Source organism: Cryptomeria japonica, chromosome 5 (assembly GCF_030272615.1).
Source record: "Cryptomeria japonica chromosome 5, Sugi_1.0, whole genome shotgun sequence".
NCBI lineage: Eukaryota > Viridiplantae > Streptophyta > Pinopsida > Cupressales > Cupressaceae > Cryptomeria > Cryptomeria japonica.
This window is the reverse complement of record NC_081409.1, coordinates 820,034,731-820,106,819: the sequence shown is the minus strand read 5'-3', so window position 1 is coordinate 820,106,819 and position 72,089 is coordinate 820,034,731.

Genomic DNA, 72,089 nt, shown 5'->3' with positions numbered 1-72,089 from the left:
TGGTGTCTCAATTGGATCCTTATAAAGCCAATCTATGACATCATCATCCAAAGTTTCTTTGTCATGTTCACCCCATCTTGTAAATGTAGTGGGGGGCTGATATTGAATAACTACCTTAGGTTCCTTTTGCAACAAATGTGGTTTGCCATATGATTTTGGAGATATTGGTAAATTCCTGATGAGGAATGTTTGAGCCATTGAATACTCTTCGCATCCTTGGTCCTGTATCTTCAATTTTCCTTTGACAGCATCTAACAATTCATTAGGATCCACATAACTATGAGAGTGGGCCTCTCTATTGACTGGGACTTGTTGCTGCGGGGAATCCTTTAGGTTAGCAAAAAATTGAAATGGATTAGGATCTCCTAGAATTGTTATCTCAGTCCCATTGTAAGGATATTTTAAACATTGATGATAATTGGATGGAACTGCTTTCATTACGTGAATCCATGGACGGCCAAGAATCATATTATAAGGGAGATCAAGGTCTAGGACCTGTAGGAAAGTGTTTTCTGTCACTGGACCAACTCTGATAGGTAATGAAATGATCCCTTTAGATGGGCACTCAGCATCATCATATGCTTTGATTGTAATTCTTTTGGAAGAATCAATGTCATTTTCTATATAACCGAGGCCAATGACTACCCTCAGGGTACAAATGTTAAGACCTGCCCTGCCATCTATCAAGACTCATCGGATTTTGCAATTATGGACAAAGACTTCAAGATGTAATGGATCATTATGAGGGATCTTATCAGGAGAAATATTGTTATCAGAAAAGGCGACATGTTGGGAGATGGCTAAATGTCCAATTCGAGCTTGAAACTAGTCAACATCAATGTCTGTCGGGACAGTGGACTCAATTAAAGCTTTATCTAGGACTGCGCGATGCATGGGGGACATTTTCAACAACTCAAGGATTGATATTTATGTAGGTGTCTTTCCTAGATGATCTAGGAGATTATACTGACTCGCAGGAGTTGATTTGGGAGGAGTTGCAGGAGCTCCTTTCAGGACTATTTTAGATTGACGAGTGGTGACCGCGCAAGAAGGATCTTGTCCCTTTATTCTTATGGTGGAAACATACTCATTTGAAGCTCGAAAACAATTGATGACATTGCTATAACCAGTATTCACATAATTTGTTGTTTGGGTAGAGTTCGAAGAAGATGCTTTACCCTTGTCATGATCAAGCAAAGGAGTTTTGAAAATTGTATGATCAGTGTTAGAGGTCACGTTGGGCGGGTCTACCTCAATTACTCCTTGATCTAAAAACTCTTGAATCATATGTTTCAATTGAAAACATGATGTAGTTTTATGTCCTTTTGACCAATGGTATTCACAATATGCATTATCATTCCACCAATGTGGCTTTACCAATGGTTCTGCCTTGATATCTGGTAACTTGATAAATTTTGCTTGTATTAATTGTTTCATTACTAACTCAATAAGCTCTCCCAATGGTGTAAACTGTCAAGGAGGCCCATCTCTTGATCAGAAAGGTTTTTGTTGCTGGTTTTCTTGCTGACCTTGTTGTCAATTATATTGTTGAGTGTATTGTTGAGTATGTTGTTGGTATTGTGGCTGTTGAGTAACATTGCTTACTGGTGTTTGATTTTGTTCCATAGTTGACATATTAGGAGCACTCAATTTCTTGATTGTGAACAGGGGTTGATTTGCATTCACCACTCTTGCATCAACAACTCCATCACTAGTGACATTCTTGTTTTTGTACCAAAATCTATTTTTGTCCCCTGAATTGTTTGTGTTGTCACTGTCTTTGTTGAGCTTAATGATTCCCTTAGCTACAAGAGCGGTTTCAATGTTCATCCCTTTCTTTATGAGTTTCTCAATGGTACTGAGACTTTTCAATTTGAGTTCATACATCATTTCTGGGATGAGATTTTGAATAAATAAGTTCACTTGTTGTTCTTCAGGTATATCTAGGGAAGAACGACTATACAAGCTTTGTCATCATTGCAAGAACGTCACTAATGGTCTGCCTTGCTTTTGCTTGGTGTTGCATAAATTTGACATGGTCACGTCACTATCAATGTTGAATGCAAAGTGAGATATAAACTGTTGAGCCAATTCCGACCAAGTCTTTATATTCCCTGGCAAATGCGAATACCAATCCATGGCTTGTCCCGTGAGACTTCGTGCAAATAAGTGCATTAAATATGTTTCCTCATAACTCACTTCAGTACATGCTGCAAAAAATGCTCGGATATGATCTTTTGGATTGCCATTCCCTTTATATTTCTCAAAATTATGTGCCTCAAAATGCTTAGGGAAGGGACGCATGTACAAGCTCTTGTCAAATGGATTAGGACATAAATCTTGATCTATGTACAACTTATTTGTTCCTTTGGTTTTCAATGCGTCGACTTGTCATTGCAGCTTCTCAAGTTGTTGTGCAAATGTGTTAGGTAGTGAAGATTTTGGAAGTTCATCATTTACTCTAGGGTGTATGCTTTGTCGATACATCCTATTTCCCATCAGTTGTTGATGCTCTGAAATTGCCGTCTTTGGTGTCTTCGGCATATAATGTTCTTGGTACACCTCTTGTTGTGGTGGTTGTGCCATGCCTTGATATTGACCTTGTTGTTGTGCTTCTTGTGGTGGAATCATCGTTTGTATCCTAGGTTGATATTGCAATTGAGGGTGTTGTTGATATTGCACAGATGTCAATTGCGGTTGTGAAGTATCATAACTTGTTTGTCTTGGCACATATTGAGGCACATGTTGTTGTTGATGCTGACGAATTGGAATTTGCTGACTTTGTGCCAATTGTTGTTGTCTTGGTTTAAATCCCATCATTTGCAAAAAACTTTGTTTGGGAGGTTTTTGTTGTTTCTCCTTTAGATGGGGTATGGCACTTGCATTGACTTGTTGTGTCGTTTGTCCAATCCACTGTGGTGGTTGCAAGTTTGAATTAACTTGCAATGGTGCAAAAGGTGCTGCAACTTGTTGTTGAATGCAATATTGTTGTTGTTGTGCACTGTTTGTTTGCACATTCGATTGTGCCTTTTGCATATTACTCAATTGTTGTAACATTTGTTGTTGGTGCAAACCACTATTTGTGGCTCTTTGTGTTTCCATTATTGAAGGATCTATCACAATAGTTTGCATAACAGGTACTTGAGTATTTGGCAAATATATTGAACTTAATGGGACATTGGAACTTTGTTGCATTGTGGAATTGTTTTGGACATTGGTGAGATCAGGCATTCCAGTCGTAAAGCTTTCTTGCATCTTAGATTTTGATCCAATTTTATGCATGTGAGGAACCACTTCTTGTTGAGGGACAGCTATCAATATTTGTGTGGCCCTCATTTGATCTTGTGTTATAGGTGTTGTATTCAATAATGGATTATTTATTGTTTCAAATGGTGACTTTTGAGGAATAGTCATTGTCAATGCTTTTGAAGCACATTTACTCATCAAGGTAGGTTGAGTTTCTTGTTGCACATTTTCCTCATTTGGATGTGGAGAGAAACTTAACAGCTCACTACCTTGTTGTTTTTGCACATTGATTTGCTCACTTGAGGAGGTCACATTACTCATCATGTCAAGATATTTTTGTGGGAACATCTTAAAGACCTTGTTCAAGAATTTATCCATCTTTTTTGTCATCTTAGGATCTTTAAGGAACATATCAACATCATCGAAAGCATTAGAATCTAATGAAGAATTTGGTAAAACATTTGGATTTGTCTCCTGTTGAATGCCTTGATCTAAACCAAATCCTTGTGAAAGAGTTTGTTCCTCATACAATGTTTGAGTTTGAATGTCATGTTGCAGGTTTGGTTGATTCCAATCGAAAGGTGCATTTCCTCTTGGTGTTGGTGGAACACTCCCATGTCTTGGTTTCATGGGTACAACTATTGGTTCATATAATGGAGGTGGTCCAAGTTGAACCATTCCATATGGTGGTAATGATGTGTTTGACAAACCTTCAATTTGTATTTTTTGACTAGTTTGAAACTGTGAATTTGATATGTTGTCAATGGGTTGATACGTTGGTTCGCCCATCTTCTTAGATTTTGACCTTGTTTCAACAGGCATGTCACTATGAAAATGCAGTATTTTTTGGAATTTTTCAAGGATAATATATGATATGCAACTAAATGCAAACTAAATAGATGAAACTGCATTCTATGGCAAGAATGCAACCTATGTTTTTGGTTGTTTTTCAAGATTTTGACAAACTTTTTGGAATGCAAACCTAAAAAGAGACCCTTAGGAAATTGAAATGATGTCTAGACCTCAAAGGACAAAAGGACCAAGTGACAAAAGGACAAAATGAAAATGTCTCCCCTATATGCTTGGATACTAAGCTAGGTTTGACCAAATGACAATGATGACAAAAAGACAAAAGTTTGATAAGGTCTAGACTTCCTAACAATAACTTTAGGGTTTATTCAAAGATTTGGATTACTCAAGTATGACAAAACCTAGTGTTGACACTATATGCAAAGGGACAATTACTATGCAAATGACCCTAATATGATATGATAATGACCTAAGCTTAATGAAGAGACCTAGGGTATGCAAATGTGACCTTAATGTTATGAAGACAAAGATGCACATGCAAATGTATGACAATGTCAACCTAAGACAAAACCTAAGGTTGAATTATGAAATGGTATTACTCTAATGCAAGAGGACACATGCAAATGGATGACCCTTATTGATATGCAAAGGAGTATGACCTAGGTGAAAACTAACCTTGATAGTTGACAATAAATTTGCAAAATGCAAAACCTAGGATGAACCTAATGTTGGACATGCAATATGACACCTAAGTGAGGACCTAATAATGACATGCAAGGGAACACCTAAATGAGAACCTAATAAGGACATGCAAATGGATGCCTAAATGAAATGAACCAAGTGGAATGCAAGAATGATGCTCTAAGCCCTAAGTATGGACAATGGAGGACCTAAATCTAAGTGACATGAATGTTGAGATAAGATTTTGAAAAATGTTTGACAACCATGTTTGAAGGTGTTTTGAACTTTGTTGAATGAAATACTCTTGTGTTTAACCTTGTTTTGAATCAATTTGTCTTGTTTTTGAAATGAGACACAACTCAACTTTTTACAAGCAAAGAAGACAAGATATTTTAACTTAGACTCAAGACAATCATGCTCATTCACACATTTCTTATGGTAGGTAAGGATAGTAGGTACTTGAGAGGTAGACTCGTTATGAGATTCAAGGAGAATACATAGATGCTTGACCCCACAGGCTCCCCTCCACGGCAATCACTTCTCAAGGCAGCCAACCATCAGTCCCCATGGAAATCTCCCCATGGCAAACTTAGTATCTCTTCCAAGTATCCGAACTCCTCCTTCTCAAGCAACTAGAAGGATTTTTGGCCTCTAAATACAAGGTGTTTAATAAGGATTTGTGTTAAGCGCTACTCCTTGGTTTCACGCAAGCGTGATTAAGACATAGGCCCACCAAGATACCAAACAAATGTAGTTGTGCAAGCATGATTTAGACCATGAGGCCCTACTTAGATGTTGATATGAGAAAGAGTCCAAGGGTCATCACTTCCCAAGTAACTACAATTCCCACGTAACCCTTCCTTCAAAGCTTTCGCCAATCAGGTATTTATTTATAGTGAGTTAGAATGCCAAGGTACTCTGGCTGTGCTCACTTGGGTCATTCCTTTCTCACGATTGTCACTTGCTTGCAAAAGAAAGCAAATGGTTGGGAAGGCAAGCCCTCTAAAGGTAACACAATATCCAAAACATGAGAATGGTATCGAAGATCTGGATTTCTGATCACCCTAAGAAAGATGAGAGCATACTCTCCTACTCCAATGTCAAACTTGACAAACAAAGTGAACACATGTTCATTCCATCCTACTTAGCAAACATACTAAGTGCCTAATTATGAATTAAAAACACAAAGTTTGGTTGGAATATAAGGCAACCTGCAAAATCACTAAGTTAGAAGTTTGATCTATTTTGGTCTTTGACTAGCGAACCTACATAAGATTTGTTAGTAGTTTTATTCTTAGTCTTCATCATACATAATGCCAAGGTGTTGCACAGAGAATCGGTACCAAAGAAAACTAGAATACAAGGACAAAATGCAAAGCAAAGTAATTTGCAAGTAAAAGCACTGATTTTCACCTCTGTTTCTGTCCTTACACAAGCGTAGAATGTCTTGACATAGGCACAGAATGCCTTGACACAGGCGCAAATCCCTTTGACACAGGCGTAGAATTCCTTGACATAGGCATAGATCCCTTGACACAGGTGCAGATCCCTTTGACACAGGCACAGAAGTGCCCAAAAAGCCCTGAGTTGCCCTATTTCTTGGGTTTTTACATGCAAATCAGCTCAAAAGGCACTCAAAACATGGTTAGATGGTTAGTTCACATTGGGTTCACCAAGAAATGTAGATAGGAATCTGGAAATCATCAAAGCAATATAAATATTAGCCTAGCTCAATCACAAAAACTAAAATGCAATGACAAGAATCCTAAAAACACTCAATAGAGATACTAAAAATAAGACATTTAAACCAAATGCAAACCATTGCAAACATGAATGTCTTCTCCAGAATTCTCCATTGGCCTTCTTTCTCCTTCAAATTGATTTGCTTGTGGATCTCACCAATAAGTGCATAAGCATGAGATGAAAGCAAGATTGACAAGACAATATAAGGATACTAGAAGCGTGATTGATTGATCGATCGGGGATTCGAAAATGTGATTAGATGGACCCTTTGATTGAAGAAATTCATCCAATTTATAGATAAATTGGAGAAAAGACAAGATTAGCATGAAATTGATATTAGAGGCAATTGATTTCAAAATGGCAAAATTGAGTTGAAGGAAGAAGGTTATGACACCTTCTATGTCATGAATTATGACATATTGCCAATGCAAAGGTTATAGGACTAAAAGCCTATGACATCTTGCTATGCCAATAGTATGACGCATGAGAAATTCATGCTTCCACCGAAGCACAAAAATAGGGAGAGACTAGAGAGAAATTAATTAGGTGGAAATTGAAATTAGGAAATTAGAAAATGAGGAAATTAGGTAAATTAATTAATAATTTTTCATTCATTAATTAATTTACAAAAAGAGGAGGAATTAATTAACCAATTAAATAAATATTTAATTGTGACAAGAAGACTTAGGATAAATAAATAAATTATTTAACCTAGAGGGAAAATGACAAACAAGGTTAAATGAATAAATCATAAAACCCTAGAAGATGAATTAGAAATGCAAGGACGACAATTAGGTCTTGACAAAAGACAATTGATATCGATTTGATCATGATTCTGATTAACGAAGGACCAATGCTGATAAATGATTTGATTGATAAATGCGCCAATTGACGAGGAACAATAACTAATTGATCCAAATTGACATGATTGAGAAGGATGACGATCGATGACAAATCGGTCGCAAAATGACAAGATTGAAAATGACAACGATCGATGACAAATCGATCACAAAATGACAAGATTGACTAGAGGACAAAACCCTAATTCTATCATCAATTAGGATTGACGATGTCCAAAATAAATTCAAATTGATGATGTCAAAATATGCCAAATGAGCACGCACATTGATGCGACAGGATAAGATCAACCAAAATCATGACTGAAGATTGTTATCGATAAGACCAAATTTGAAAGCGAGATAAATGAAGAATGCAGAAGAAGGACTCAATGCTCACAAATGATAAAGACCAAGTGCGCGACATAGAACAAATGTTAATGCAATGCAAAAACCCTAAAATAAGGAAATGCACAAATGTTAAAGTATGACTCCACAAGCGTTGACCATTTTTAGACATCTACAGTCTGCTATCATTGCAACAAACTGGGTCACATTGCCAAATTTTGTAGAACAAGAAAGAACATATCGGATGACATACTGGTCACTCTGGAAGCAAAGATTGATATTGACACTGTTCAAGCGAATATGAACAAAACCTAGAAGAAGAAACTAGTGGTGTTGCAAGAAGAACCGGTTTCTGCACCTAGTGTGGAAATAACGAAACTGGCAAACTAAGCATCAAAAAAGCTTAGGGGGAGCAAACAGTGAAACACTACGAACCCCCGATTTACACTGGTAAAATATCTTAACCGGTATGTGATACCTGTCATTTGGCAGAAGACCAAAAATGGTAACAGGCAAATTAGGATTTACACCCTAATGGTGGAGCATTTATTACGAGAGGTGAGGAATATGTTTAAAAGGGATTTTCAAATCATTTCTCACTATCATTTTTCGAGCGAAGAAGGTTTTCAAGTGCAGAGCGAAGAAAAAGTGATTTGTGTTGCGATTCAAAGAAATTTTGAAATCTTGAAGAAGATTCAGAAGAAAATATCAAACGGTCAAGAGAGGAACTCAAAGAGATGATTCAGCAGCGATGAAGTGGAATTTGCAAGCCCTAAATTCTTGATTTTCGAAAGGTATTTCTCGAGTTTTCTATTTTGTCATGGCTTCCGCATCTCATGATAGTTCTAGTGCAACTGTCGATTCTATGGATTTCATACAAAGAAAGTCAAAATATAATGCCTTGTCTCAAGTACCGGCAGGTGTTATAGTAGAATAAGGGATTTCTGATTATATAGACTGCAAAATCGAAGACCTAGGGTCTCTTCTGATCCATTCTTAGCTAGGTCTATTCTGTGGGAAGGATAAAAAGATAAAACCGAAGTATAGCATTTTGGAGAAGAAGAAACTTCACAATGCGGTTTACTTCCTAGAGCATTTCACAGATGACCACATTAGAATCATTCTGAGCAGAGTTCATGGTGACAAGATGTATCTTGAGAGAACACATGATATCACACCGAAAGCGATTCATGTCATCACTGGTTTCTGCAATACAGGGGAAGTGCCAGCCCTAAGGAAGGTCAACAAGACTGAAATGTCCAAGCTCATCGGTTTAGTGAGTGACTCACGTGGCATGACCATCAACTCAATCAAGGATGATCTAGTCAAGTATGCCTGCATGGTGATAGGCTACTAGACATTCTTTGCCAACAAAATTAATTTTATCCATGCTGCAGCAATAAATACCACTTATCGAATGATCAAAAAAGATGCATCATTTGATCTGTGCACCTGTATGCAAAGACAACTTATGTTGAATCTTAAGTCAATCAAACAAGATAATGCACTAAGATTCAAGTTTGGACAACTACTAGTAGGTTTATTCTTCTACTTCCAAGGGTATTTCCTAGGAGTTGGAGATATTCAGTGGTCTGTCAACCAACCGGTTACCAAGAAGATCAAAGAGAGCCTGCAAGCAGTTGGAACTAGTTACCCTGAAGTTTTGAACAAGTACTTTGATGAGTTCAGGTGCAAGATGAGCCAAAGGATAAGGATATCTAGTGACATTGTCAAGAAATATGAAGAGGATATCTGCTTTATCATCAATGTGGATGAATGCATAATGGAGGCCGTTGAGCCCAGACAGGAAGAAGTAGAGCCTATGGGCTATGAGGTGATGTATGATATGTTGGACGGGTATGCTTCTACCCTAATCACCTCACCTCTTGATCCTAAGGCAAAGAGAACTGGCACCTATCTGGAAAGAGTTGCACCAGTTATAGAACCTCCTGAAAAGAAAGGAAAGGAAGTGCCTTTGGTATTGACACTGGTTACTGCAGCCAGTCCCAAAGTGACCAAGCGGTCACCTGCAAAGAAGAAACTAGAAGCGGCACTTGCTAAAGTCTTTGAGAGGAAGAGGAAGACAAGGAATAACTCACCGGACTCAAAAGAAACTGTGTATGAAGAAAAACCCAAGAAGACAAGACAAACAAAGAAAAAGATAAAGAATGAACTAGCATCATCTGCACCGATAAATATTGACATTTCTTTCTACAAACCTTTGACACATTGTTAAAGAACTATCAAAAATATTAGGAGGAAAGTGTTGAATGATTTGATTGATTGTTTTGATGATTTTAATGATGATGAAAAGGAAGCAGTTGAACAAGAATCATTAAGTATTTATGTGTTAATGATCAGTCACCTTCAGAAATTAGATCTGAGACACCAGATTCTTTGTATAATTCTTTAGACAATAAATGGTGCATTGCCATAGAAAAGGAACAGGAAATGAGAGAGAAAATTTTTTCTCAACATTTTCTTGATGTATCAAATTCAGAACTTTTCGAAGTTATGAATAAATACAAAGGCCTCTTCTTCATGAGAAGAAGAAGACTCTTGTTATTGGAAGGAAAGGGTCAAGAAGTGATCAAGAGTACACATACTCTTGCTCAAGAAGCTCTTAAGATGCATCAAGTGGTTGAATCCAACAAGAAGGCTGAGCAAGAACTGACAATAACAAAACCGGATGAAGTGTTTGATAATGAAGGAAACCTGGTTACTAAACCTATAGACACTATTGATATCGATGCTCTAGATGTAGAGGATGTTGCTCAGGGTACACCATTAGAAGCAATAGGATAGGAGAAGCAAGCAGAATAGGTAGATAAGCAAAAGAAAGCAGAGGAGGACAAAGAAAAGGAGAAGAGAAAGGAAGCAGAGAAGGAAAAGAAGAAAGATGAAGAGGAGAAAAGTAAGAAGGAAGAGGGAAAGAAGAAGGATGAAGAGGAGAAAAGAAAGAAGGAAGAGGAAAAGAAGAAGGATGAAGAGGAGAAAATAAAGAAGGAAGAGGAAAAGAAGAAGGATGAAGAGGAGAAAAGTAAGAAGGAAGAGGAAAAGAAGAAGGATGAAGAGGAGAAAAGAAAGAAGGAAGAGGAAAAGAAGAAGGATGAAGAGGAGAAGAGGAAGAAGGAAGAGGAGAAGAAGAAGAATGAAGAAGAAAAGAAGTGGAAAGATGAAGAAAAGAAAAAGGAAGAGAAAGAAGAAGCAAAAAAAAGCACTCAAATGGATACTCCAAAGGCAATGGGTAGTCAGGCCAAATCGGCTGACCTCACCAATCCTATTGACCTCTAGTCTACAAATGAAATGGAGTTGATACAGAGCATTAAGGTTGCTCAATAATGTCTTGAAGTGTTAAGGAGGAAGAAGGAGCAAGATATGATCCAAGTTGTGGTGGACACTCTTACCGGTTTGTTACCTGGCACAAACCTCCCCAATACTAATTCATCATTGGCACAATTGAAGCTCCTATGCACCGTAGTGGATGATCAGGTGCAGAGCCTAAAAGAGGTAGCAGAGGCAAATGCCAAGAAAGAGTATCAAAAGGCTCTCAACATTGCCTTGGTGAAGAAGCTATATGAGCTCTGATCCGATCTGCAAAAGGCTCAAAAAGACATAAGGAATGCTCTGGATGAGGGGAATCTACTACTGAGTATTATTTGCCAACCCCATCTCTTCTGTGATGATGTGCTTGTACAAAAGCAAAAGCTACAAATTGACTTGCAGTTATATATGAGCACCTTCAAGCCATCATATGACTCTTTTACAGCTTATGGGCAAATCGTTCACAGGTTTCATATCCAATCTATCAAAATAGAGTTGGAAGTCAGCAACCAGACTCGAGATTTGTAGGAACTCCAACTGGTTCTACTCCCATGCCTGTAGATACTTCAGAAATGTTATCTCAATCTGGATGCCTTAATGGTGACTCAAGAGATGAGCACAATTGACGCCATGGAAGAGCAAGTCTCCCAGATGTAGACAAAGAAAGAAGTGACTACCTCCCTACTTGAGTCCTGGTCCTTATCTATAAAAAAAAATTTGTAGGACTTCAAATCAGTTTTTGACAAGTTTTAATCTTTATTGTCATAAACTCTTATTCTTTTAATACTAATGAAACAAGGGTTGGTCTATAATATTTTGTTGTCATTGTTGGCAAAGGGGGAGAAGTATAAATTTTGATAAATTTTGAATGTTTTGATGTATACTTTCATGTTATTCCTATTCAGAAGTAGTATACATTGTATTTACTGCAAAAGGGATAGTGTATATGCTTAGGGGGAGTAATTTTGATTATGGCATATTTTTGTTGTAAAACACTTAGATGTCAAAATTTTCCTAAGTGTTGCCATCAATGCCAAAGGGGGAGATTGTTGGCATTTTTGATGATTATGTTGTGATTGTCATTGATGGACACACACTTACATTGAGATCACTTTTATATGTATGAGTTATGCTCAACCGACAATTGTTCCCAACTGGTATGATGCATTATAGTCCTTAGACTATTGGTGTTTTGCAGAAAGTGTTTACTGATCTGAAGTGGTATGTTGACCCCAAGTGGTTCGAGGATCTCAAGCGGTATGAAGGATCAAAGGGATAGAACACATATTTCCCAGTCTTCATTTTTATCAAACCAGCAACTGGTATTTTCTATGAACCAATAATACTCTGTGATGAGTTACCAACCAACATTTTGTGATGAGTTACCATTCATCGATTATTTGATGGTGCCAACACTTTAATGGTGTTTTTTGTGTTGTGTTACAGAATACGTCTAGATGCATTGAACCTAGGAAATTGAAATGTAATCCTATTGGACCAACATGAAATCAAATTCCTTTATAAGGACATCATGTCTAGGGTTTTAGGTTGTTGCTAGGGTTTAAGGTGGTTGATGAGTTAGAGAGAGTGTGAATGTGTTGAAGACTGAATTAATGCTAGAATGCATTAGGAACGAACTTTCAAGGATCTAACCAAGCAATCTGTGCTATTTGCTAGATCACTCACTTGTTGATTACTCACATCTTCGACAAGTTTGAAGCCCTTAACTGGGTAGGCCCAAAAGCCTTTTGTAAATCCTCTAACAAGGTGGTTCACACCTGTGGATCTAAAATTCTCTAGCAAGCTAGTCTTTAACTGGACTTATCTCCTAACAAAGATTGAGATTCCTAACAGGATCTGTTCTGGTAAAGAACATTGTATGACCTTAACCAGTCTGGTTCCTATTCTGTAGATAGTTACTTGTGAGTTCCATCTCATCGTGGTTTTTCCCATTTGGGTTTCCATGTCAAAATCTCTTGTGTTATGGTGTTTGTGCTTCTGTGGGTGAATGTATTATTTGCTATTTAGTTTGCATGTGTGCTAACTAGTTTGTCTACTAAACTATTTTACCGGTTTACTATTAGTCTAGCAAAGTGTTTAAGTACAGTGATTTTTGGCATACTAATTCACCCCCCCCTCTTAGTATTCATCGAAGCATATCCTTTGCACACCAGTCTGGCTTTGTTTCTTACCACAGTGCTATCCTCATTCAGCTTATTTCTGAAAACCCATTTGGTCCCTATGACATTTTTATGCTTAGGTCTGGGTACCAAAGACCATGTACCATTCTTTTCTATCTGGTCAAGTTCCTCTTCCATTGCCTTGATCCAATCTTCATTTTTATGTGCCTCTTTAAATGATTTAGCCTCAAATTCAGAGATCATACAAGAGTTTTCTCTAACCTTTCTTCTTGTAATAATTCTTGCATCCTTATCTCCTATGATCTGCTTTGGATCATGATTCAGTTTAACATACCTAGGGATGTTCTTAACAGATTCCTCTTTCTTTTCTTCTTCATCCTCATCTTCATCAACATCAACATCTACCAGTGTAGGAACACAATTACTGGTACTAGGCTGTTTTGCAACCGGTTCCCAAAAGGTTACTACTGGTTCATCTCCTACTTTCTCACTACCAGTTTCCTTGGGTTTATCAAAGGTTTCATCAACTCTAACATTAATGCTTTCAACAATTCTTTGATTCCTATTGTTGAAACATTTGAGAGCTTTTCTCTTTGTGGAATACCCTAGGAATATTCCCTCATCACATTTAGCATCAAACTTGCTCTGATGTTCACTCCTCTTGATATAACATTTTCTACCAAACACTCTAAAGTAGCTTACCACTGGTGTCTTACCGGTCCAATACTCATAAGATGTTTTATCCTTACCCTTTTTGATGAGTACCCGGTTCATAGTGTACACTGCAATGCTCACTGCTTCTCTCCAAAAGGTGTGAGCAACCTTCCCTTGGATCAGCATTGTTTTGGCTACTTCAACTACAATCCGGTTGTTCCTCTCTACTAGGCCATTCTGCTATGGAGTCCGGGGGGCAAACAGTTGCCTCTTGATGCCATTCTCTTTACGGTACTTGTTGAATTCACCGGAAGTGAATTCTCCTCCTTGATCAGTTCTAAGACATTTGCATCTTTTACCGCTTTCTTTTTCTGCCAGTGTTCTGAAAGCTTTGAACTTTCCAAAGGCTTTAGACTTATCCTTCAAGAATGTGACCCACATCATTCTTGAGCAATCATCAGTAAAAATCATAAAATACCTATCTCCCTGCACACTCCTAGTTTTCATAGGACCACACAAATCAGTATGCACAAGATCAAGTAAATTGACTGCAGTGAAAGATTTACCTTTCAAGGTTGAGGAAGATATTTTCCCTAGTTGACACTCTCTGCACAAAGGATTTTCTGGTTTTCTCAGCACATTCCTCTAACTGCCTTGATTTTACTAGCCTTCACAATGTTATCAAAGTTTACATGGCAGATTCTGCTATGCCATATCTAGCTATCATCAAACTTAGCCATAAGACATTAACTGATATTTGCATTCAGCTGAAATAGGTTACCTTTGGTCTGCATACCGGTGGCCATCAGTTCACCATTCTTTCCTTTGATTTTGCACACTCCATTTTTGAATTCCAAAGTGAGTCCACTATCATTTAGTTGGGAAAAACACAAAAGGTTGTGTCTGAGGCCTTCTACCCAATACACATTGTCAACACTTCTTTTTCCATTCAGAGAGATGGACCCTCTACCTTGTACCATACATGGTGCATCATTACCAAAACAAACCACACCACCATCATACTCTTCCAGAGATAGAAACTTACTCTGATCACCAGTCATATGGTGAGAACAGCCATTGTCAATAATCCACTCATTGGAATTATCAAAGTGGGAGACAAGAGCCTTCTTGTGTGACACATCTTCCTTGACTGCTACAAACACAATATCTTCACTTTCTTCATCTTTTGATTCCTCATCAGTGACACCTTCATCAACTACTACAAAATAGTTTCTCTGGTTTCCTCCTCTAAACTTCTTGAACTTCTCTAATTTGTTCTTGTTATCGCCATTAGGATAGTTTACAACAATGTGTCCTATTTGGTTACAAGAAAAGCATTTCAAAGGGAGCTTACCTCTGTATTTACCAATTCCCTTAGGAAGTCTCTTAGCAAGAAGAGCTTCAAATTCCATCAGGATCTCCTCATCATCCATTTCTCTACTTTGTCTTGGTTCACAACTAGTACTAGCTTCTTTTCCCTTTCTAGATGGTGAAGCAGATGCTCTAAAGGCTGATTCAATCTTCTGAATACTGCCATCAAAATTATTTAGCTCATAAGCTATCAACTTTGCAATGATGGAGTCTAGGGATACTGTTGTCTTTTCTATAGACCTCAACTCCTGAATAGCAACAACCCTTATTGCATAGACCGGTAATAAAGATCTCAAAACTTTGCTCACAATAGTGGAATCATCTATTTTACCACCTCCACTCTTGATATCTCCAATAATAGTTTTGATTCTTATTCCATATTGTTGAATGGTTTCTCCTTCAACCATCCACATGTCTTCAAACTTTCCCCTAAGGCTCTCTTCCTTAGCTTGTTTCACATGCTCATCACCACCATAGATATTCTCAAGAGAATCCCATACTTCTTTGGGATTGTCTTTCTCCTAAACATCAATAAACTCAATGTCAGATAGATTGCTGATTAGGGCTTCCATGACTTGCCCATTGTCCTAAATCTCTCTTTTTTGATCATCGGTGAGAGTACCGATAGGAATAATATAAGCATTCTCAACATAGCTCAAGTGTTGAGTGCCCATGCTTCTAATGTAGATCTTCATTCTATCCTCCCATATCTTAAAGTTATCTCTGTTAAACTTTGGACCTTCCCTCTTCATCATTAGAATAGGATCTTTTCCTCAAGTGGTTAAGCTTACAACATAGAGGACTTGGAGGACGCTCTGATACCAATTGATAACTCAATGATGAATAGTTAGTACCAAACCGGTACTGAGACGGGGGGGTGAATCAGTACAGGCACAAAAATAAAAACTTTTCCTGAACCGGTTTGACTACAAATAGCGCCCTTGACTAGCAATCACTAACACCAGTCTAAGCCAGATTACTACCAGTTAAATATAGTGAGACTGTGAAGGATCGAAACTGGTAACACTTAGCTGTCCACACAACCTAATACCTCATTTCCACTTTACCCTTATGCATAAACATGTAATCTACCATTAGAAATATAATAACTTGCTAGTTCAACATGATTTACCACTTGATAGAAAATAACAAAGCATCACATGAAAAGGCATCACACATGACACACATATTTTTCACGTGGAAACTTAACTGGGAAAAACTATGGAGGGGATGAATACCCACAAGCTGTTCTTTGAACCCTTTTGAAGTCCGCTCTGTTAGGAGCCTAGTCCTGTTAGAGACTTTTACAATAGGTTCTGTTAGGAACCGATCCTACTAGTGATCACCGAGTTAAGGGATGGCTAAAATACCCGGTTAAGGGCTAAACCCAGTTAAAGGTTACCTTGTTAGAGGATTTTAAGAACTCAATGGTTTTGAGTCACCTTGTTAAAGGATTTACAGCAAGCTGGTTAAAGCTACCCTGTTAAGGGATTTTCCAACTATTGAAGTGGTTAGAGATCAACAGGTATTACAATGATCTAGTAACAACACTCAATGACAATGCAGATCCACTTTAGTTCCTTCCTTCTGCAATCATACTCTGTAGGTATCTACTTTCTTATCTGGTCTAGCAAGAGTCACATATCTCTGCACTTAGATACACACACAACATTTGCCAACAATCTCAACATGAAACACACCATCAACCTTATAGAAAATAGATAGGTCGGTAGCATAAACCCTAAACCCTAAACATTTAGGTTAAGCAATTCAATTAGTTCAATCCTGACCATTGAACACATTGCATTAAATACAATAGTCTTGAACAGATCTCAAGACATTCTCCAACGTTTGTTCTTCACCGCTTCTTGGAGGCGATAACCCATCACGCATTTTCCATCATTTGTAGAGATTTTGCACATTCCCGAGGTAGATAGGATCAATCTCCTTCATGCAAGATCCTTCACGTGCACAGGGCTGACATGGTAACATGATTTGTTCTTCATTACAATGCTAACTCATCAGACGATGTCAACAGTTGAATCACACAGGCTTGGAACACATCAACCAGAAACCCTGAAGTTGAGACTACCAACTGGTAGTCATACCATATGAAACCTTGATACAAAACATTCCATATACCGGTTCACATACCTGTTGGCATATGCACACTCCAATGAGACATTGTATGTGATTGAAGGTTTTGTCATTGATGGCAACCTTGCAATCGTATGGCATCGGCAAAGGCATTATACTGGCATCAGTAGATCACACTCTACACCGGCACTGGCACAGAAGAAAGGAAGTATACCGGCATAGAGGCCGATAGGATTTTGTTATATTATATTTTTTTTATTATTGAAAAACTTTGTAAGCCGACTTGGTAAATTGTAAAATGACTCATATATAAAAGAGATCATTGTAGACATTTGATATAGAAGATGTAAGCATAAAGGAAAAATATTAGGCAGATCTATTATGCGAAATATAGGTGAAGGGGTTTATGTAAGCAGCAAAGTAGCAACCGGTACTGGATCAGGCATTTAAGATGCTATTGTAAAGCAGTACAAGATATTGGATTTGTATAATCTTCATTGTAAGTCAGTGAGACTTCCCATTGAGCAGTGAGCTCTAGGCAGTTGGCCTTCCTGCATGTGCAGGCCCCTATTGTAAGTAATATTCTCTTATTGGCCAGTGAGTGAATATTGTGGGTCACAAATCCCACCGAGGTTTTTCCCACACCAAGTTTCCTCGTTAAAACCTTGTGTTATGGTGTGCTTTTCATGTGGATGTTCTTGATTATGTTTATTGCATTATTTCTTGCATACCGGTACACTGTTATATTTTGTTCTGCATGTTTTAAGTTAAGAAATTCTATATACTGATTAGATACTTATTCACCCCCCCCTCTAAGTATCTGTGGGATTCCTAACAATTGGTATCAGAGCTTGGTCCTCTATTTTCTGAAGCCTAACAGCTTGAGGGAGATCTTTACACCAGTAAAGATGGAAAATTTGATGAAGCAATTGGAAGGAGCTCTTTCAGACTATGATGCAGAGAAATTGAAAAATATCAAACTAGAAGATGATTTAAGGGCAGCTCAGGATATCATTCAGGCACTTCAAGAAAATTTTACTGTTGTAAGAAATAAGAGAAGAGAACTTTGTGAAAAATTGCAAAATGAGAATCATGAAAAGGAATCATTTAATGATATGATAAACAAGTTGAAACAAGAGGAGATGACAACAAAGAATGAGATGTAGGATATGACTATGAGATTTTGCAAAGAGATTGAGGATAGGAAGAAGAATGAAGAAGAATTGACCAGAAGACTAAGTGATGCAGCAAATCAGAACACAAGACTTAGCTATGAAAATGTCATGTTGAAAACAGATATGATGCATACTCAGAATGACTCAAATGAACTAATGAGACAAAAAGAAGTCTTAGAAAGAGAACTAGCAACTGCAAATCAACATAAAGAAAAATTCAAGAAAATCTCAGAGGAACTTGGCACCTTGCTGAAGAATCAAAAACCTAAAGGTGACACTTCTGGAATTGGCTTTGAAATTGGTGAAAGCTCTGGTACTACAAATACTCAAGATCATAGCAAACCGGTAAGACAACCTAATGCTTATAAATTCAATGGAAAATGCTTTAACTATAAAAGTATGGTCATAGAGAAAATGAATGTAGATCTAGAAATTATCAGAATATCAACACACCCACCGGTCAATGTTCTAAATGCAACAAAGTTGGTCACAACTCTTAAAACTGCAGAATGAATGTGAGATGTTATGTTTGTGGAAGATTTGGACATTTATCTAATCAATGCAGAACACAAACTGGCATAGGTTATGGGAAAGCTATTCAGAAGAATAATGTAACTTGTTATGCATGTAACAAGATTGGGCATATTGCTAAATTCTGTAGAAGCAAAGGAACACCGGTAGACAACAAAAGTTCTAGCTTGAAAGGTAAAGAAAAAGTTGAAGAGGTTAAGAAAGAATTCTCAAAACAATGGATTAGAAAAGCTGATCTAAATATTGAGAATACTCCTCCACCAATAGAAAAAACCCATGCTTCACTGGTAGGACAGAGTGATGCTTCACTGGAAGGACAAAGTAGTGCTCCACCAGTAGGAAGTTCTTCATCTAATTGAAGAAAATTTCTTTGAGGGTTTGGCAATCTATTGACACATGTGCTATTATTCCCTTGGTTAGAGATAAGAAGTTGGAAATTACTTATTATCGGCAAACAAAGGTAAGTGAATACTTAACTGGCATGCAATTAATGTGGTAGATGGCAAAAAGACACTATAAAATCAAGGTTTTAGCTCCATTTCATTTCATCGAGATTTCAAACCTATGAAGAGCGCGAAGATTCCGAGCTAAGGCATTTCGAGCAAGAAGCAAGAACACTCCAAGCAATCATCCATCCTAAAGGTAGTAAAAGGTATTTAATCATGGCATCCACCTTTGCAATTGAATATATAGCAAACCCCACTATTGTTGAAGTGATAAAAAGACCTACGCCCATATTTCAGTTAGTTCCTGAGGTAGCAAAGAAAGATGATACCTTAGGTGCTTTTTCTCAAATTCCTAACGGAGTTGTTTATGCTCAAGACCCCAGAATGTACATCCACTACAACAATGAGGAACTAGGAGATGAAGAGATTAAAACCATGTTTAAAACTATGATATGTGATAAAACAGGCAATGTAAAAGATGAACACAAGATCATTGAGACCCTAGGATTTACAAAGATCCTTAGCATTCCTAAATTTTCCAAGGATGTGATTAGGATAGTCTTAAGCAGGGTACATGGTGAATTTTTCTGGTTAGATGCAGTCCACAAAATCACCAAGGAAGCTGTGAAAGCTATCACAGGGTTACCGACCACCGGTAAATGGCCAAATAAAACCAAGAAGGTATCCAATGACCTAGTTACAAGCCTAACTAGTGCAGCATTCGACAAGAGGTCCCTAAGAGTTAATGATGTAATAGACATTAATGTGAGATTTATCAGCATGATATTAGGGTATAAAGCTACTCATGCAAATAGACCCAATTCAGTTTCAAGTTTGTGCATTAAGAGTGCTTATGATATGGTCAGAGATAATGCAAATATTGATATATGTGAGTGGTTAAAGGATGAATTAATTGATAACCTTGGAAAGATTAAGAAGGACAAGAAAGGAACTTTCAGGTTTGGAAATCTGTTAGTATGTCTGATGCTACATATAACAAAATAGGTTCCCGGTATAGGCTACAAAGAACTTGGATATGATATACCGGTAGGCAAATAGTTAACAGAACTATTCAATAACATGGGAGAAGACAAGGAAAACAATATTCATGACTTTTTTCAAGCATTAAAGGCCAAAATGAAGAAAAGAATCAGGTTATGACAAAAGATTGTCGACAAATACAAAGATGAAATATGCTTTGTAATCAAGAAAGATGAAATCTGGATGGAAGTAATCATCCCTAGGATTGTTTGGGTAACCGAGATGGGCTATGAAACAGATGATCATATAATTGAAACATATGCTAAAGCACTCCTGGAAGCCCCCAGAGAACCTAAGGAAGAAATATTTGGTAGTGCAAAAACCATTGAAAGCCAAATACAATCAAAGAAAAGAGCAAAAAAGGTTGAGGTAGTTGTAAGGACAGGTTCCAGACAAGCAAAAGCCATCAAAGAATATGTGTTGAAGAAAACCGGTATAACAGAGGATGAGTTAGCAGCTCCATAACCTAAAACTCACCTATCACCGGTAGGTACTTCTTCAGGGAGTGGCATGCCTGCAACTTTGAAAAAGAGTTGTAAGGAAAAGAGAACCCTCACCGACAACCACACCCTCACCCAGGAGGACAAGGCAAAAACAACAAGCAGTGAGATCTTCGGTAAGAAAGGCTACACCAAAGAAGAAGAAATTGACACCCAAAAAGAAGAAGAGGACAAACAAAGACTTGGCCCCTCTTGATATACTGCTAAATGAAATCACAAAGGAAGGTAACTTGAAAAATATAGAGAAAATATATGACACTTTAACAGCTAATGAAAAAGAGCAAGTTGAAAATAGTGTTATATTACATATGGATATGTATAAGAAGTTTTTGATGGAAGTAGTCAATGAAATTCCAAATGAACTATTTAAAAGACTAGAAGCAAGAAGACAAGTAGTAATAGAACTAGATAAGAAAATAAAGATCGAAAAGCTACTTGTTGTATATCCGGTAAACTCACCCAAAGAAATTGATGACCTAATTGCTCAAGCCAACCGGACAGTATTTTCTATTGCACACCGGCACGTTGCTTTAATGGTTGGAAGAATTAATGAGGTGACTGAGGAGATAGAAAATGGATGGGATATATTCCTAGTTGAGAAAGAAAAACAAGAAGAGTACAGGAACCAAAACCCATAAAAGTTTATCAGAAAGATAGAGTCAAGGGTAAAGGTAAAGTTGGTGGACCACCTAGTATCAAGGTTAGAGACAACTTACCCCCACCTCCTTTGATTACTCCACCGGTAAAAAAAACAACTATAGAAGATCAACTGGTAGCTAAGAGTATGGATGTAGAGGATGATAATCCTAATCCTGAAGTCTTATATACTATGGATGTTGATACTCAAAAGATCAACATAGTGGTAGACAAAGATACAACTGATAAGACTAATATGGCTAGTGAGCCTCCGGTAGTTGAGGAAACTTATAACACATAGGACAAACCAACAGAAGACAAAGAGAAAAAGGTAGAGACTTAGACTCAGACTGAGGCAATACAACAAATAGAGAAGCAAACAGAGCAAAAGGCTCTGGAACAGGAACAGGTACGTAAGGAAACAATACCACCGACAACTAGTGAATTAGAAAAACCATTGCTTAAAGAAATGCAAACACAAACAGACCTACTAGAGGTCAATACAAGCTTGGTTACTTCCACCGGTACTCAGATTGTTGATTCATCATCAGGCTACAAATCAACTAATGTGACTGAGGTACTATTAGATTCAATCAAGAAGATAACCAAATGCAGCTCACAAGCTTACAAGGCAATTGATGATACCATACCAATTTTGAAGGTAATTGCTCGTAACTGTAATATAGAAAATAAAGATTCTTTAGGACAACTTGATACACTGTGTAAATATATCACAAAAAACATTGAGAAAATAAAGGAAGAGTCATTGAAGGATAAAGTAGAAGTTGAAAAACAGAAATTCTTTGAGGAGCAAATAAAGAAGTGTAACAGAGATTTTGACACACTTCTACCGGAATTATGTAATTTATTGAAAGAGTACAAAAATCTATACAAAGATACCTGTAAAACAAACTTTTGGACTGTAAATATAGACAAGAAGATGAGCAAGGTATAGGATAAGATCAATAAACTTGTAGATAGTTTTGTCAACTCACCTAATACACTATCAGTTTTTGAGGAAAAGAAAACAAATTTTGAAGAAGAATTACTTAAATTGGAAAGAGAGAAAGAAAGAATAGTGAATAAGGCAAAGCATTTGAGATCAAAACTAAGTCCAAGATTGGACTATCTAGCATCACTACGAAAGGAAGTATCTGAGGCACTAATACAGGGAAAGAAAACACTGGCAGAGCATTTGTAGCATCTCATCGGTACAGTGAAAAGAACAGAGACAACAATAAAGGATAGCAAGAAGTTTATGGATAGTATAAACTTGATTTTGGGAGATCTTTTTCAAATTGTAACTACCCAGTTACAAGGTTGAAACTACAAACTCTACTGACACCTTGACAACCTTTGTCATTGATACCAAAGGGGGAGTAGTGGGATGAGAAAATTCAAATCACCGGAATCATATGCTCAGGGGGAGCTCACACATTTTTGGTAATATTTTTGGACTTCACATTTTTTTTTGATACATCTTTTGAAATTTCTCATGAGTGTTGCCATCAATGCCAAAGGGGGAGATTGTTGGCATATGCACACTCCAATGAGACATTGTATGTGATTGAAGGTTTGGTCATTGATGGCAACCTTGCATTCCTATGGCACTGGCAAAGGCATTATACTGGCATCAGCAGATCACACTCTACACCGACACTCAAGACACCAGCACCGGCACAGAAGAAAGGAAGTATACCAGCACAGAGGCCGATAGGATTTTGTTATATTATATTTTATTTATTATTGAAAAAATTTGTAAGCCAACTTGGCAAATTGTAAAATGACTCTTATATATAAAAGAGATCATTGTAGACATTTGATATAGAAGATGTAAGCATAAAGGAAAAATATTAGGCAGACCTATTATGCGAAATATAGGTTAAGGGGTTTATGTAAGCAGCAGAGTAGCAACCGGTACTGGATCAGGCATTGAAGATGCTATTGTAAAGTAGTACAAGATATTGGATTTGTATAATCCTCATTGTAAGTCGGTGAGACTTCCCATTGAGCAGTGAGCTCTAGGCAGTTGGCCTTCCTGCATGTGTAGGCCCCTATTGTAAGTAATATTCTCTTATTGACCAGTGAGTGAATATTGTGGGTCACAAATCTCACCGAGGTTTTTCCCACACCGGGTTTCCTCGTTAAAACCTTGTGTTATGGTGTGCTTTTCATGTGGATGTTCTTGATTTTGTTTATTGCATTATTTCTTGCATAGCGGTACACTGTTATATTTTGTTCTGCATGTTTTAAGTTAAGAAATTCTATATATTGGTTAGATACTGATTCACCCTCCCCCTCTTAGTATCTGTGGGATTCCTAACAATTCCAACATACCGGTTCACAACATCATACCGGTTCTCTTTCCAGTTGCTTAACTTCAATATACCAGTTCACTCTTCAGCATTTTTGACATCAATGACAACATACAATATCATCATGTCATCATACTCTGCACATATGCCAATAGTTCAGGTGATAATGATTTTCTTGGTTTATCACTTTCTTGACTTATCACATTTAGTACCCAAAACACATCATACTTGATACTGTCAATGTTCATAATAAAGGTTCATCCTTGTTCACAATTCTTGCACTTTTCATATATTTAATGTATTATTCTTCAGGTGGTGTCAATGTTCTTGTGTAAATGTCACCTCCTCAAAGGTTAGCCCCACCTCTATTACCTACTATAATTTCAGTAACATGCAGCATGCAGACATCCTCTACTGCACATCATGTTGGCCCACCCACTGTTGGTAGATCTCTCTTTTGCTCTATCTTCTATTATGTGTTTATTTCCCTTCAAGCGTTCTTTCTTGGGGGCATTTTATAGTGGATTCATTTTCTACAGTAAGAGATGCACATGAGGATGCACCAGAGGTGACTACTTCTGATAATATACCATCATTTCCTGGATCTTCTTGTATTTCTAGTACGGGAACGTTGCAGGCCACATTAGTGGTGAGCGACGAAGAATTTATTCCCTTAAAGATACAAAAGGTTCTAGTTACTGTAAAATTATTATTATATATATTCTAATTGTAATTTACTTACTAATCACTTGTTTTGGACTACTGATCCCATGAATTTTTTGTAGGAAATGATATTTTTAATAAAAATATTAATAACATTGCATTGCAGATATTTGGGCCCACCATACGTAAAAGGTGGAACATCATATGTGAACTAACCCTAATCCACTATTTTGATCTCATATTATTGCTAGAATAGTTTTCCTTTGATCCATTTCTTCAACTATAATAAAGGTAGCTTCAGTTCATTTCTAAATCTAACAAGTTTGTTTTTGCTTTAAAAGGTGGAACAACCAAGAAAAAAGGTTAAAAGATGAATTGGCAAACCATGTGGTTGAGTTGTTTGGAAATGACACATTCGACAAAACCAAGCTCCTTGAAAAAGATGACACATATATAATGTATAAGAGGGACCAATATAGGACCCATTTAGAGAAGAACGTAAAGTACGAGCGTCCCCGCATGATTCCAAAGAGGGAGTGGAAGGACCTGATTTTGGATGCCAAGGAGAGAATTGAAAGGAAAAAAGGAAATACACTAGCAGACGCCAAAAGAAGGTATGGGATACTATTAAGAATGTAATTATGTACTAATTTAATTACTCTTTATATTTATATAATCTTTATACTATTAAGAAAAGGCTCTTGTGTTTGGTGGGAACCAAATTAATGTCCAACACTAACAATTACCTCTGAATGGATGAACAAATTAAGATAGTAAATAAATGGGTGGAATGCAATAAAAAACTATGCAATGGACAAGAAAAATGCATGGATAAAATGGCTCCCCTTGGGGAAGTACCACTATAATACAACTCATCATATTGTCATTGATTTGAACCCTTTCATGATATTATATGGGTATGAAGATTAAAAATTTTGTTGACCCTATTTATTTTGATAATAGCTTCCAAGGAGAAAGTGACTTGATCCTACAAGGCTAATACATTTCGAAGTCACTCAAAAATAATCTCTGACAACCATAAAATCAACAAAAATATGTGTGTTGATTGACATCATATGGATGAAACATTTAAAATAAGAGAGTTTGTATTTTTTTCAGTGTATCCTTGCAAGCAGTCATTTGTAAAGGCAATCAAATATGAAAAACACGGTCCTCACTTTTAGAGGCCATATAAGGTCCAAAAGTAGGTAGTTGAGGTAGTGTATGAGTTTTAATTACTAGATGAAATTAAAATGCATAATGTGTTTTATATATTCTAATTGAAGAGGGCACTGGGAAAACATATTGAACCTTCCTCGAAGATACCTCCTCATCTTGGTCTCTAAGACAACTATAGAGACCCAAAAAAGGAAGTTAAAGAGAAAAACCATAACCAAGTACCTAATTAGATGGAATAATATTCTTACTAAGGATGCAACATGGGAAGGCCCACACTTTCTTGAATATCCAAGCTTTGAATTGCTCAAGGGAAAGATAAATTGGTTAGGTTAGACTTGTCATGTCCCCTTTTCATGTAACTCATGTCATGGATTGAAATGCACATTTATTGACTTTGAAACTTTCCTTGATATCACTTTTCATGTAGATCCTTCCCCTTTATCTTCCAAGTGTTGGTCGAAGTCCCCTAAATGTCAAAGTATGAAAGCATAGTAAATCTCGTGAGTTTGTGTAAGAAATTAGACTGACAAAGTTACCCTTCCCAAAATGACTCCCTTCTCAATTTTACTTCTCTCTCTATCCCCATCAATGTCTTTAACCTTCCCCTACCACACCTCCCAACCATTACATTCTTTTTCATTCATCTCTTCATTGGTACTTTAGAGTTTTACATGCCATCATCGATCCCTTTTGCTAACCCCTACCTTCAAACCACATTACTGTCATTTTTTATTACCCCTCTCAACCTACCACCCTTGGCATTATGAATACCATTAATGGATAAAATATCAATTTGGCTTCATGTGGGATTCCAAATGGCATTGAAATTCATCCCAGTATACTTGAAATTGAACTACTTGGGTCCATCTAGTAGGACATGCTAAAAGGGAACCAACAAGCACCATTATAATTGGCATGCATATTATTTATTCATTTTTTAAATAAATCACTGTCAGAATTCCCACATCCTCCCAACTTTGCACCGACGACCAAACCGTTGGACAAACAACATCCTCGTCGGTGCATAGTTTCTAGCAGGCGTCAGAATTATGATGCTAATCAACAAAACATCCAACGAGGATGTTGTATGTCCGACAACACTCCATTGTCAGATGCTCATCATAATCTTCGTCAGTGCAAGTTCCTGGTAGGCATCGAAATTCCAACGTCCATCTGACGAGGATGCTTTATGCCCAATGACATTTTCTCGTCGGATGACCAATCATGGCCATCGTCGCAAGAGTTCAGGTTATCGTTAGAATTCCAATGACAGATGGCACTGTTGGAATGACTGATGATGAGTTTTTGACATCTTCGTTTGTCAGCAATTCGACAAAAAATAGTCAAAATTCCGACGATAGGCCATCGAAAATCAGCCCCAAATATACTAGTCAATGTTAAAGATTGATTTGATGTAATCATAATTTATTTTGTAAAAATAATGTTGTATGAATAGTCATCAATGAAATTTAGTCGATATGATTTTTAATTGAAGAGGGCCTATTTTGATTTAAATAATAGTTTTAGTTTTCAAATGTATTTTAAATGGCATTTTCATTAACTTGAACTTTGAAGGCAAATGGTATTTGTTATAGCCAAATTGGTTTTAATCGAAAAGATTTATATTTGTTTTAAATGATGGCTTATTTATCTTATGAGTTGCTTTTATTCATATAAAGGGTGTATGGTTTTGAATCAAGTATTGAGTAAGTTTATTTGGGTGTGTGCTTACTTAGACCATCCTTATGCGTTATTCCCTATTGTGGATTTTCTTAAGTGGAAGAGTCAATTATTGAAAGAGCTGAAATTAGATAATGTTAGCTTTTAATTATATTTTGAGTAATCATTACGATTCCTTAACATGGATGTGTTTAGAGTGCAAGTGTACCCTTTTGAGTGTTCACTCTAATTGATGGATTCTGGTGTTGAATTGAAAGAGTTATTCTTGTGTGTATGATGGTATATTGTTGAATGCAAGTTGACCGTACAATTCAGTGGTTAAGTGTTAAGTGTGGTTGTACTTGCTTTATTTTGGTGGTGGTCTTGTTTTGTGAATAGACTAGTTGTTCGTTTCACACCTCCTGTTGGTTTAACCTTGGTAGAAGGTTTGTATAACCAACTTATTCTTCAAATTTTTGTTTTTTGAACTCGTTGAGTTAGTTGGATTTTTTTATTTGCCTTAGGGTTCTTTGGAGGTTGTGTAGTGTCATAAGGAAGAGAAGCTTCTAAGTGGGGGTTGGGGCCCAAAGTGGCTGCTAGGATAACCCCTTGGAAGTTGTGTAATAAGTGATAACTTAAATAATGAACTGGGGTTGGATTTCAAATATTAATCAAGATTAATTGTGCCTCGCTCATGGTTGACTGCTAGTACAAGCTCAAGATGCAATGGGAAGGCCTGGAATGGCAAACCAACTACCTTGTCCTCACGAAAGGTTTGTTGGGTCTATATGAGTCATGGATGGGGGTTGGGTGTACAGGAGAGGCTACCAAGATAACCAAAGATGGGGGCTAAGCCCTATGGAGGCCTACCAGGAAAACCATACCAACTATGCAATGACACTCTTCCCTTATGTTCACTAGTATGTATTCATATGTTGGATTTACTTGGAGCACTCTTGTGAGAGTCATATTTGTATGCTTATGTCTTGTGTGAGTACCTAATGTACATGTGACACCATTTGATCCTTGGTTGTGGCTTTCTTGAGGACCTTATTTCTATCTCCTAGCACAAAGGGGTGGTTCCTTTTTGGGTCTCATGGTTGGGTGATAGTGCCACTTCCCATTGGGTATTTTGTTCGTGCCTTCTTGTGATGGATTAGCTATGTAGGTGCTCTAGATGTATCTCTTGGTGTCACTTTATTCTGTCATACTAGTGATAACTTAATGATGAACGAATAGTACCAAACCGGTACTGAGAGGGGGGGTGAATTAGTACAGGCAAAAACACAACCTTAAACCGGTTTGTCAACTAACACTTATGCACTGACAGACAAACAGTAGCACTAGTCCTTCAACAAAGTTCAACCGGTAAAACCCAGTGTGACTGAGACAAGCAAAGACCGGTTGACACTTATCTTCTCATATAATCTAACTCTTCATTCCCATTTCACCCTAATGCATGAACAGACAATCTACCATTAAAGATGTACATATTATAGCAAGATCAACATGCATCACCACTTAATCAGAAAACAATCATAACATCACATGAAGAAAGCATCACACATGATACACATATTTTTCACGTGGAAACCCAACTGGGAAAAACCACGGTGGGGATGAATACCCACAAGCTTTTTTTTGAACTCTTTGGAAGTTCGCTCTGTTAGGAGCCTTGTCTGGTTAAAGACAGATACAATAGGTTCTATTAGGAACCGATCCTGTCAAGGATCACCCGGTTAAGGGTTAAACAACCCTATTAAGGGTACCTTGTTAGAGGATTTCAAGAACTCAATAGCTAAAGGATATCATTGACTCGGTATCTTCAAGTTACCCTGTTAAAGGATTTTCAACAAGCTAGTTAAGGCTACCCTGTTAGGGGATTTCACAACTATTGAAGTGGTTAAAGATCAACAGGTATATCAATGACCTAATAATAGCACTCAATGCCAATGCAGATCCGCTTAAGCTCCTCTTCACCTTCTACACTTACACTCTGCAGATATAACTTTTCTTTTATGGTCTGGCAAGAATCACATATCTCTTCTCTTAGATAAACACACAACTTTTGCCAACCACCTCTAAAAGAATCACAACATTGACCTTATAGGACAACAGACAGGTCAGTAGCATAAACCCTAAACCCTAGACCTGTTAGGTTAAGGAATTCAAATGGTTCAATCCTGACTGTTGATCATACTGTATTAAATGCAGCAGTCTTGATCCAATCACAAGACATTCTCCATCATTCATTTTTCACCAATTTCATGGCGGCTGATAACCCATCACACGTTATCACTATTTATAGACTTCACACATTCTCGAGGTAGATAGGAACCCTCTTCTTTATGCAAGATCCTTCACGCGCACAAGGCTTACGTGGCAACACTATCTGTTCTTCGTTATCATGCTAACTTCATCATGTAAAGATCACCGATTGAGTCACACAGGCTTGAGGTACTCCAACCAAAAATCTTGAAGTGGAAATTACCTACCAACTGGTAGTCATACAATGCTTTCATGTGTCGGTTCCCATGACTACATGTTGGTTCACCTTGAACAAATATACCGCTTTACTTTGGCATATATACCGGTTCTCACATATGCCGATTCTCTCTTCATATCACATATTGACATCAATGATAACATACAATATCATTATTTCCTCATACCAGTTCACATAATGCCAACAACTAGTTGGATCCTTCTTATTCTTCTTGGATCATCTTGTTATCTCTTGGACCCTTATGTGGTCAGTTGTATCATATGTTATATGTACACCTTCATGGAAATTGTAATTTGATGTAATCATTATGTATGTTTATGAGACTTGACGTATTAAGTGCAATTGTAATACTAGTTATCCTTGCAATGTAAAAGAAATGTACTATGATGTGAGTTAGATGTTAGGAATTCTATCTTTAATTAAATCATTGTTGTAATGTAATTGAATGTATTAACATGAATGAAGTACAATAATGTTATTGTTATCTCATTCAAAGTATAAACTATTGGCATTACGGAGGAATTGATTATGTGTTGCATTGATGTTTTGTCATTGATGTCAACACTAGCTAGTATGGTTGGTTACTGGCACTAGCTGTTTTGGCTGGCTACCAGCAGATAGGGTTTTGGTTAGCGGTAGAAGATCTAGTGTTACCAGCAAAAGAGACTATTTGTTGGACACTTTCATCATGTTTGGATCTATGGAAAGTGATTGGTTACATGTGATACATTCTTTTGGAGAATGTTTTGGTTAGTTGGTATTGACTTGGTATTTAGATGCTATCATACACTCTTGTAAACCCTTATTGGCACAGGTTTAAGGTTTTACAGACAAAGCTTTCACTAAGGAATCTTGATGGCATGCATAAGTGGTGTTGGTGTGGTTTCTAGATGGATTTCAGGATGTTGAAGATGTTCTTTGATCGTGCTTCAACTACTTGAAGACATTGCTTTGGTATGGTGGACCCAGGATAGGTCCGGTGCCTATCTAGCTTATGGATCGGTATCATGCTAACGTGTACTCTACATGTTACCGAGATGTTTCTGGATGTTTTATGGATTGGTTATTATTAGCTTGGTCTTAAGCCGACATGGCATATCATTGTAATATGGATTTATGTAATGATCTTATTGTAATATCTTTTAGGTGGCCGACCTAATTGGTTTAGGCCTCAGGGTTGGTATAAATGAATGTAAGATCTCATTGTAGATCGTGGCAAGGAAATGTATGGAATGCAATGTGCAGATATTATAATATCATTCAGGTAGAGGATTAGGTTGATCATTAAGGAACGAATTAGGATTAAGGAAGAGGTTAAAGGTTTCTGATATTGAGCTTAATTGGGGCTGTAATCAGGCATTGTAGACTCTATCTCTGGCAGTTCATTCTATTGGATTATTGTCCATTTATCTTGAGGTGGTTTTAACCTCTATAATTAGTGAGACTCTTTTGTAATGAGCAGCATGCTCTAGGCAGTGTTCCTTCCTGCATGTGCAAACCCCTCATTGTATCACATACTTTCTGCAGAAGTATCATCTGACTATGGGTAGGCTTCCCACTGTGGTTTTTCTTTTTCTAGGTTTTCTATGTACAAATCATGGTGTTATGTGGTATGGTTTCATTGTGTTGATTATATATTTCATTGTTAAGTTTTATTGCTTACCGATATTTGTTTCTGCTTTACCAGTACTTAAACTAGTTAAGGGTTATTAAGTGGATTAAATGTTATAATCTATTAACAACTTATTCACCTTCCCCTCTCAATTGTTCACTAGTTATCCTAACAATTGGTATTAGAGCTTTGGTCCTCTTTTGTAGAAGTTTAACCACTTGAGGTAGATCCTATGGGAGCTAACACTTCAATTCCACCAGCAACTATTTTCAGAAGAGAAATCCCTAAGCTTGATGGAAAAAATTATGGCATATGAAAAATTCGAATGGAGACTCATCTTAGATATCTTAACAAGGATATTTGGCAGATAACTGAGAAAGGATACACACCTTATGATCCAAAATCTGGCAATCCTACTCCTGCAGACTTGGACAAGAATGTTGAAAGTGATTGCAGAACTAGAGAAGCCCTCTTGTGTGCACTTACTTATCAGAAAATCATGGGATTAACTGATAAATCATTGACAAAGGTTATGTGGGACAATTTGCAAACTCTAAATGTAGGTGATCCTACTATTAAAATTGCTAAACTTGATGGTTAACGAGTAAGATATGAAAACTTAAAGATGAAATAAAATGAAAGAATTGTTGTGTTTATGGAAAGAGTAAATGAGATTGTTATGGGAATTCAATGTTGTGGAGGCTTTTTGAGTGAAGATGAAATAGTTTCCAAAGTCTTGAGATCCCTTCCATCGGCTTCCAAGATGAAGGCAACTTCAATTAATGAATTGAGGACATTGACAAACTCTTCATTTAGCAAAGACATTTTGTTTGGGAAATTATCTACTTTTGAGCTTGAAGAATTTGGATCCTGTGGAGCTGTAAAGTCTGAACCTGCTTTTCATGCATTATCATCATCAGCTATCAGCAAAAGTGATTTGAAATTCCTATATGCAAAAGAATTCGAAGACATGAGGAAAGAGGATGAATAATTTGAGCAACTTGAAGCCTTATTTGCTAGAAGAGTACCTAAAGGTCTGATAAGAAGTAAGTATGAAGGAAAAGCACCTTTTAAATGTTTTGCATGTAATAAGATTGGTCATTTTGCATCTAGATATCCTGAAAGAAATGCAAGGTTTGAGGAAAGAGTTAAGAAATCATTTAAACCTAACGAGAACGGATATAGATTCAAGAATCATAAACAATGCTACATAGATGATGAGGAAGGAGTAACTGATGACTTTGGGGATGAACCGACAGAAGACTCTGCTAGTGGATGTTACAATACAAAGGAATGTGTGTTCTATGCCTTAAAGGAATATGAACAGGAAGAGACTATCAAGAATGAAGAAAAAGCCCTAGCTAAAAAAGTTGAAGATAAGGATGAATGGTTAATTGATAGTGGATACTCACATCATATGACTGGAGATAAAGGGAAATTTCTATCCCTGCAAGAATACAATGGCAGTCAAGTTAGATTTGGAAATGACAAAGCATGTATGATCAAAGGTAAAGGTATTATTTCTCTATATGGTAAGCATAACACTAATAATATCTATTATGTAGAAGGTTAAAGCATAATCTTTTGAGTGTTGGTCAATTGGTGGACAAGGGTTTCCAACTTTAGTTTAAGGATAGAAAATGCAAAATCATTAACAAGACTGGTTTGGAGATTGCAACCAGTATTCAGACTGGAGGTAATATCTTCCACTTGAACACTGGTAATAAGACATGTTTGATTGCTCATATTGATGAGAGTTGGTTATGACATAAGAGGTTGTGTCATGTTAATTTTGATTGTATTGTTAACATCAATTCAACTAAGGTAATTAGAGATATACCTAAGATTATGAAGCCTCATAATCCGATATGCAAGGAATCTCAATTGGGAAAGCAAGTTAGAAGTTCTTTTAAGAGAATACGTGATAAATCTAATGATGTACTTGATTTAATTCACACTGACTTAGGTGGTCCAACAAGGACTAGAAGCTTTCAAGGTGATAGGTACTTCATGTTGATTATTGATGACTATTCTAGGAGACAAGCAGTAAGTACAATAGTCTACACATTCAACAGAGTTCACATCAAAGGTGAAACTGGTAAGACCCCTTATGAATTATGGTTTGGACATACACCTACTGTTAAATATTTCAAAATTTTTGGAAGTAAATGCTATATCAAAAGTGATGATTCAATTGGAAAGTTTGAACCTAGATGTGATGAAGGGATATTTCTTGGTTATTCAATTCAAAGCAAAGCATATAGATGTTATAACAAAATATTTCAAAAAATTGTGGAAAGTGCTAATGTGAAAGTGGATGAGCAGTTAGAAATCATTTTATATCATATGATAGGGAACCACTAGTGGAAATGATCATAACTAAACCGACAATGCCTCAACCAGTACAAGAAATTGAGAAAGTTACACCAGCACAATCAGAAAATTCAATTGTGATTGATGATCAGAGCTATGAACTTGAAGTTCAGAAGACACCAAGGTCTGAAAGATTAAATCATTCTGAAGATCAAATCATTGGAGATAAGAACAAGGGAGTTATGACGAAGAAAACTAGAAAATGAAGAGGTATGTCTTATTTCTCAAGTTGAACAGACATCTGTTATTGAAGCTTGTAAGGATAAACAGTGGTTAAAGGCTATGGAAGATGAATTAGATTAGTGAGAGAAGAATGAAACTTGGACTTTAGTTCCCCGGCCTAAAAATAAGAATTTTATTGGAACTAAATGGGTTTTTAGGAATAAAATGATTGAGGATGGTCAATTTATAAGAAACAAGGCTAGATTTATTTATAAAGGATATTCTCAAATGGAAGGAATTGATTATGGTGAGACATTTGCACCTATAGCTAGAATTGAAGATGTTAGACTATTTCTTGCTTATGCAGCTTATAAGAACTATAAGGTTTATCAGATGGATGTTAAATGTGTAGTTTTGAATGGTGAACTTGAAGAAGAAGTATACATTGAGCAACTTGATGGATTTTCACTGACAGATGATAAAGATATCATTTACAGATTGAAGAAAGCTTTATATGGATTGAAACAAGCTCCTAGAGCTTGGTATGAAAGGTTGGATAAATATCTTTTGAAGCTTGGTTTTACTAAAGGGAGTGTTGATATTTAACTCAGACTAGACTAGACTAGATTGGTTTAACCATAAGTCTATGATTGGTGGCCTATTATATTTAACTCAGACTAGACCAAATATTATGAATGCAGTAAGTATTGTTTCAAGATATCAAAGTAATCTTAAAGAAAATCATGAATGTATAGTAAAGAGGATATTCTGGTATTTGCAAGGAACAACAAAATATGGCTTATGGTATTCTAAAATTGATGATTTCACTTTATGTGCATATACTGACTCAAATTGGGCAGGAGATACTGATGACAGGAAGAGTGCTTCTGGTGGAGCTTTCTTCTTGGAAAGAAATTGGTTTCATGGATCAGCAAAAAAAAGTCATGCATTTCTTTATCTACTGCAGAAGATGAGTATGTTGCATCAGCAACTAATTGCACTCAATTCTTGTGGATGAAGCAAATGTTGAAGGATATCAGGGTAAATTGTAGTGAACCGCTAGTTATCTACTATGATAACTCTGTAGCTATTGACATGTCTAAGAATACGATATTTCACACTAAGACTAAGCATATATCAATAAAGTATAACTTTCTAAAGGACAAGGTAGAAGGAAAGGAAGTCAAATTGGTTTATGTGAACACTAAAGAACAGATTGCAAACATATTCACTAAACCGTTGTCTAAGGAATCATTTGAGTATTTGAGAGACAAGTTAGGGGTTTTTGCCCCTCCGATAGAGACTTGATTGATGCATTTTTTCATCAGTCTACAATACATTATCAGAGATATTATTCATTTCGACACTGATGAGTGGTTCTACTACTTAGGGGGAGCTGTCAGCTTTGAGATTCAGAGGTTTATATTCTTGCTTTGATATTTTTGTCATATTTCTAGCATTGATGTCAAAGGGGGAGAGATATTGATGTGAAAAATAAAAAGGAGTTGTATACATTAGGGGGAGAGTTATTGATATTTGGGAGATTGTTGGTTGTCTTCCATGAGAGGATACTTGTTTGGTAATTCTTGGTACTTAGATGTTTTTCACATCTAGTGTTGCCATCAATGCCAAAGGGGGAGATTGTTGGCATTATGAAGGAATTGATTATGTGTTGCATTGATGTTTTGTCATTGATGTCAACACTGGCTGTTATAGTTGTTTACTGGCACTAGCTCTTATGGCAGGCTATCGACAGATAAGTTTTTGGTTACCGGCATATAGGTTTTCGGTTACCGATAGAAGATCTAGTGTTACCGGCAGAAGAGACTATCTGTTAGACACTTCCGACATGTTTGGATCTATGGAATATGATTCATTACATGTGATACGTGCTTCTAGCGCATGTTTTGGCTACTTGTTATTGACTTGGTATTCATATGCTATCATACACTCTTGTAAACCCTTACCGACATAGGTTTAAGGTTTTACCGGCAGAGCTTTCACTGAAGAATCTTGACAAGATGCATAAGTGGTGTTGGTACGGTTTCTAGATGGATTTTAGGATGCTGAAGATGTTCTTTGATAATGCTTCAACTGTTTGAAGGCATTGCTTTGGCATGGTGGACCTAGGATAGGTCTGGTGCATATCTAGGATATGGACCGGTATCATGTTAACGTGTACTCTACACGTTATCCAGATGTTTCGGGATGTTTTATAGATTGGTTATTATTATCTTGGTCTTAAGCCAACATGGCATATAATTGTAATTTGGATTTATGTAATGATCTTATTGCAATATCCTTTAGGTGGTTGACCTAATTGGTTTAGGCCTTAGGGTTGGTATAAATGAACGTAAGATCTCATTGTAGATCGTGGCAAGGAAATGTATGGAATGTAATGTGTGAATATTGTAATATCATTCAGGCAGAGGATTAGGTCAATCATTGAGGATCAAATTGGGATTAAGGAAGAGGTCAAAGGCCTCCGTTATTGAGCTTAATTGGGACTGTAATCAGGCATGGTAGATGATATCTTTGGCAGTTCATTCTATTGGATTGTTATCCATTTATCTTGAGGTGGTTTTAACCTCTGTAGTCAGTGAGACTCTTTTATAATGAGCAATACGCTCTAGGCAGTGTGCCTTCCTGCATGTCCAGGTCCCTCATTGTATCACATACTTTCTGCAGAAGTATCATCTAACTGTGGGTAGGCTTCCCACCATGGTTTTTCCTTTTCTGGGTTTTCCACATACAAATCATGGTGTTATGTGGTATAGTTGCATTGTGTTGATTATCTATTTCATTGTTAAGTTTTATTGCTTATCGATATTTGTTTCTTCTTTATCGGTACTTAATCTGGTTAAAGGTTATTAAGTGGATTAAATATTATAATCTGTTAACAATTGATTCACCCCCCCTCTCATTTGTTCACCAGTTATCCTAACATAAACAATCATTGATTTGTATAATTAAGTTCTTAATGGTTAAATGTATATCTTAAATGGATTAATTGACCTTAAGGAAAGATTAGTTTAATTAAGTAATTCACATTGGGAAACCCTTTAGGAGTTTGTGTTAAGTCTTCCGCATGTGCAACTTCAATTGGAATGTTTATCTTTTACGTTAATGTATTCTAATTTTATTTTTTTTAAATCAACTCTTTTCGAGTGTTTGTAGTTGTTTCCCTTAGGGTTACTTAGCAAGGAATTACATCAAGATTCAATAGGTAAGTACTCCATGGCTTTGTGGTACTTGGAGCTTACTAGAAAAATTTTGGAGTGTGTATAGCTTCTTTGAGGGAAAAAAGTGTGGATTAAATTTTTTTGGCCATAGTGCAATATTATCATGTGGTTGGCGGTTCAGAATAGATGTCTTACTTGGGATAATTTATGCAAGCATGGCTTCAAGAGACCTTCTATTTGTGTTTTGTATTGTAATAGTGTGGAATGTATTCTTCATCATTTCTTTTAGTGTTCTTTCTCTTAGGAGATTTGGCATCTTTGGTGGGGAATTTGGAATCAAGCTTGTTGGCATGCATCTTTGCTAGAAAAGTTTTGAGACTATTTGGGCTAGCCTCCAGTTAAGACCTCTTTTCTTTAGGTAGCGTGGGTTCTTGAGCCTATTTTCATTCTTTGACATATTTGGTTAGAATGAAATTGATGAATAATTTAGGATGCAAAAATGGGGTTTTAACAATTGTAGGGGAGAATTGTTGATACTCTTCAGGAGATTGTCTCATCCAAGTGTGGTCTTTATGGTGTAGTGGATCCTAATGATGTAAATATTTTTAGAAGGCTCAACTTTTATGTTCAAAGGGTTGGTAATTCTATTGGTGGGGGTTATAAGAAAGCTAAGAGGGTTATATGTAGACATTCTATGTAGAAGATTATTTGTGTGGGCCATTGCCTTCTTCCTCACGTATTTTTGAAGAGAAATACATGTGGCTCTTTTGTGGGCAATCCTAGTCATGTTGGCATTTGTGGTTTTGGCTAGGATAGTTCTAGTATTGATCATTTTTCATTTCCATTTATAAAATGTCTCATACAAATAACTACATGGAGGATCTTGTCATCTTGTATGATTTAGAGAGGTTGTGCTCTTGGTTGATAAAGGATTATTTGTGAGTTAAATTCATAGGCGGTGATCAATTTTTTGAATAAGCAATAGTTGGATGATGTTAATTGACATTTAGCTATCGTTACTCGATAGATTTAGAGATTGACTAGGTCTTTAAAATCTATTGCTTTTTCTCATATTTTTGGGAGTGGAATAGAGTAGTGGACTGTCTAGCTAAATGGGTATCTAAACGGATGCAAGGTTGACATATTGAGGATAAGGGACATTTGCCTCTGGATTTTTCTTACATGTTTGATCTACTGGTGTCAAAGACATGAATGTGTAATTCTTATTTTCTAGGCTATTGGCCCATCTTGTTATGTAACTCTTTGTGTTTAATAAATTTTTACCCCTTTTGAAAAAAAAAAAAAAAAAATTGACTATAGAGCAAGTGGTTGTGTAGCCCTAATAGACAAAAAAGTGGCATGCTTTGTTTTGGTTTGATTTTGAACTTGAAGCCTTAATACAAAAATGTAAAGTCTTAAACTTTCTACATAGCCTTGAATTATGTATATTTGGTCTTGAGAACTTTGTTTTCCTTTGTGTAACTAAAAATGTTAATGCTTATAACCATGCTTTGAATTTATGATTTTAGGGAAAAGGAGAGTCACTAGCATCTCACCTTGTGCTTCAGTATGGATTTAAGTAAATATTCTCAATCAATTCAATAGTTTTGACAACTTTGTAGACACCAAGAAGTATGCAAATGATCGTGTCTATCCTTGTGATTATAGTTTTTATTCAATTATCTTTGTAAATTTCGTATTGATTAGGTGAAGTATCAATGCATTATTATCTAAAATTAACTAGGGATTTGTCCTTTTACAAAATATTATATCCTTTAAATTTGAATATTGTGTGCTTGATTTTTTATGGTATTGACTAGTTCTAGTTGTGTAATCTTTTGATTTATTCTTAAGTTACCTGATTTAGGAAATGTGGTTGGACATGCTCTTGTTGATATACAAAATGTTATGTATAATCTCTTAGTAATTATTATTTACATATACCTACTTTTCAATTATACACAACACCTTTAAACAATTTAATTATTAGTACAAAAGCCTATATAATTAGTATAAGAATATTGAATATTATAATAAATTAAGGGAAAAAATGAAATGATAATCATCTAGTGCGAAAAACTATAGAAGGAATAAAAAAACATAATTGCACCTAGAGAAAACCTTAAAAGGGAATTAAAATGTAAAATACTAACTTCATGTTGTTCATGTTGCTATCTTCAAGTCAATTATAATTAGTTACAATGTAACTACGATAACAATTAATTTATGTGGTAGAGTTAAAGAAATATATAAATAAAATATATTAAGTAGCACTGCCACCTTTTTTTTTTTAATAAAAATTATGTGGTAGAGATTTATCTACGTGCCTGTGATTTTTCATTATCTTCTTTGATTCTACAAATGATTGTTATGTTATTTTGACCATTGGCAATTGGAAATGGGTTTTTTCTCTTTTCCTCTGTCCTTTATTAGCCTCCTTCAACCCATATGTGTATCCACTATTATTTCCTTGGTTTGGGTAAGGTTTCCCTACCACCCCCTCCATTTTTAGTGCAAACTACGTATGAAGCTATTGGAAATACATTGGGTCATTTATTCAAGTTGGACCCTGTTATTTTCTATTTTCCCATTATCTTTCACTTGAATTTGGTGGAAATGGACCTTTTAAAGTTGCTTCCTAGTCGAATTTTGTTGAAGGTGTGTAAGCAACATTGGAGATATATTTTTTACTATGGAGTGATCCCTTTTTGGTTCAAATGTTGTTTTCCTATAGGCCAGTTGGCTTCCTCTTTCCCTTGGTTCTAGTACTTAGCCTTCCCCAACTTCGTGGAAGGATACACACTACTGTCATCTTAATATATTTCTCGTTACCTCAAACATTGGTATAAATTTCTCTGATGATTCAACACCTACTTTTGTTGGGTTTTCTATTTTGACAACTTAGGTCCCTACTCCTACTTGTGTGACTCCTACTATTGTCTCAAGTTCTAGTTGTATCCCTTATGTGGTACCCAATATTCTTTTTCTCTAAACTGTAGGGTTTTGTCTCCTAAAATGGTGACATGACTAGGTGGTTCTTCAATTATGTGTGATGGTACTTCCTCCCTTTCTTTGTTGAAATATCCTTATAAAGATGATTCTTCTTTGAGTTTAATTCATCACAAGAAAAAGTATCAACTTGTTATTGTTGGTAATATACAAATTGCCCTATTGGGATAAATATTGGGTATCAACTTCGATTTTTAGTAAGGTTTTATTTGTTGTATCCTTTCAATAATATGTTATATCATATTTCAATATTGCTATCGATTGGGTTCTATTATTTATTGTTCTTTGTTTATTTGTGTACAATTACCCAATTGGTAGCCCTCATGCTTTGTTCCAAGGTTTGGTCCCTATCAAAAACCCACTTATTTAATCAAAAACAAATATTTTTTTCAAAATGTTCAACAAAGTTTAAAAATACTTGTAAATGTACTCTACAATATAAAATTCTTGTTATTCTGCTTACACCAACACAAAATGAACAATATAAAGGTCTTAATGAGCATGAAACTTTCTACATTAAGTTTCAACTTCTCTTATTCCTTTCCTACATCTATCCTTAATGTCAAAAAGAAATAATGTTGACTATGAATTGGAATATTAAAACCCACATGGTTATTAATTTGGATCCAATTTTTAATGAGACTATTAGTAGTTCTATGTGCATTTTTCAACTATTGAGGTTGAAAGAGTGTTTCTAATTTAGAGTAGAAATCCCAATTTTTCCACATGATTACAAGATTATTATATATAATTGGTGATTTTATCACCATATCTTATTCTCTTCATTTCTAGGTCTACACACATACAATTGAAAAATCAATAACATCAACTATAACCATGAACTCCAATCCAAGAAGATGCGTACAAACCACCTATCAGTAAACAATCCTACACCACCAATACATCATCATCAAAAGCTCCCACTGAAAGTGTAAACAATGAATAACCAAGCTATAATGACATCATGATAAACCACATGCTATAAGTCCCAAATACAACTATCTAGGTACCATAAACATCATCTATCCTCTTATCTCAAAACAAATATACCAATGCACAAATAACCATAGACAAGGCAAACTAACAAAGTATGCACCATAATGAATCAAACCTAGTAGATATAGACAATCCACAACCAAGTCATCCCACTACAATGAATAGGCTACACATCCTACAAATCACATAACTCATAGATCCAATCACTGAACATGCAAACTCATCATCACATTAGTAAACTACAAATTGAGATATCAAAGAGAATAATCATGTAGACCACATGACTCAAACAACAAATCAACATCTGATCTGATTTGCCAAACATGTCCACAACCAAGTACCATAGTCAAGGAACCAAATAAGCATCAAGGAGATAATAACAACCTCCTTACATCAAACCAAATCACCACAAACATGACTATGTCGTGTCAATGCAAAACATGTACCTTTATACCCATGACACCATAATCATAACCATTGCTATAACTGCACACAACTATCAGCCATACAAGACTCCAAGTCTCAAACCATGTCCAATCATGTCCTCAAACTAAAGACAACCTGTGCACCTATCACCATCAAAGTGCAATGCTAAAAAACACCTGTAAACCTATACCAAGGAGCACCAAATATGATAATCAGTTGTAACATCATAAATATCTCATAAAAACACTTACTCCCTTAAATTTTCACTTCTTGACTCATCCAGATGCACTCACACTTGGGTGTGTGCACCAAGATGGTGTGCAAAAAAGTGGATGCACCCCAAAAAAAACATGAAAAAATACTAAATGTGCACAAGGTATTTCAAATTTAAAAATCCTAGTACGTGTTAAGGCTCATTTTTCTAAGCCTACCCGAAGCTAAACCACATATGAGGTTTAAAGTATACTAACTGCATCCGCGGTTTAGAAACTAAAACCCTGTACATGGTTTATAAACTAAAACCCCGTACGCAGTTTTAGTTTGTAAACCACGTACATGTTTGTGTGTCAATAAAATTTAAATTAGTAATATGGACTTGTATGTAATTCATTTAGCATTCCATTAGGTTTTTCGGTGGGATATATACATAAAATGGCATTTCTCTTTGTCTTTTAACTTTCTTATACTCTACGTTATATTTTATGTATATGTTGTTAGGATGTTTGAGAGTGGTTCCAGATCTCTAAGAGTTATAATGTAGATTCTATTTTTTTGAGTATTCTTATAAATTTCAAACTTAGTCAAATTTTAGTAATCAGCATGCTCGTATCAGCATTATCTCTCTCGTCTCTTCCCTACGTTCCCCCTCTCTCTTCCTCAACCCCTACCTTTTTGTCTCTCAGTACTCTCCCTCTCTACTTTATTCCCTCTCTCGAGTAAATCTCCCTCTCTTTCTCATCTCCCTCACCCTCTTTCTCTCTTTCATCTATCCCTCTCTTTCTCTCCATCTAAAATATCTCTATCTCTCAATCTCTCCCACTCTCTTTGATGTCTCTCTCTCTCCCATTCTCTCCCTCTCCCTCCCCCTTCCTTTCTCTTCCTCTGTCAATTATTTATTTCCCTCTAACTCTCTTTATCTCTCCCCCTCTCACTCCATTTCTCTTTCTTTCAAGTCTCTCTCCTTCTCTTTCTCTCAAGTCTCTCTCCTTCTCTCTATCAAGTCTCTAGCTATCAACTTTTATCTATCTCTCTCCTCTTCTATCAATTTTTTGTCTCTTTCATTCTCTCTCTCTCTCTCTCTCTCTCTCTCTCTCTCTCATTCTTTCCCTCTTAAGTCTCTCTCCCTCCCTGCCTCTATCTTTCTATCTCACTCTCCTCCTCTATCAATTTTATCTCTTTCCCACTCTCTCCCTACCTCCTCCCCTCCCTTTCTCTTTTTCACTTAACTCTCTCTCTCTCTCTCTCTGAAGTCTTTCCCTCTCATCCTCTATCTCTCTATCTCACTCTCCCCTTCTCTTAGGAGTATCTCTCTCTCATTCTCTCCCTCTCTCCTCTCCTTCCCTCTCTCTCTTTCTAACTCTCTCCATCTCTCCCTCTCTTCGCACCTCTCTCTCTCTAGTATCTTGTACTCTCCTTCCATTCATTCCTCCCTCTCACTCGAACTCTCTCTATCTCTCACCCTCTCTTTCTCTCTCTCTCACCTTCCCTCCCTCCATCTCTTAGGTCTCTCTTTCTCTCTGAATCCCTCCATCCACCTCTTAGATCTCTCTCTCTCTCTCTCTCTCTCTCTCTCTCTCTCTCTGAGTCCCCTTCTATGTGTTACTCTACTCTGTATCTCTATCTCTCTCTCTATTTCCATCTCTCTCTCTCTCTCTCTCTCTCTCTCTCTCTCTCTCTCTCTCTCTCACACACACACACACACACACACACACACACACACACATTTATCTCTTGTCTCTCCCTCTCAGTCTCTATCTCTCTATCTAACTCTCCTCCTCTTTTAGGTGTATCTCTCTCCCATTCCCTCCCTCTCCTCCCCTCCCTCCCTCTCTAGGGTCATATGGTATGCTAGGGATCCATGCATGTGTCCTTAGGGGTCATAGGACACCATATGACCCCTTAGGACACATATGACCCATAACAACACATAAGGGGTCATATGGAGTCCAGAGGGATCATAGGAAACCATATGACCCCTTAGCACACCAGACAACCCATAATGACACCAAATAGTGTCCTAAGGGGTCATAGAACAACATATGACCTCTTAGGACACCATACGACCCATAATGACACCATATAGATTTCTAAAGGGTCATATGATGTCCTAAGGGGGCGTAGGAGACCATATGACCCCTTAGGACACCATATGACCCCTAACGAAACCATATGGTATCCTAAGCGATCATATGGTGTCCTAAGGGTCATAGGACACCATATGACATGTACAACACCATATGATGTCCTAAAGGATCATATGGTGTCCTAAGGGATCATAGGACACAATATGACCCCTAACAACATATAAGTGGTCATATGGTGTCCTAAGAGATCATAGGACACCATATGATCCCTTTGTTGGCATTTGCATGAAGATTGCATTGATGAACTTTTATGTTGTCATTGATGTCAATTACAACTAGTAATGATGTTGTAATAATGTTTCTTTGTAACCGGTAGGAAGAGCATGTGAAGGAAATGGGTATTACTACAGAAGTGGTGAGATCAACTGGTAAACCCTACCTGCTGATATGCTAAACCCTGACCAATGGAGCTTGGTGAATTAGTTGTATTGGTTTATGATCAAATGATGAACAGTAGTGAATATGCCACATATGCATGTTGTATGAGAAGAGTTTCAAATGGTTTTTGGTGCATAGAGATGATGATTTTATCTTGGGAATGCGCAAGTTCATTGCATGTAATGAAAACCACGTGATGAGTTACAATGTTCGATGAAGCAGTGATCAAGGAGCGGTCAAGGTTATCTTGAATGATTTGCAATGATTACTATGTAATCCAATGATCATACTTGAACCAATTTGTTTGTAATCTCTATGAGATCTTAGGTTTGTGATGTGTTACCGACCTATTGTTTTGTTTATAAGGTCGATGAGTCATTTTATTGTAGAGTTAGCCATTTTTGTTAAATGTAAGAGTGATTGGTTGCCAAACCAAGAGATGTATCTGCAGTATGTGTAAAGGCAAATAGGAGCATAAAAAGGATCTAATCAAGCAAGTGTAGTGCTATTCAAATAGATCAACAAACCCCTATTGTTCTCTAACAATTACAATAATCAAATCCCCTAACCAGGTAAGCTCTAACAAGCTTGGTGTTATTTAAATCCTCTAACTAGGTGATCCATTAGCTTGGATTTAAAATCCTCTACCAAGGTTACTCCTAATAGGGTATTTCTTCTAATAGGGCATTATAGTCAAGCCCTTAACCAGGTGGTCCCTAACAGGATCTATTCTTAACAGGACTTAGTGTAAAGATTTAACAAGCTTGGCTCCTAATAGGGTGAACTTTTGAAGAGTTCAGAATACTTGTGGGTATTCATCCCCACCATGGTTTTTCTCATTTGAGTTTCCACGTCAAAATCATTGTGTCAAGTGGTGAATGTGTCTATGGTTATGTTTGTTGGGATCCAAGAACACTGAGAGGGGGGGTGAATCAGTGTTCTGTCGGTAAAATAAGATTTTATGCCTTTATACCAAACACATAAATTGGTAAACAAATAAACATATAACTTGAAGCAAATGAATCATCCACATGAATGAACACCATAACACATAGAATTTATACATGGAAAACCTCAATGAGTAAAAACCACACTGAGATTTGTGACCCACAATATCAATTCATTGTTCATATGAAAGATATTGCATATAATGGGGGCCTGCACTTGCAGGAAGGCACACTGCCTAGAGCATGCTGCTCATCACTAAAGAGCCTCACTGACTACAAGCTTCTGCTGAAGAAAAATAGTAAAAGTGAACTCAAAAAATGCATTTTCTATGCCAAATAGAGTTTCGGTTATAGCTCTGCTCTATACCGGTTCATAAACCCTGAACACTACTACCAGTGTTACCTTCCCTCTAAGAATGTCTTACAAAAAATTTACAGATCATTGCATGATACAACATTCATATACAAATGATCTTCACATCCACAATCCTTATCCACAAGTTTTATCCTCGCATAACCCTTAATGATTTCCTATCTCACATTCATATTCATATATTTCATAATATCCTAACATACTGACCTATATACCCATCACAAACAAGATGCCTTATGTCAGCTTAAAATGCATTACAAAAGATATACAATGTCGGATTTATACAATAATTACAAAATAATTTTCTTAAATAAATCTTCCTTGATGTCAGCTTCCTGAAGTGTTTGATGTCGGTGCCGTTGTCGGTGTAGCCCTGAATGCTCCAAAGTCGGTGTCTATCAGTGAATGCCTCATAATGCCAGTAAATGATTCCATCAAGTCTTGTTGCCATCAATGACAACAAAATGAATCCAATGAGTGTCAATTTCCAACAATATCCCCCTTTGGCATTGATGGCAACAATCATGTGAAAAATGGATTCCTTGCCGGTTCAACTGAAATATGCTCCCCCTAAGAAATACACTCCTTCTAATATCCTGATATCCTTCCCATGTGTTCTTATCTGATTTTTTGGATATTTTTTAGATATATACACACTCCCCCTTTGGCATCAATGCCAAATATTGGTGAAAGAATTGAAAGAATTTAGAACAAAAGAATGAATGAATACTATTAATTTTACTGGAGCTTGACTAACTTCAAAATTTTGGGGTATGCCTTATCCAACAACTGAAGATATGTATCCCAACCAGTTTTGAAAGTTGCAGAAATGGATACTAGTCCACTTAGTAAGTGTGTCAATGTTTCCTTCTCTTTGACTTCTGTTGGTGTGGGTATAGCAATCATGTCCATGCACTCTCTCTTATGTACACCCAATGAATCTAATATGGGACTTACGAGTCCTCTAAGACTTCTTTCCTTCCAAATGATCTTATCTTTCTCCTTCTCTAAAGCAAAAATTTGGTTTTCTAAGGATAAAATTTGTCCATCAACAGATATGGTCAGTGATGTTAATCCATCAGAAAAATTTGCAATGCTAGCTATCTTATCATATAGTTCCTTCAATTTGCCATCTATATTAGCTGTAAGAATTTCTATGTTACAACACACTTTGTAGATATTTGTACACTATTTTAAACAAACCTCAATAAGAATGAGTTTGGCCTCAATTTTCTTTTTCTCTGTTTCTATGATTTGATCAAAAGTTGTTCTTTTAGCTGTTTTGAACCTTTCCAAAGCCCGTCGATCTGCAATCTGCCTTAGTGATTGAAAATTGTTAGAAATATGCTTTGTTAGAGTTTTGAGCTTGCCATAAGAGGTTTCTCCATCTTCAATCTTACAGTTTGGTATCAATTTGGGCAACACTGTAACTGATTGATCAATTATCCCTTTGTCTGCAGTACCCTCCTTCAGTATTTTCTGAGTAGCCATCATCATCAACTCAGTTGGACTCATCTAAGTGATTGATTTCTTCTCAACTTGAGAAGTGTCAATTGCCAAAACCTTTGTCGCAGAGTCAATATTGACTGCCGGTATAGACTCGATTTCCTTTACCTTATCCTCTTCAGCACCAGTGGCTTCGCAACTTGGTGCAGTATTAGTTACTATGGGTGGAGTATTATCCATAGTATTTCTTGTAACCTATACATTTCCATCCTCAAAAATGGTTTCAGCCAGTATGGACTATACACTCTCCTTAGCCAGTTCAGTCTGTATATCTATAGTTACTACCGGTTTAGTCAAAATTATTGTTGAACTTCCCAAAATACCTTTCCCTTTTGATTTGTCAGGAATGGTGGAAGTTGTAGCCTTAACAAACTCTTCCTTAGATGTAAGAAAATTAGGATTTTTATGGAAGAATTTTGCCCAACCCTCACTGGTCTCATTAATCACTTCATTTGCTCTGCTCATCATAAGGCTTATCTGTTGAGGTTTGCTACTAAAAATTGTGCTATTAGCAACATCTATACATCTTTTCATTTCAACATGACTAATAGCACCACATAAAGTCAAAAGTTCTACCTCTTCTATCTCCCCATCCCTCTTGACAGCATCAAGTCTTCTAGCATCAAGTTTATTATACAAAGATAGAGGTATCTCCTTCAAAAAATTTACCAAGGCTTTCTTATAAATGTTTGATTGAGCTTGAAGCATTGTTGGCCAAGCGGTTTCCTAGAGGTACCAGTAAGTATAGAGGTAAATTACCTTTGAAATATTTTGCATGTAACAAGATTGGACACATTGTTGCTAACTATCCTGATGGTGACAATGAGCATAAGCGTAAAAAGTACAAAAAGTACAAAGGAAAAGGCAAAAGAGATTGTCTCATTGCAATTGATGGGGGTATCACTGATGAGGAATCCGAGGGAGATGCTAATGAATACATTGTCTTTGTTTCCATTAGAGAGGAAACATCTGATCAGAAGGCATTGGTTTCTCACATGGATAATTTTTCTGATTGGATCATAGATAGTGGTTTTTCACACCACATGACTGGTGACCGGAGTAAATTTCTTACTTTGAAGGAATTTGATGGCGGGGTTGTGAGATTTGGTAATGACTCACTTTGCATGGTAAAAGGAAAGAGGACTATTTCTCTTAATGGAAAGAGCAATGTAGATGATGTCTACTGGTTTGAAGGATTAAAGCATAAACTTTTGAGTGTAGCTCAGCTCAATGACAGAGGCTATCCATTCGAATTTAAGAATGGAATATGCAAAATCTATGGGAGAAAAGGTGAACTAATTGCAACCAGCAAGAAGACAAAAGGTAACTTGTTTCACCTAAATCCTAAAGTCAACAATTGTTTATTTGCTAAAGTAGATGATAGTTGGCTTTGGCATCGGAGGTTTTGTCATATAAATTTTGATAACATTGTTAAGGTCAGTAAGTCCAAGTTGGTAAGAGGTTTGCCTCAGTTGGACAAACAAGTGAATGCTTTGTGTAAGGAATGTCAGTTGAAAAAGATGGCATCCTCAACTTTTAAGAGAAAATATTTTTCAGCAGAACATCTGTTAGATTTGGTTCATACAGATCTTTGTGGACCCATAAGGACTAAAAGTATTCAAGGTGACATATATTTTATGATCTTCACCGATGATTGCTCAATAATGATGTGGGTCACATTCTTGAAGGACAAAATAGAAGCCTTTAGTAAGTTCAAGGCATTTAGGGCCTTAGCTAAAAAGGGAAAGTGGTAAGAAGATAAAGTGTCTAAGGATTGATCAAGGTGGTGAATTTACTTCCGAGGAATTCACTAGATATTATGAAGATAATGGAATAAAGAGGCAACTTTCTGCATCGAGGACACCACAACAGAATGGTATTGCAGAGGAACAATCAGTTAGTTGTTGAAGCTACTAGACCGATGCTTATACAAGGAGGTGTAGCAAAAAATTTCTGGAGAGAAGCTATTAGCACAGTTGTCTACACTATGAACAAGATATTGGTAAAGAGAAGTAAGGATAAAACTCCTTATGAATACTAGTATGGTAGATCACCTAATGTTAGTTATATTAAGATTTTTGGCAGTAAATGTTTTATCAAGCGAGGTGACTATGTTAGTTAAGTTTGAGGCTAAAAGTGATGAAGGCATATTTCTTGGTTACTCCACCAAGAGTAAGGCCTACAAATGTTACAACAACCAGACACATAGAATCATTGAAAGTGTTGATGTCCGAGTGGATGAGTGTCCTGAAGTATTAGGAGAAAATAGTAAGGAGAAAAAGGATGAAGAACCTTGCATTCTGATTTTGAATCGAGAACCGGTGAAGCCAGAAGTTGATGAAGTGAATGATGTTGTACCAGTTCAACCAGAATAGGTAGATTCAGAAGAAGATGATCATAATGAAGAAGAAGAGCCTGAAGATAATGATCATGTCATTCCAAGGTATGTGAGACTCAATCATAATCCTGACCAGATTATTGGAGATAAAGACGTTGGAGTGTTAACTAGAAGAAGAATCAGAGAGAATTCTTGCATGATCTCCACTATTGAGCCTAGAACTACTAAGGAAGCATTTGGAGATGATCGTTGGATTAAAGCTATGGAGGAGGAGCTTGACCAGATTGAGAAGAATAATAAATGGAACCAAGTACCCAGTGTAATACCCAAAAAATGGTCATCTAAACCATAGGCCCCCTAGTCTCGATTTCATCACCAAGGTCCTAACCAAAGGCAATTAAAATTAATCTTGAGCACACAACTAATTTCTTAAATCATCAAATGTCACATGGCAAATTAATCACTCAACATTAATTAAATAAATATTTAATTAATTGATCATTCCAAGCAAATCATTTTTAAACAATTATCCTATTTATTGATTAAATATCTTAGCATATTTAATTAAATAAATCAATTTGTCATTAAAGCATCAAAAATGAATTAATTAGGGAAAAAAGAATTAAAATTTGAGAAAAGAAATCAAATGCAGATAATCTTGAAAATCAAATTAAAAATTGAAGAAATATCTCAAAGAAAGAAATTAAAACAATTAAATCTCAAAATTGGATGAAATAGAGAATAAATCAATTTTTCTGATTTTATCTTAATTTTAGTTCAATTTCCTTTAAAACTGAGAAAAGCAACCAATCACATCAATTCACCTGGATTGTGCTTCTTCTTGAAAAATCTTAACCGCTCATCATCATTTGATCTCAGTCGTTGGTTTCTTTCTGTGTTTTCTATAAATTTAGGCTCTCATCTCTCATTCAAGGATCCTAGAGAATATATTGTTATCATGTTGTTTTTGCTCTAGGTTCATTAAGATCATATTAAGAATATTTGCATATTAGTTATTGCATATTTGTTAAATCATTTAGCTTAATATTTATTCATAGCTTAATCATGTTAGCCTAATATTCATTAGTCTTGCATATCTTGCATTTATCTAGCTTAATCTAGCATCCATTTAGCTCAATTTTGTACTCATGTAGATTAAATCCTTTGTTTAGGTGTTGTCTAGTTACTAGTATTGCATATAAAAATTTGAGAGCAAGACTAAACTCGCATCTACTAGAAGGCAATAGGTCGCTTTGTGATGGTTTATTATTCATTGTTGATTGATTTACTAACCATGCATCTAATGACTTATTGAAGTGTTTTATATTCCAGATATAGATACGATTCACTATTCACACACATTTTTGGCACCCACAGTGGGGCTCGAGAATTTTATTTTCGGCCTTGCAAGATTTTTATTTTATTTTTTGGATTTTTTTCCGTACAGTCTCTGCAAAAGGTCATATGAGTTTCTACAACATACAAGATGAGTTCTGAAATTTGTCGTTCGGCTCTATGGGAGTAATTGTATGAGTAACTGATTTTGTCATTTTCTTTTGGGTTTACTCATTCAGTTTGGTGAGAATTACCATATGGTCAGGTGAGAATACTTGTACAAGTTACTGTTATATTCCATATATATTGTTAGGATGTTTGAGAGGGATTTCAAACCACCAGGAGTTATAATGCAAAATCCAGTTTTTGGAGGATCTTCCAAATTTCAGATAGTCAAATTTCAGGGGATTTCCACCAATTTCTAGGCTCGTCTAGAGCCTCTAAGGGATTCAAATTTGACTATGAATAAATTGCAAAAATAAGAAAGGGAAAATCCAAAAATTACAACAGAAAATAAAAATCTTTTTGGGTGATGCAGGATTGCCCTTACACCACTAAATGCTCTTGCATCAGACACCTGAGGTAGATTGAGAAGTGATCCTGTCACGTCTCAGTTGGTTGAGGAAAACCCAAATGATCAACCTCTACTTTGGACAACCATGGAGAATCCTCAACAGGTATTCCCTTCCATTTCACTAGATACTCCTCATATTGCCTATTTCTGGTACTCTTCACACGACTATCCAAAATTGCTTCAATCTCATCCTCCTCTGAAGTAGGTGCAAGAATTGTATACGGCTCTATGACTAGCCCCTCCTATGTGTCACCTTCATAATACACTTTTAATCTAAAATGTTAAACACAGGGGAAATATTCATTCCATCCAGAAGCTCTACCTCATATGCATTCCCTAAATCATGTTTCTTCAAAACCTTGCAGGGACCAAACTTCTTCATTTTCAATTTATTATATGTTCCTAGTGGGAACCTTTCCTTCCTCAAATGGACCATCACCTCATCACCAACCTGGAACTCCTTATGCCTCCTTTTCCGATCTTCCTTTTCCTTATACTGTAGATTCATCTCATTGATGTGATTTCTCACCTCTCATGGCCTCTTAAGAATAGGTAATGGCTAATACAACCCTGTATTCTAACTCACTCCTTTCGCCACCTGACATACTCTGCAACTCTGTACAAATTTCTTTACATCTTGGGATAAATGAGGCCAATAATGATGCTCACTAATAACGCGAATGGTCTTCTCTTGACCAAAATGTTCTATCATCCCTCCACTGTAGTTATCCTTGATTAAGCTCACTCTCATGGAACTCCTTAGAATACAAAACTGGCTTACCTTGAATAACATGTCATCCTAGATTATGAAATACTATCATTTCATCCTGTCCAAAGTAATAGGTTCCTTGCAAGCTTTCCTAGATTCTGCAAACTCAAGATCCTTAGGATACAACTTCTTGAGTTCTTTGAACCCAACCACCTCCAACTACATCTTTTTCAACAAATTTTGCCTCCTACTAAAGGCATATGCAACTCCATTAGACTGCACACTTGATAAACCCTTAGACACATTATCAGACACAATGTTCTGAAACTCGCTCAATAAATTACCTGAAACTTTTACAGGCACTTCTTCTTTAACTTCTATATGCACTCTAGGAATTGAAGCAAAACACACACATTTGTGTTTCTTATCTTCCAAAAATTCTTTTCCACCACCAAAACACATCCTTGCACTATTGCATACCTTTTCCTCCACCTCTTTTAGGGGCTTCAACTTATGGCGAACTCCATCCTTTATCAGGGTGTAGGTATTAGCATGGCCATCATGTACAACACGCCTATCAAACTGCCATGGCCTCCCTAATAACATGTGACATGCATCCATTGGTATGATATCACACCATATCTCATCCTGGTAACTGCCACTCTTGAATTTTACCAAGCACTGCTCATTGACCAAAACTTTGTGGTCATTCTACAACTAGGCTATTCGATAAGGTTTTGGATGCCTTTCCCTCTTCAATTTCAATTTTTTGACCATCTCTTTAGACACCAGATTGTATGTGCTCCCACTATCAATAATTACATCACAACATTTGTCTTGACCTTTACATCTGGTGCGAAATACACTCTTCCTCTAATCTAGTTCTTTCTCTTCATTCATTAGGACCTTCCTAACAACTAGGGCCTCTCTCCTTTTAGCATCATCTGATTGTTCAGATTGGGCTTCTTCGTCTACATGTGCCACCCATGCATGGCCATCATTCCTTCTCTCTATCCTTCCTTGGCATTGCGGACATTCAAAGGCTCTATGCCCTTCTTCTCCACATCGAAAACAAGTTCCTCTAAAACTACCTCTACTAGATCCTTGTCCAAATCTTCCTCTTCCTCTTCCATGTTGTTCACAATTGTTTTGGTCGTGGGGCCGATAGAAATTATCTTCTCTCTGATTTCGGCTAGTACCCACATCTCCATTTTTCTCCAGATCATCATTTCGATCCCCAAAGGATCTTCCACCACCTCTTCCGCATTAGGCTTTCCCTTTTTGCTTGCTTTCAAATCTTTATTCTATTTCTCCTCCACTTTCAATGCAAATTGGTATGCTTCATCAATACTGGCCATTCTGACTAGAATCAACTCCTCTTGAATACCTGGTTGTAACCCTTTAAGATAACGAGCGACTTTCTACTTGTTGGCCTCTGCATGGCCTATTCTTATAATGATTTTATAAAAAATTTCTGTATACTCTTTTACAGATTTTCTACCTTGCTTCAAACCTTGTAGTTTCTTCAACGGATCCAACTCATAGTCCATAGGGATGAACTATTCCTTCAGTTTGTTAACCATGCGGTCCCATCTAGTGATCTTTCCCTTTCCTCTTCGATTTCTATCCAAATGTACCTCTTTCTACAAGATATTTGCATGACCTTTCAACTTTTTCTTAGGAAATTTAACCCGATCTGGGTCCTCTGTCTCCTCATATTCAAAATATTCCTCTAACTCATTTATCCAATCAATCAGATCTTCTGGGTTCAAATTCCCAGAATAATTTTAGACTTCAATTTTGGATCTCTTCCCAATCTGAGAAATGGCCCTCAACAAACAAGCCTGATCACGATCTATTGCTTCTTCTAAGTCACTTAAGCCTAAATCTTCAACCTCTCCTTCATCATCACTTTCTCCTCTCCTCGGATTGAACCCTCTTCTTAGTTCTTCTTGTAGTGAATCAATCTATCTCTAGAGGGATCTCAAACCCTCGTTTGCCAAAGCATTTCTACCTCCAACATTTTTGCCGCCATGCATCACTCTTAGAGGCATCTTGAACACGAACCCACAATCACAGATTCTGGTATGAACTGCCTCATGTTCGGCGATATGTTCACACACTCAGGAACAACTCGCTTTGATACCACTTGATGAGGGAACAACCCGAGAAATACGAAAACACAACAATTGAGAAACAAAAGAGAAATTTTATTATTATTTGCAACCAATATGCACTACATGCATTATAATTTCAGAGGATTTTAAACCTCACAGGCTACCACACATGCATCTTATAGATTATGGAAAATACCCTTCCCACAATACAACCTCCCAACTCTAAAACTCTCAAAAACTCAACTCCAAAAACTTTCCTATTTTCCTCAAAGATGAGTCTTAAATAGACTCTCTTTCTTTAGGAACTAAGATTACATTTACAAAAGAAACTTGGCGGATTAACTAGCACCAGAACAAGAAACTGCATAATTTCACTAAAGCCAACTTCGATAACTGGAAACTTTTCAAAAAAAAAATGTCCAACTTTCGGCAGCTGTAGGGCCTAAAGGCTAACTAATTTCGATTTCCACCAATTTTGGGGCTCATCCAGAACCTCTAAGGGCTTCAAATTTGACTATGAACAAATTGCAAAAATAAGAAAGGGAAAATCTAGAAACTACAACAGAAAATAAAAATCTTTTTGCGTGATGCAGGATTGCCCTTACACCATCGGATGCTCCTGCATCAGACACCCGAGATAGATTGAAAAGTGACCTCGTCATGTCTCAGCTGGTTGAGGAAAACCCAAATGCTCAACCTTTGCTTTGGACAACCATGAAGAATCCTCAACTGGTCTTCCCCTCCATTTCACTAGATACTCCTCATACTGCTTATTTCTGGTACTCTTCACATGACTATCTAGAATTGCTTCAATCTCCTCCTCCTCTGAAGTAGGTGCAGGAATTGTATACGGCTCTATGACTGATCCCTCCTATGTGTCACCTTCATAATACGCTATTAAATCTGAAATGTTAAACATGGGGGAAATATTCATTCCATCTGGTAGCTCTACCTCATATGTGTTTCCTGAATCATGCTTCTTCAAAACCTTGCATGGACCAAACTTCTTTATTTTCAATTTATTATATGTTCCTAGTGGGAACCTTTCCTTCCTCAAATGGACCATCACCTCATCACCAACCTGGAACTCCTTATACCTCCTTTTCCAATCTCTCTTTGCCTTATACTACAGATTTGTCTTATTTATGTGCTTTCTCACCTCCCATGGCCTCTCCAGAACAGGTAATGGCTAATACAGCCCTGTATTCTGACTCACTCCTTTTGCCACCTGACATACTCTTCAACTTTGTACAAATTTCTTTACATCTTGGGATAAATGAGGCTAATAATAATGCTCACTGATGATAGCAATGGTCTTCTCTTGACCAAAATGTTCTGCCATCCCTCCACTATGCTTATCCTTGATCAAGCTCACTCTCATGGAACTCCTTAGAATACACAACCAACTTCCCTTGAATAGCATGCCATCTTGGATTATGAAATCCTGTCATCTCAACTTGTCCAAAGTAACAGGTTCCTTGCAAGTTTTCCAAGCTTCTACAAAATCAGGATCCTTAGGATACAACTTCTTGAGTTTGTTGAACCCAACCACCTCCAACTGCATCTTTTTAAACAAAGTTTGCCTCCTACTAAAGGCATCTGCAACTCCATTAGACTTCCCACTTGATAAACCCTTAGACACATTATCAGACACAATGTTCTGAAACACACTCAACATATTACCTGAAACTTTTACAGACACTTCTTCATTAACTTCTCTACACACTCTAGGAATTGAAGCAAAACACACACATTTGTGTTTCTTATCTTCCAAAAATTCTTTTCCACCAACAAAACACATCCTCACACTGTGGCATTCCTTTTCCTCCATCTCTTTCAGGGGCTTCAACTTATGGTGAACTCCATCCTTTGTCAAGGTGTAGGTATTAGCATGACCATCATGTACAACACGCCTATCAAACTACCATGGTCTTCCTAACAACATGTGAGATGCATCCATTGGTATGATATCACACCATATCTCATCCTGGTAACTGCCAATCTTGAATTTTACCAAGCACTGCTCATTGGCCAAAACATTGTGGTCATTCTGCAACTAGGCTATCCGGTAAGGTTTTGGATGCCTTTCCCTCTTCAATTTCAATTTTTTGACCATCTCTTCAGACACCAGATTGTCTGTGCTCCCACTTGTTGGCATTATGTGAACCGATATGAGGACATAATGATATTGTATGTTGTCATTGATGTCAATATGTGATATGAAGAGAGAATCAACATATGTGTGAACCGGTATATATGCCAAAGTAAAGCAGTATATTTATTCAAGGTGAACCGGCATGTCAAGGTGAACCAGCATGTAGTCATGGGAACCGGCACATAGAAGCATTGTATGACTACCGGTTGGTAGGTAGTTTCCACTTCAGGATACCCGGTTGGAGTACCTCAATTCTATGTGACTCAATCAGTGATCTTTACGTGATGAAGTTAGCATGGTAATGAAGAACAGATAGTGTTGCCACGTAAGCCTTGTGCCCATGAAAGATCTTGCATAAAGAAGAGTGTTCCTATCTACCTCAGGAATTTGCAAAGTCTATAAACAGTGATAACGTTAGATGGGTTATCAACCGCCATGAAATTGGTGAAAAATGAACAATGGAGAATATCTTGAGATTGGATCAAGACTATTGCATTCAATACAGTATGGTCAATGGTCAGGATTGAACTATTTGAATTCCTTAACCTAACAGGTCTAGGGTTTAGGGTTTATGCTACCGACCTGTCTGTTGTCCTATAAGGTTGATGTTGTGATTATTTTAGAGTTTGTTGGCAAAAGTTGTGTGTGTGTATCTAAGAGAAGAGATACATGATTCTTGCCAAACCAGAGGAGAGAAGTTATATCTGCAGAGTGTAAGTGCAGAAGGTGAAGAGGAGCTTAAGCGGATCTATATTGGCATTGAGTGCTATTATTAGGTCATTGATATACCTATTTATTTTTAACCAATTCAACAGTTGTGAGATCCCCTAATAGGGTAGCCTTAACCGGCTTGTTGAAAATCATTTAACAGGGTAACTCGAAGCTACTGAGTCATTGATATCCTTTAGCTATTGAGTTCTTGAAATCCTCTAACAAGGTACCCTTAATAGGGTTTAACCCTTAACTGGGTATTGTAGCCATCCCTTAATCGGGTGATCCCTAACATGATCGGTTCCTAACAAAACCTATTCTATCTATCTTTAACCAGACAAGGCTCCTAATAGAGTGGACTTCCAAAGAGTTCAAAAACAAGCTTGTGGGTATTCATCCCCACCGTGGTTTTTCCCAGTTGGGTTTCCATGTGAAAAATATGTGTGTCATGTGTGATGCTTTCTTCATGTGATGTTATGATTGTTTTCTGATTACGTGGTGATGCATGTTGATCTTGCTGTAATATGTACATCTTTGATGGTAGATTGCATGTTCATGCATTAGGGTGAAATGAGAATGAAGAGTTAGATTATATGAGAAGATAAGTGTCAAGCGGTCTTTGCTTGTCTCAGTCACACTGGGTTTTGCCAATTGAACTCTGTTGAAGGACCGGTGTTGCTGTTGTTCTGTCAGTACATAAGTGTTAGTTGACAAATTGATTTAAGGTTGTGTTTTTGCCTGTATTGATTCACCCCCCTCTCAGTACCGGTTTGGTACTATTCATCCATCATTAAGTTATCAATTGGTATCAGAGCATCCTCCAAGTCCTTTATGTTGTAAGCTTAACCGCTTGAGGGAAAGATCCTATTGTAATGATGAAGAGGGAAGGTCCAATGTTTAACAAAGAAAATTTTAGTATATGGAAAGACAGGATGAAGATATACATTAGAAGCATGGGTGCTCAACACTGGAACTATGTTGAGAATCCCTATGTTGCCCCTACCGGTACTCTTACCGATGATCAAAAGAGAGAGATACAGGAGAATGGGCAAGTCATGGAAGCCCTAATCAGTAGTTTATCTGATATTGAGTTCATTGATGTCCAAGATAAGGTAAATCCCAAAGAGGTATGGGATGCTCTTGAAAATATCTATGGAGGTGATGAGCATGTAAAACAAACTAAGGAAGAAAGCCTTAGAGGAAAGTTTGAAGACATGCAAATGGTTGAAGGTGAAACCATTCAATAGTATGGTATTAGAATCAAAACTGTTGTTGGAGATATCAAGAGTGCAGGTGGTAAAATGGAAGATTCCACTGTGGTAAGCAAAGTCTTGAGATCCCTATTGTCAGTCTATGCAATAAGAGTTGCTGCTATTCAGGAGTTGAGATCAATAGACAAGACTAAGGTATCCCTGGGTTACATCATTGCAAACTTGACAGCATATGAGCTAAATAGTTTTGATGGTAGTGTTCAAAAGACTGAATCAACCTTTAGAGCTTCTGTTGTACCATCCAGAAAAGGAAAAGAAGCAAGCACTAGTGGTGAACCAAGACAGAGCAGAGTAATGGATGATGAGGAGTTTCTGATGGAATTTGAAGCTCTTCTTGCCAAGAAATTTCCAAAAGGAACCGGTAAATACAGAGGTAAGCTCCCTTTGAAATGTTTTTCTTGTAACTGGATAGAACATATTGCTATGAACTGTCCTAATAGTGACAACAAGGATAAACTGGAAGGATTCAAGAAATTCAAAGGAGGAAACCAGATAAACTATTTTGTTGCAATTGATGAAGGTGTCACAGATGAGGAATCAAAAGATGAAGAGAATGAAGACATTGTGTTTGTTGTTGTAAAGGAAGATGTGTCAGACAAGAAGGCTCTTGTCTCCCACTTTGATAATTCCAATGAGTGGATCATTGACAGCGGTTGTTCTCACCATATGATTGGTGACTGGAGCAAGTTTCTATCCTTGGAAGAGTATGATGGTGGTGTGGTTCATTTTGGCAATGATGCACCAAGTATGGTTAAAGGAAAAGGGTAAATCTCTCTAAATGGAAAGAGTAGTGTTGACAATGTATATTGGGTTGATGGTCTCAAACACAACCTTCTAAGTGTTGCCTAGCTGAATGACAGTGGTATCACTCTGGAATTCAAGAATGGAGTGTGCAGAATCAAAGGAAAGAATGGTGAAATTGTGGCTACCAGTATGCAGACCAAATGTAACCTATTTCAGCTAAATGCAAATATAAGTACATGTCTTATGGCTAAATTTGATGATAGTTGGATATGGCATAGGAGACTCTGTCATGTAAACTTTGATAACATTGTGAAGGCTAGTAAGATCAAGGCAGTTAGAGGGTTGTCGATTCGAAGCAAACCAAATAATACCTTGTGCAGAGAGTGTCAATTGGGGAAAATATCTTCCTCAACCTTTAAGGGTAAATCTTTCACTGCTGACAACTTGCTTGATCTTGTGCATACTGATTTGTGTGATCCTATGAAGACTAAAAGTATGCAGGGTGAAAGGTACTTCATGATTCTCACTGATGACTGCTCAAGAATGATGTGGGTCACATTCTTGAAAGACAAGCTTGAAGCCTTTATGAAGTTCAAAGCTTTCAGAGCATTGGTGGAGAAGGAAAGCGATAAAAGGATCAAGTGCCTCAGAACTGATCAGGAGGCGAATTCACTTCCAGTGAATTCAACAAGTATTGTGAAGAATTTGGCATCAAGAGGCAATTGTCTACCCCCCGGACTCCACAGCAGAATGGCCTAGCAGAGAGAAATAACCAAACTATGGTTGAAGCAGCTAGAACCATGTTTGATTCAAGGAAAGGTAGCTCACAACTTTTGGAGAGAATCGGTAAGCACTGTAGTCTACACAATGAACCGGGTACTCATCAAGAAAGGTAAGGATAAAACTCCTTATGAGTGTTGGACCGGTAAGACACCTGTGGTTAGCTACTTTAGGGTATTTGGTAGCAAATGTTACATCAAGAGGAGTGAACATCAGGGCAAATTTGAAGCTAAATGTGATGAGGGAATATTCCTAGGATATTCAACCAAGAGTAAAGCTCTCAAGTGTTTCAACGATAGGACTCAGAGAATTATGGAAAGTATCAATGTGAGAGTTGATGAAACCTCTGAGAAACCAGAGAAAACTGATAGTGAGCAAGCTGTAAATGAACTGGTTGCAACCTTCTGGGAACCGGTTGTCAGTCAACCAAGTACCAGTAATAGTATTCCTGGACCGGTGAATGTTGATACTAATGAAGATGAGGATGAAGAGGAAAAGCAAGAAGAACCAGTCAAGACTATTCCTCGGTATGTCAAGTTGAATCATGATCCTAAGCAGATCATAGGAGATAAGGATGTAGGAATCCTTACAAGAAGAAAGATCAGAGAAAACTCATGTATGATCTCTGAATTTGAGCCTAAATCATTCAAAGAGGCTCATAAAGATGAAGACTGGATCAAGGCAATGGAAGAGGAAATTGACCAGATAGAGAAAAATGGTACATGGTCCTTGGTACCTAGACTAGAGCATAAAAATGTCATTGGCACCAAATGGGTGTTCAGAAACAAGCTAAATGAGGATGGCACAATGATTAGGAACAAAGCTCGATTGGTGTGCAAAGGATATGCTCAAGAAGAAGGAGAAGACTATGGAGAAACCTTTGCTCCTGTAGCCAGATTGGAAGGAGTTCATATGCTTCTTGCATATGCAGCTTTTAAGGGATTCAAGGTATATCATATGGATGTAAAATCTGCATTCCTAAATGGTGTACTTGAAGAGGAGGTGTTTATAGAGCAACCAGATGGGTTTTCCCTATCTGAAGACAGTGATATGGTGTGCAGGCTACATAAAGCCTTATATGGTCTAAAGCAGGCACCTAGAGCATGGTATGAACATCTACATTCCCATCTAGTGAAGATTGGATTTGAGAGAACAAGTGAAGATAGCAATATCTACTTGAAATCTGAAGGAGATCAGATCCTAGTTTGTGAAGTTTTTGTTGATGACATTATCTTTGGTGGAGATGACAAAATGAGTCATGAGTTTGCTGATGAGATGAAGGAAGAGTTTGAGATGTCACTCATAGGGGAGATTAAGTTCTTCATTAGACTGCAGATCCAACAGATGAAAGATGGAATCTTTATCACTCAGTCCAAATATGTCAAAGAGGTGTTGAAGACCTTTGGCACGGAAGATAGCAAATTAGTTGGTACACTAATGGTGACCAGTTGCAAATTATCAAAAGAGGATGATTCTGCATTAGTTGATGAGAAGGAATACCGATCGATGATTGGTAAGTTGCATTATGTAGTGCATAGAAAACCAGATATTGCACATGCAGTTGGCATTATTGCAAGGTTCCAGAAAAGTCCAAGAGAATCCCACTTGGTTGTAGTCAAGAGGATTCTTAGGTATCTGAAGGGAACAGTTGACTATGGATTATGGTATCCATACAACAATGATTTCAACCTAAAAGTATTCACAGATGCTGATTGGGTAGGTAATGTGGATGATCGAAAAAGCACAATCGGTGGTGCATTCTTTCTCGGTGGTAGACTGGTCTCATGGATGAGTAAGAAGCAGAGCTGTATCTCTCAGTCTACAGAAGAAGCAGAGCTGTATCTCTCAGTCTACTGCACTCAGACAATCTAGATGAAGCATGTATTAGATGGCTTCAAAATCCCTATATCTGAACTAGTAAGTATATTCTATGATAACACAAGTGCTATCAATATTTCAAAGAATCTGGTTTTACATACTAGAACCAAGCATTTTGAGCTTAAGTATCATTTCTTGAGGGATAAGGTTCAGAATAAAGAGATCGCACTGGAACATGTTTCCAGTAAGGAGCAGTTAGCAGACATATTCACCAAACCTCTCCCAAAGACTACATTTATGTATTTAAGAGGTGAATTGAAGGTACTACCCCTTCAGGAGGTAAATTAAAAGTATTTGTTCCACATCAGTCAGGTATTGTATAGTCATTTTTTTTATTGATGTGTTGAAGGATGCTCCTCCTCAGGGAGAGCAGCATAATGGAATAGGGATGTGAGTGCCTCCACGTTGGCATTGTTGTCAAAGGGGGATAAGAAGTGTAGCGGAGAAGATATCTGTAGAAATTGGGGAGAAGATGAGTTAGCAGAGAGATATCTTTGAATATTGCCATCAATGCCAAAAGAGGAGATTATTGGCATTATGTGAACTGGTATGAGGACATAATGATATTGTATGTTGTCATTGATGTCAATATGTGATATGAAGAGAGAACCGGCATATGTGTGAACTGGTATATATGCCAAAGTAAAGCGGTATATTTATTCAAGGTGAACCGGCATGTAGTCATGGGAACCGGCACATAGAAGCATTGTATGACTACCGGTTGGTAGGTAGTTTCCACTTCAGGATTTTCGATTGGAGTACCTCAAGCCTATGTGACTCAATCAGTGATCTTTACGTGATGAAGTTAGCATGGTAACGAAGAACAGATAGTGTTGCCACGTAAGCCTTGTGCGTGTGAAGGATCTTGCATAAAGAAGAGTGCTCCTATCTACCTCGGGAATGTGTGAAGTCTGTAAATGGTGATAACATGTGATGGGTTATCAATTGCCATGAAATCGATGAAAAACAAATGATGGAGAATGTCTTGAGATTGGATCAAGACTATTGCATTCAATACAGTATGATCAATGGTTAGGATTGAACCATTTGAATTCCTTAACCTAACAGGTCTAGGGTTTAGGGTTTATGCTACTGACCTATCTGTTGTCCTATAACGTCGATGTTGTGATTCTTTCAGAGTTTGTTGGCAAAAGTTGTGTCTGTGTATCTAAGAGAAGAGATACATGATTCTTGGCAGACCAGAGGAGAGAATTTATATCTGCAGAGTGTAAGTGCAGAAGGTGAAGAGGAGCTTAAGAAGATCTGCATTGGCATTGAGTGCTATTATCAAGTCATTGATATACCTATTGATCTTTAACCACTTCAACAGTTGTGAAATCCCGTAATAGGGTAGCCTGAACCGGTTTGTTGAAAATCATTCAACAGGGTAACTCAAAGCTACTGAGTCATTGATATCCTTTAGCTATTGAGTTCTTGAAATCCTCTAACAAGGTACCCTTAACAGGGTTTAACCCTTAACCGGGTATTGTAGCCATCCCTTAACTGGGTGATCCCTAACAGGATCGGTTCCTAACAGAACCTATTGTATTTGTCTTTAACTGGACAAGGCTCCTAACAGAGTGGACTTCCAAAGACTTCAAAAACAAGCTTGTGGGTATTCATCCCCACCGCGGTTTTTCCCAGTTGAGTTTCCACGTGATAAATATGTGTGTCATGTGTGATGCTTTCTTCATGTGATGTTATGATTGTTTTTTGATTAAGTGGTGATGCATGTTGATCTTGCTATAGTATGTACATCTTTGATGGTAGATTGTGTGTTCATGCATTAGGGTGAAATGGGAATGAAGAGTTAGATTATATGAGAAGATAAGTGTCAACCGGTCTTTGCTTGTCTGTCACACTGGGTTTTGCTGGTTGAACTCTGTTGAAGGACCGGTGTTGTTGTTTGTCTGTCAGTACATAAGTGTTAGTTGACAAACTGGTTTAAGGTTGTGTTTTTGCCTGTACTGATTCACCCCCCCTCTCAGTACCAGTTTGGTACTATTCATTCATCATTAAGTTATCACCACTATCAATAATTACATCACAACATTTGTCTTGACATTTGCATCTGGTGAAAAATAGACTCTTCCTCTGATCTAGTTCTTTCTCTTCATTCATTAGGACCTTCCTGACAACTAGGGCCCCTCCCCTTTCAGCATCATCTGAATGTTCAGACTAGGCTTCTTCATCTGCATGTGCCACTCGTGCATGGCCTTCATTGCTTCTCTATGTCCTTCCTTGATGTTGCAAACATTCAAAGGCTCTATGCCCTTCTTCTCCATAGCGAAAACAAGTTCCTTTAAAGCCACCTCTTCCAGATCCTTGTCCAAATCTTCATCTTCCTCTTCCACGTTGTTCACCATTGTTTTGGTCATGGGGCTGATAGAAATTATCTTCCCTCTAATTTCGGCTAGTACCCACATCTTCATTTTTCTCCAAATCATCAGTTTGACCCCCAAAGAATCTTCGGTATGAACTGCCTCATGTTTGGTGCTTTGTTCACACACTCAGGAACAACCCGAGAAAAGAAAAACACAACAAATGAGAAACAAAAGAGAAATTTATTATTATTTGCAACCAACATGCACTACATGCATTACAATTTCAGAGGATTTTAAACCTCATGGGGTGCCACACATGTAGCTTATAGATTCTAGAAAATACCCTTCCCACAATACAATCACCCAACTCTTAAACCCTCAAAATCTCAACTCCAAAAACTTTCCTATTTTCCTCAAAGATGAGTCTTAAATAGAATTTTCTTTCTTTAGGAACTAAGATTATATTTGCAAAAGAAACTTGGCAGATTAACTAGCACCAGAACAAGAAACTGCATAATTTCACTGAAGCCAAATTTGATAACTGGAAACTTTCCAAAAAAAAATGTCCAACTTTCGATAGTTGTAGGGCCTAAAGGCTAACTACGTTGCATTTCCACCAATTTATGGGCTCATCCGGAGCCTCTAAAGGCTTCAAATTTGACTATGAATAAATTGCAAAAATAAGAAAGGGAAAATCTAGAAACTACAATAGAAAATAAAAATCTTTTTGGGTGATGCAGGATTGCCCTTACACCACCGGATGCTCCTGCATCAGAGTCTTAGTCACTTCTCTCAAATCAAACTAAGTTACTTAGATCAAGTCTTATATAGAATAGATCATTCCTAAAACAAGAATGAGTCTTAGTCACTTCTCTCAAATCATCACATCAAATGAACAACTAGCTTTAATTTGATCTTGGCTTCTACAGCACATCTAGCCTCGGTCCCATCGGTAGTAAATGCCTGTTCAAACCAGAAGATCTTCTAAACCTTCTAACGAAAGTAAAAATCCCATGGCTACCTTGGCCCAACAAATTCAAGATTTCAAGAGAGAAATAAATGACATTCAAGCCCAACAACAAGATTCAATAACCCCTCTTGAGATAAAATTTCATGATATCAAGAACACTATACTTCAAGAAATGCTAAAACAATTATATATGGTGGAACAACAAGTAATTGAAAATCAAAAGCCAAATCTCATACAAGATCACAAGACATCTTTACCAAGACAAAAAGACATCTATCCCCTAGATAGATAGTTTACACCTTTGGGGCAATCTATTGAGTCAGCTTTGGAAGAGCTTCTTAAGCACAATCTTATCATATTGCCTAAAAAGACCACATGGGGATGTGAAATTTTGAGTAATTACTATGCATACCATAGACATAACGAACATAAGACTTCAATGTGTATGGAATTCAAACATAAAATTCAAGACCTCCTTGATGATGGTGTTATTGAAATCGAAGATCTTAAAAATTCACCTAAAGAGAAACCAGATGTCATTTCCAAGCATGATCAAAATTATGAACCTATGTATAGAAATGGCTCACATGTCACCTCCATCTCTTCCATGATGCCTCCATCTCCTAAGGCTTCTCAATACCAGTCCACATATATCCCTCAAATAATGAACCTAATGATGAAACTTTTCGTGTTGACCCTCAAGGGATATCTCAAGGGCCATCCCATCCAATGGTTGAAAAAGATCCTACCTCCCTAGAATCCCATGAGGATCGCATTATACCTTTCCATTTCTTCCAAGATGATCCCCTTCCATCTCAGGATAAAATCATCCTTCCTAAGCAAGGTCATGATGCCTCTTCCACCTTTTCAAATGATCCTATTCAAAATGAAGAGTCAAACACCCTTCCTACTCTATCCAATGGTCCTCTTCCATGTCAAGATCAAATTATCCCTTCTTCTCCTTGTCATAATCCTCCATGTTCACCTCAAAGGATCCGTCATGCTTACAAAGCCCTCCCATGATCCTACAAGTCAAAATATTTATAAACACAAATGGGTAGACCTTCATAAGAAAGAACCCCTCCATGTTAAACACAATATTAAGGGCCATGACCTCAGTGACATTCCTCAAGATGGTGATATCCCTATTAAACCAAAATCCAAATACACACCTTCCCCTTCATCTCTTCCATCCATTTTAGGACCCTATATTCATCCATCCCTTGTGTAGGATCAACAAAGGTGTGGATCTTCACATACCTTCCATCCATCTAGAAGGACACAAAGGGTCATTGAGAAAAATAAAGAAAAATCAAAAGCTATATGGGTTCTTAAGGCACTTGTAGAAGCAATGCATTCCAATAAACTGCAAAAGCATGAAAAATAAATAACCATGTAGATCCATAAGTGTCTCCTTGAAGCACAACAGTCTAAAGAAAAATCCAAATCAACAGCCAAGATTGTTGTTCCTCCATCCAAACCTTCCAAATCTATTTCTCCATCACCTCTTTCATCCATTTTGGATCCTTATGTCCCAAAATCCCTGGTGGTTCCTCCATACACCTCTTTTTCATCCTTCCATACCCCTTATCCAATCCTTTGCATAAGAATTTACCCTAGTTTCATCACCAAATCCAAAAACTAAGGAAATCAACATTGGAGATGCTAGACATGTACACTTAGCTAAGTCCTTCTTGCAAAGACATCTTTATTTGACTTTTCAAGCAAAGACAAATGAACTACCTACATAGAACTCCCTAACCCTATGAACAACATGCACCTTAAATGATAGTATATCTAAGGGGTGGGTTAGTTTAGGTTTTGCTTTTTGCATTGCATATCATTTCATTCAAAGCACTACATCGCTTACAGTTTATTTTTTAAATACATCGCATTCACAAAATTTCTGCATTAGCATATAGTAGCTCATCAATAAAACAAGGCAATTGTCCAAGTTTATCATTTGTTTGCATTCAAGACAAATAAGGGTTTTCTCCTTTCTTAGATATTCAAAAATGAAGTCTTTGAGGTCATAAGGTCACTCTTTTTCAAAATTACCCTATGACGATGCTTTACTTATGGTTGGGTAGTGATTTCACTATTTGAGACTTGTTAACCCAAAATCTATCAATTGCTATATCTCAAACACATTAACAAAATCTCTAATTCATTCTGGACACCTAGTTGATCATATGACTAGTGAAAAATCTAAAATTCTACTTCAATGCCATTGTAATTGTCACACCCAAGTACGTTTCATTATGTACAAGTCAAGGCAAAAAAAAAAGGAGAAAAAGTGTTATGCCAAATATTCATCTCAAGGCAAAAGAGAAATGATATATAACTAAAATATCACACATGCAGATTGGAAAAAAAGCTTGACTATGGGAACATGCGAGTAAATCCATCAGGGCTATGGATGCCTACTAGCAATGGAGCAATATTTGTGAGATTGCAGTCTATAACCTCATCGGAGCTCTAAAAGCTTGTTGGCAATGAGGCTCTATTTGAGATGCTTTTGAAGTTAGAATAATTCACGTAGCTAGTCATATAGGATGCTAAGGATCTTTAGTGAACACAAGAGTAGGAATTAACTCATTTGCACTCACATGGGCAAAACAAAATCAAAGTTTCAATAATCAATGAGGAAGTTTTCCGCATCTCCATTTATAAATCCTAGTCACTAAGTGTGTTAATTTGGATGTTCCAAGGGACCTTAAGGATCGATTGACCGCTTATCTATGAAATGTTTTGTACCTCCAATTCAAATGGTGTATTACAAAGTGCTAAACAAACATGGTCATCCTTGTTCAAATAGGAAATGCATCTTCATCATGCATATTGCATTAACATAGGTCATATCAAAAATTCATTGTCTCCACATGCATTTTCCAGATCATCATGTCATATAGGTCTTCATACTAGGGGCATAGCTGAAAATATCCTAAAATATCCTGAACAATATCATAAAAATTAGTCACCCCAACAATAAGAATAATAACTCTAATTTAAGTCTCAACCTGAAGTTTGGACATTCATTTGGTAAAGTCATTATTTCCATGGCTAGTGTTCATTTGATTGTCAACCCAGGGACATAATACTTGAAATGGGTCTGCACTATATATGCACTAAGTTCCTGCAACAGCTATTCTGCATTACTGTAGCAACTAACATTATGTGGAAAAGGTAAACAAGAATGGAAAGTATGGAAAGGCTACAGGAAAACTTCTACATAAATTCATAAAAGCAATGCTGGATAAATTCAATATGGATAAACAGAAACTACTATGTTCTGGCTTGGCTACAGGAACAGTCAGTGGATCTGTTTCCAGTGGCTGCAGGAATAGTCAAAGCAAGAACTTCTACTGCGGCTAAGGAAAGAAAACTAATTTTAATGAACACACATAATCACTCACCAAGTGGGCCCCCTTGGATGAGTGATACCAGGCTTCCCAAAAACAACTCTTAACATATCAGAATAACATAACTTTATTCATTGCTTTCTAAAAGTGATTACATAGTTTTTAATATAAAAAGAAACTCAAGAATGATTATCAAAAATCCTCTGCTCAATTCTTCTCCCTTCTGTCTAACCTCAGAGAAGAAGAAGAGCCTATTATTAAAAAGAAGTCAACTACAATAGACAACATAAATCACACCCAGAAGAGGAGGCGGATGATTGACCGATAAAGGAGATAACTAGGGTTATGTTGCAGGAAACGTGGATCTAAACCGAACCACAGTCATTGCATGTTGTGGCGGTTTTAGCAAATTCAATGCCCACTGAAGTTAGACATTGGTAATGTTGCTTGACTACTCTGCTTATGCCATCTCTTGTGCTTGTTCAACTCTTCTACAGTTTGATCTTCAGTTATCTCTTACGTATCCTTCCCTTCATCAAGCGCGATAGGTGAATATCCACCATGGCATCATTTATTACCTGCACTACAATAGAAAAAGAATACAAGGACATACATACGCATTTTATTTAATCAACACATCTATTAATTCACATATGATATTGCCCTAAATAATCCGCATGGCAAGAGGAACAAATCACATGGCTGCAGGAATAAATGGCATGGCTGCAGGAATAGACTGGCAAAGATTAAACATGATTTAACAAGTTGAGGTTTAACATATGGAATATATATAGTCAATTTCCAATACATCACTACTACTATGCAAACCAAAAGATGGCAAAAACTCAAGAGTTCTGAGGATAAAAATATGACAAAGTCTCAATTTATCATGCAGCCCAACTTTAAGAGCTTGCCGATACTACAGCAAAAGGAAAAATTTTGACTCTTAACACTAATTCTCAAATCACCAATGGTGCCTTGACCTATTCCTCCTGAAGCCAAATTCCAATAAAATCCCTTCATTTTTTCTAGCTTGGACCATCTAGCTGATTCTTCTGTGACCGCATCATAGGGTTCATCTGTAGGCTAACATCCCAATAGTGGCCACATGAGAATAGGAGGCTGAAAGATCAGTGGTAACCAGTTGTTTGTCTTCTCTCTGCCTAGCTGTATATATCTGGGGGCTCTTTGCATAGCTGCCCGAAAATTCTGCAGTGAATAAGGTTCTCCCTACTTCAACTGTTCTGGTAAGTTATTCCAATGTTGAGTTAAACTTTCTATTGTAGTTGCCCTGTCAGTCTAAACTTAATGCTCATATGCCTGGTAGATTTCTTCTCTCATTAGAAGCACTAGTTTTCTAACATCATCCCTTACCAATAATTTATGCCACTCATAATAAAGAACTCTTGGCTCTTTTGATTCTTTCCTTAATGGCAATGGACAGTCAAACTCTAAATCTTTATATGCTCTAGCTTGTGCCCCCATGCTGATCTCATTTTGGATCCATAAAATTAAAGCTATGATATGGATATCCCCAATATATAATAAAGGGTTCCACTCACTGTTTGAGGGTACAACATAGTTATGTAAATAAAATTCACATAGAAAATTCTTCACAGCTAGTGGAGAGGTATGGTAAGCATAAAAGAATTCTTCAGGTGTTTCTAAAGAGGGGCTAAGGTCCCTAATAATGCGGTTCAATTTGAAATTCAAATACCGCTCCTTCAAATGCACAACATAAACCCTTGGAGGTGCCCTACATTGCATCAACTCGAGGACCATACCAGCAATTGTTTCCACCTTAGCCTCTAATTCCTCAATTTTGTCATCCCTCTTTTCAATTTATTTTTGTTGTTTATCAATAATCCCTTGCAACCGAGCCCTCTCTATTTCCCATTGTCTATTAAATGTTAAAGCAATAGATAAATTGCTTAGGGATGAAGGAGGTCTAATAGGTGTTACCTTAGGTCGTGGGATCTCCTCAATAAATTCCTCAATATGTGCTAGCATCTCTCCAACATTTTCCTCAAACTGCTATGAAGTGTCTCCAATAGTCTCTTCAAACTACTCAAGAATCTCCCCAACAATTTCTTCAGGCTGCTGTGAAATATCTCCAATAGTTTCTTCAAGTTGTTGTGCTACAAAAGCAAGATTTGATAGTCTATCCTCATCACCTCTACTTGGATTTCAACATCCACGGGGATTCCTTCTTCTTGCATTTCAATATCTACAAGGCTTCCTTCTTCCGATATTTCCACCGCAATAACCTCTGTTGAATCTCCTACAGGATGACCCTTCTGTGTCCTACTTCGTGTTCTTCTCACATAAACCTTTGGAGTAGCTACAAGAATATTTCTTTTTGACCTACGCCTCTTGGCTGCAGGAGAGATTTGAGTTGCATGCAGCTGGGCCATGGGTTCTTCATCTATTTCATTCCTTTCCAACTCCTTCCCTTTTCTCTTAGTAATTGGTGACTCTCTTTGAAGACAAGTAGAGGGTTGTTCCACATTTGCTTCAGCCATCTCTTCCTCCACAATAACCGCGGCTCCTTCAGCAACAAGCAAATCACCCTTTGCAGCAACTACGAGGGAAGAGGGTGGATTCTCTGCAACAGGAGCATCTTCAACACTAAACTGTAGTATATCCTCAAATACTCCCCATTCCATCTATGAAACGTCTCTAAGAGAACGTTCTACAAGCAGTTTAACCAATCCATGATGGCTAACAGAATGATTTCTATTTTTCCGTGTCTCCTTAGCACTTGTAGAAATGAGGTGGTATAGAAAATTAGGGATATTCACCCTCTGGCCATGTCGTAAATGACTAAGTAATTTAAAATACGGTGAATGTAGATTTGAATATCTCCCTTTACAAGTAATGTATTTCATGACTTACAAAGCTACTTGAGGCCACTCTGCTGGCAGGGAAACCCTTCTAGTTCCTTTCTTGTCCACCATTAGAGGTCCATCCATGGGAATTGTGAACTCTGCCCTAGCGCTCCTTGCATCTTTTGATTCTGGAAATAGTTCCCCTTCCTGCAGCAACACTGTTACTTCTGCTATTTGCTGCTCCGTAGCAATAACCCTTAAGCCTTTAACCGTAGCTTCTCCTTCATAAAAGGAATGCATAAATTTTGCAGAAATTTCTTCGTTATAATCTCTGATTTTCAAGAAGTAATTCAGCCAGCCATGGTGTCTAAAATAATGCTCACAAAGAGCATCCTGCAGCAACACATCATGAACTATTGGCTCATGGCAGATTGGATCACCACCCATCTCTTACTCTGCTAGTATAGAACACTCTGTAGCTGAGAAACAGAGGACCAAAATATCTGACAAACTTGCTAAATTGAAAATTTCATACATATCTCAATTCTGGTGGCAGAATTTATTATTTCCTTGCGTGAAATATTAACTTGTTAAACAATGATGGCAAGAAATCAATTCTAAGTACTGAAAAGGATGAATAATCAGTAACTTTGGAAACCGAACCATAAAGAACCCCCCCAACTTAACCTAGCACATGTCCACACAAGCTAACGAGATTTTGGGGAGTGTACACGAATTTAAAAAGGCATAATCATAATGAAATA